Consider the following 68,544-nt stretch of genomic DNA (forward strand, 5'->3'; position numbering starts at 1 on the left):
ATAAAGACAAGTGCTCTAGCCGTCTCTCAGGCAAAGGACCAAGGAAAGGAACATCCGCCTGAGTTGCTCCAAAGAAAAGTCACTTTCAAGGCAGAGGGAAACCACTCTTTAAAATCTCCAAGCTCCAGTGTTTCAATATATGGGCTCACTTGAAGAACGGAAGAACCTGCTTTTGGTCATCAGCCTGGTACAGTCAGCAAGACAAGAAAATTCCCCTCCCTTTATGCCAGGGGTGAGTAGCTTGTGTTCCTTCAGATGTTTTTGCTAGTTCTGACTGAAGTTTTAGGCCCAAACACCTGGAGTTGCACCAGAAGCCCATCCCTGCTTCATGCTGACACATGAGCCAGCCATCAACGTGACTGGAAATCCACTCTATACTATGGGGAGTAAGCAGGATCCCCGGGGCTCCTCTAGTGTGTGAAGCATCATTGTCCTGGTATTTTTTCAAAACATGGCTGGTGCATGCTGGGCTTTGGGTCTGGTTTACACATCCAGTGGCTGTGTGCACCTCCACAGCTACAGAGGAGTGCAGCTTCTGGAAAGAACTCCATTGCTATGCTCAGCTACACAGCCCTGCAGCAGCACTGTGAAAACTAGTCTTAAAAACCCAAGGATCTCCTGCCCCCAAATTCCATCAAATAACACATGTGGAATAGGGAGGAGGAAGTTACAGGTGTGGGAGAGGGAGGAAGCAGAGACCAAGCGGCCACTCCAGGCTGGGTCCTCCCTCTCCCCATGTGCTATTTAAGCCGTGCAGCTCCAAAAGTGCGCAGTGGAAGAAGTCTCGATTGGCCCACCACAGACATCCCGCCTGGTTCTCTGCAGGGTCTGAGGAACGTTTTCCCAGGTGATTCCCCCTTGGGAGCCCCCACCCCAGTTTTCCTTTCCTTCTTTTTTCCACCATCTACCAAGTCTCCTTTTCTGTAGTACAAGAACTTAAAAGGGAATGAGCTATTCCTTCTCCTCACCTTACCAAATGGTAGGGAGGGATTGAAATTTCCCCTGAAATTCTGGATACAAAAATCAAGTCAGCGCAGCCATTCATCCACTCACCTCTCTTTTTAGAATACTGAAGGAGCCTGGCAGCCCATCAGGACCAACTCCCTGCTCAATGCAGGACTCAAGTCACCCAGCCAGATTTCAGCCCAGCCCAGGCCTGTTTAGCTTTCATGATCAGGCAGGATCAGGTACTTTGGGCTACATGGAAGCTTGTCCTTCTAACATACCAACCCTTTCCAGGGTCATCCTGCTGCAACCAGAGTCAAGCTCAGCTACAATCTGACAGTAGAAAATGGAGACAGCGGGCCCTGGCCGCACAGCAGAGCTCACCCTGGGAAGAGCTGTTTTGCAGATGGAAGGAGGATGAAAGCAGGGTCATTGGGGTGCCCTGGGCTTGTTCCCAACGGCACAACTGTTTCTCCCTGCAAACCCATCAGCATCCCTGCAAGAGCAGAGCCAGCAAAGTGCAGGAGAAGAGGAGGGAAACGTGCGGCAAAGCAGGGGCCGCAGTGGTGAGGCTGTGCCAGCCAGGAAGCCTGGAATACCGTTAGCCCAGACTGGTGGCCCGCAGCAACTGCAGCTGCTGACAAAGTTGTTTCGGGGGAAAGCAAAAGCTAAAACCAGAAGCTTGGGGATAAATCAGCCCCCGCGGGGCAGCAGCGGTGGCGTGGCAGGACACACTATGAGCCATGTCCACTAATCGGTTGTCACTGCAGGATATGAAGGGGAGCATTCCTCAACATCCCTCCAAACTCACCTGCCACGACAGGGTGACAAGGCCAAGGGGAAGGGGGAGGTTTCTGCCACAAGGGACAGGCCCCCAGGGAGCACCCAGGCTGGCGGGGGGGGGGGGGCTCCTGGCACTACCTACCTGCAGATCCTCAGACTTGTCCTCTGCAGAGAATTTTTTCCAGTGAGAGATTTTGTTTAAAGTGGGGGCAATGTGCGAAGGGCCATCGACCTTGAAGGTGCCCTCGGAGCTCACTGGAAAAGTCTGAATGAGACCGCACCCTCCCCCAGCCGTGCAAGAAGCAGAGGCTGCTGCCTTCCACCGTGCTTGTTTGGCTTGCCCTGGCCATGCCGAGTTTCTTCAGCAGCTCTTTTGGGTGTGCTAGAATCACATCCGTGCCCCAGAACTGGACTGCTGCCCTGAAGCCAGGCGTGTGAGAGCCCGACAGCCTCTTGGCAGGGTCTCTGTCGATCTGGCTTCTCGGAAATCCCCCTGGAGAAGCCTGCCTTTGGGCCTTGGAGTGGCCTGGCTGGGTGCAGGGAAGCAGTGGCCCTGGCTCCTCAGGGCCCAGAGACCTCCAAAGGAGTCCCCTCTTGGTGGGAGGGAGGAATTTTCTTACCATGCTGATCTTCTGATCTCTTCTGAATCTCTACAATATTCAGTCCTTTGGCTCACTAGAAAGCATTCTTTCATCCCGAAGCAGAAGCAGCTCTCTTGTGATAACACTCAACTCACATATATTAATCTGCCGGATGTTAGTAACAGATTTGGCAGGCTACAGAAATTGCCTCGAAGATTGCCTAACTGATCTGGAGGGGCCCACACAGATGAGTCAAAGAGTTTGCATGGGGGAGATGCCAGCAGAGCTGGTGGCCCGGAGCTGCAAAGATTCTTCCCAGTTGGCCCACTGTTCCCTCGAGGGCAGAGCATGGCAGAGTCGGGGCCTTCCCTGCAGATGGGAGAGAGGATCAGGGCAGGGAGCGAGGAGTGCCTGGAAGGGTCCTGGAAAGAGCTGGAGCGATCAAAGCATTGATGGAAGCACTGTTCCCCCCCACCCCCACCCCCGCGAGGCACAGATTCCATGGGTCAAACACACGTGATGGTGCCCTCATCCCCTTTCCAGACCCCCCCTCCCTCCAGACACAGACTCACAATTCGTTTGGAATGTGTATCTCTTTTATTAAGCACCCCAAACAAAAAAAGCACAATGGGAAACCTGGAAGAGCATGCAGGTTCTATCAGAGGCTTCCAACGGAAATGGAGATGGTACCTAAAAGGAAGCAAAAAGGATGAGGAGGAGGAAGAATGCGAGAGGTCCAGAAGGCTTGTGCAGCTGTGTTGAGTATTGCTTTGCTCCGGCAGAGTCCTTCTGATGCCAGATTCGGAGAAAATGACCCTCTCCTCCTCTGTGACCAAAGGTACAACTGTGTGTGTGTGTGTCTCGCTGCCCAGGGTCAAGAAGCCATTCCTGCCTCTGCCCCACAGCCGAGTCCTGCTGGGGCAGATGCTCCAGCCTTCTCAGAGGATTCCATTGAAGAGCTCCATAACAAAGGGACTTCCAAGCAGAAAGGAAAACGGCTAGGGAAGAAGTTCAGCGTTCAGTGGGGACCTCTGCTGGCTACGTTGACTGAGTCCTGTTGTGGCAAGAGACCCATTGCTTGACGTAGCTTGGCAGGAAGGCCTCCTGTTCGTCCTTTCCTTCTCCGGGGGCTGGGCCGGCGCCACAACCTGAGGGCCTCCTTTCCGACTCACAGTCCACAGAGCTCTCGCAGTCACAGTCGGCAAATCCGCTGTCAATGGTGTCGAGGTCCAGGCCGTTTGGGGGCTCGCCATTAGCATCGAGGTGAGAGGAGAGCAGCCTGCTGTAGAAACGCGCCTCCTCCTCGGTGGACGAGAGGCTGCCTGGGCTTCCCAAGGCCCAGCCGGGCTCGGGAGGCAAGTCAAAGAACCCTCTGCCGCACACAGACCCTCCTTCCAGGGAGTTGCCTGCTGGGACAGAAAGCGGGGCAGTGTTACTCGCTCTGGACTCCAAGCCCGGGGAAGGGAGCCACTCTGTGGCATCTCAGGCTCGCCAAGCAGCTCCCGGCTGCCCAAGCCGCGACTCTGCCAGCAGAATGCGTGCTGCAGCAGCCAGCCCCTCTCACCTGCCTCCGCCTCCTCCTGCTGCAGCTGCTCCGGAACCCGGCATGGGCTTCCCCGGTCACAATGTGGGCAGCAGGCCACAAACTCCCCAGCCACGGTGACCGTGTCAATGGAGAGGTGTCCATAGGCCTGCTCCGACGAGTCCTCCACAGTGGCCTGAAGGTGCGGGGCAGGGGTGCCAGGGGGGCAGGCCAAGCTGTTCCTCCAGTCCCCTTTGGCAGGGCTTGGTGGAAAGTGTTTCTGGCCCACCCCAAACACCTCTGGCAAGGCAGCACTCTGCTCAAAGACGTCCAGCAGCACTCCGGAGTGGGAAGTGCCGGCCCATCTCTGCACAGAGAAGAAGAGGGGTCAGTGCGACTGCTGTGAAGGGTGAAGGGGCAGGTGCTTGGCTGGGTCACCTGCAGGGGAATGGGAGGATCCACGGCTTCTCAGAGGGTGGACTCCAGAAAAGCAGCCCCGCCAGTCCCATACAGTTCATATGGCCCTTTAAGGAACTTGAAACATTTACTGCAGCCTAGATTTTGACAAACTTAAAGGAGCACTTTGCCAGCTGCAGACATTTCCTGGAATTTGTCCATCTGAAGCAAAAACCCTTCCATGACACCTCTAAATGTGTCATCCTGGACCCTTTGCAGGATTTCCCTTTTTAAATAGTGAAATTTCACCATTTTGATGAGACACATGCGGGGGAGGAGGGGCGTGTTCAAAGAAAACTTGTGAAACTTGTGATTAGGAGTTCCTCCTCTCCCTCAAGGCCCAACTTCTCCAGCATCAGGATGGGTTGCCTCAAACCTTCACCCTTCAAACCTTTCATCCTCACCCCCCGAAATCCAATTCAGTGCTCTGAGGCCTCCGGCAGAGCCCTCAGCCTTGTCAGGCTCCAAGGCCCCTTCCTGCCTCCCTGTGATTCCTGCCTCTTTGGACCTGGTTGCACCCATCCTGTTCCAGGAAAGGGGCCTTCACACAACCGGCTCTGCTGGGAAAGAAAGGAGGCCAAGCAGCCAGAGCTGCAGGAGAGGGGAGGCAGGGCAAGGGGCGAGCAGGCCAGCGGCTCTGAGCTCTTCCTCCTCTCTGGGCACCCTGAAAACAGGACTGGTTCCAGGCTGCCACTTTCCAGAGAAAAAGTGCAAGCAGCTGCCCTTGTCCGGCCAAGCCCCTTCCTCTGTAGGCAGAGCAGCGCTGCTGCCAGGGAGTGATGGGGCTGCAGCACAGGAAAACTGGGGAGAGCCCGGCTGGGAGGCTCGGGCCTTGTCGCACGTTCTCCTTCAGCAGACAGGCTGCTCTGCCCACGGTGAACAAGTGGCAGCGGTGGGTGCCCTGGCTGCACCGGGAGGGGCTGGGGGCTGGTGCCAGTCTCCATGCAGTGCTGGAGCAGCGCCAGGCATCCTTCTTGCACCGAATGCTCAAGCAGCACTGCTGTGCAGACCTGTCCTGCAAGCGCCCCCATGGCTCCCCCTCTTCCGGCCAGTTCTGCCCCCCAGCCTGTACCTTGAAGTCTCCATTGTGGCCCAGATAGAGCGGCTGGAAGAAGGGTGCCGGGCTAGGGATGAGGACCAGCTTCTTCCACAGCCTGCAAGAGGAAGAGCAGCCCACTAGCCTGAGACCCCTCACTGCATCCCTCCTAGGAGGAGCCTCAGACCAGCCACCCCTTGGCATGCTGGTGCTTCCTCGATGAGCACCAGAAAGGACCAGTGAGCGCCTGGTGGGAAGGCCAAGCAGGCATGTGGAGGCTGCACTGGCCCGGCACTGTGGGAAGGTGTTCCTCTGCCTTCCTGCCCCCGCCCCTGCGGTCAGGCAAGAGAGTCCGGGGGCCCCTGGGCATGCCAGGCTGGCCACCCCGTCCGCTGCCGTGCCCGCCCCTCCCCGGACATGCACTCACCTCCGGGGCCAGCTCAGGAAGGAGAGGAGGGCTGCGGCCAGGCTGAGTGGCAGCAGCAGCAACAGCAGCCACCCGGTTCCTCCACTCTCTGGGGCTGCGGGAGCAAAGCGAGACAGCCAGTCCATGGACAGTCCTGCTGTCCCAGGCTGGAGGCCACATGGGTTGGGCAGTGGCTGGACAGAGCCAAGGGGGGCTCCTCTTGGGCCAGGAGCAGCCAGGCTGCCCTGGGGCGCCCAGAGGGCCCCACACTGTGGATGGCTGAGCCACTGGGCTATGGTTGGCTGCTGCCCGTGGGGCACAGATGCAGACCCTGTCCAAGAAGCTGATGGTGGCTCTGCCTGTGGTGCTCCACCGATCCCAGCCCCCGCTCAGGGAATGGGCAGGCCAGCCAATGCTCAGCAGGCCGCCCCCAGGAAAGGCCAGCTCTGGTGCAGCAAGGAGGACAGTGCCAGCCCGGGGCTCCCCCTGGCCTTCCATGCTTGGAAGCCAAGGCAGGGCTGCTGGTCAGGGTCAGCACCAGCTCCAGCTCCCCCGAGGGTGCCCAGCTGCGGCTCCAGTTGCCCTGCAGGCTGAGGCCCGTCACAGCGTTTGTGCAGCTTCCCCTTCTCAGTGCCGGGAGGTCACCAGGTGCACGAGGCCGGCAGATGGGGGCTTGGGCTCGCACGGCACTGCACCACGGCCCTGGGACAGTCCGGCATGGGGCACAGACCTGGGCTGGAAGAGGCCGAGGGTGGGGAGGGACTGACCTCTCGGCAAGGTCTCCATGGTGGCTGGCGGGCTCCATTCACTCCAGGCCCCCGAGTAGGGGGAGCTCTGTCCTGGCTTGGCTCGCACCTGGAACTCATACTCCGTGCTCCCTGCCAGCTCCTGGCGCAGCAGGCGCAGGGTCCGTGTGTCCTGCAGAATGTGCTTCTGGCTCCATTCCTGGCAGGAGGAAAGGCCATGGGAGGGAGAGGGTGCCTGGGGTGCCCTCTCCTCCTCTCCACTCCAAGCCATTTTGGCCAGACGCAGTGTATGCTGGTTGTCCACAGCACATCCAGGGAGGGGGAAGGGACCATCCAGGAGCTGGTGGCGCGGCCTGGAAGACGGCATTCTGCTCGGGAGCCAGGGATAGGGCCTGGAACCCCGGTTCAGCCCAGGCTCTGGCAGCGTCCCCCAGGGAACCCTTCGACTGCCTCCAGGTTCCAGCCCTGCCCTCTATCACCAGCAGGGGGCATGCACTTTGGAGCCAAGCACAAGGGGTCCTCCCTCCCAGCCCATCTGCAGGTGCCTGGAGACTGGCACAACAGGGGAGGTGAGAGGCCGGGCCCAGAAGCCAAAGGAGGCACCCCCAGAAGAATGGGGCTGGTGGGGGGCATGAGCCAAGCATCCCCCCACCACTGCAAATGTGGCCTGGCAGGCATCCCCCAGAAAGGTGGCACTGAGCGCCGGGCACAGGTTCCCATGTGGGCCAACACACTGCCGCTGCAGCCTTGGCTTCCTAAGCCCTGATGGATCTCAAGCAAACCCCATCAGCACTCCCAGCCTCTTGCGCTAAGCGGAACTGCCCCTCTGAAGACCACCACCACACTGCACAGTGCCCTGGTCATACAAGCTGCTTACCATCCTGTTACAAGCAAGCCCCTCCCTGCCAGTGGAGGGACACCTGCCTGCTAAACAGGTGCCAAGAGGGTTAAATAAGTTTGCCAGCAAAGTCTGGAGAACACATTAAAATGCAGATGGTTAGTTTAATCCGGAATGGTTGAATGGTTTGAATGAGGCTTTTGGGGATACCTCCTGAAAAATGTGATTTTATGTCAGTTACTGTAATGTTATAGAATTACAGTGCCTTGCAATATTAGGGGCTTGGCTACCCCAAAGAAACAAAGATAAGTGCTTTCCAAATGTAAGAAGCTCAAAAAGGATGTTACAAGAAGCTCAGCTCTTGACTGAAGACAAAGTCAGATTTTACAAAGATTGGCTTGGAGAAGCTTCTGCGAATGGGAATCCTCAGGCGCTGAAGGGGTGGCCCTCCATGTAAGAAAGCACCAATAACTGGTTACAAGCAAGAACTGATCCTGCAAGACACTTTCTTTTTGTGGTACAAGTATGTAAGCACAAGTAATCGCTTCAGGTTTATGGCCCTGATTTGGATTCACCTGTGCTCCAGGGGGGTTTCCATTCACCTAATGTTCATTGATAACTTTCCTAATGTCCATGGTTTTTGAGAACTGGTGGGGATATAATGAGGCAGACGCTGAGACTTTGGGGACACCTCAGAGCCTTGCCAAGAGGGAGCTGCTAGATGCTGGCAAAGTAAGGTAGTCCGAGCCTCACAGAGGCCACTCAGATGGACATGGAAGCATAGAAACATAGTGAGTCAGAAGGGATCTCCCGGGCCATCTAGTCTGACCCCCGGCTCCAGCCGGCTCTGCTCATGCAATCCCCGACTTGTAGTTGTCCAATCTTTTCATGATGGGGCCTCCACCACCTCCCTTGGAAGCCCATTCCATATCCCAGGAGTCCTAACTCTCAGGAAGTACTTCCTGGTATCCAACCAGGAGCCTGCTTCCTTGCACTTTGCCCCACTGGAACAAGTCCTGCCATTCACTGTAGGGAAGGATGTGACCCTCCTCCGCATGACATCCCCTTGCATACCTGCAAGTTGCTAAAAGATCCCCTCAGAGTCTCCTCTTCTCTAGGCTGAAAAGACCCAGTTCCCTCAATCTCTCCTCATATGCCACCCCTCCCAACACGGTTACCATTCTTGTGACCCTGCACTGGACCGATTCTAACCTCACTACGTCTTTCCTATAATGCAGAGCTCAGAACTGGATGCAGTACTCCAATTGAGGGCACACCAGAGTTGTGTAGAACAGCAGCAACACCTCCCTAGATCTGGAAGCCATGCTTCTGGCATTGCATCCAAGGGTGGCGTTCGCCCTCTTGACTACTGCCTCACACTGCTGGCTCCTGTTCAGCCTGCTATCAACCGGCACCCCGAGGTCCCTTTCACAAGTGCTACTCTCCAGCCACTTGCTCCCCCTTCCCGTACCTGTGACACCTCTTCCTGTGTCCTAAGCACAAGACCTTGCACTTACCCACACTGAATGCCACCCTGTTGTCCCCCGCCCACTTCCACAGCCTATCCAGATCCCCCTGGATCTGAATCACCTGCTCCTCAGCTGTGGCCACTGCCCCAACTTTGGTATTGTCTGCAAATTTAGTCAGCGATCTGGCTATCCCCTCCTCCAGGTCACTGATGAAAATGTTGAACAGAATCAGTCCCAAAAGTGAGCCCTGGGGGACTCTGCTCGTCATGCTGAAATGGGAAAGTCATTTTAAGGAGCTATTTAATGATTGGAGTAGTCAAGGAAGGAGCTCAAGTGTTGCTTCTGACATCAAATGGGCTCATCACTGGGCTTGTTGCAACAGCTGAGGCCAAAGCATTATCCCAGGTCGAAAGAGCATAAGAAAAGCCCAGCTGCATCAGACCCAAGGTCCTTCCAGCCCAGAACTGTGCGCACATGGTGCAAGCCCAGAGGTTCCCTCAGGCAGGACAGGTGCAAGGCCTCCTCCTGCCCAAGCTGCTCAGCATGCAAACGGGTAAAGGTGGAGGCACACAGCCAGTGCTGCAGAACGGAAGGTCTCCTGGTGAGAACGGCCTCCCCTTCCTTGCATCCCTGTTCCCCCTTATTGAGCAATCTGGTACCCCTCCAGCAAGTGGGCATCTATAAAAAGGGTCCTAGGGATGATCCAGCCAGTTATAGACCATTCTGCCTACCTGACAGGGTGTTTAAAATTTATGTCAGGCATTACTACCACTCTACACGACTCTGGTGCAACCGCAACTGGAGTATTGTGCTCAGTTTTGGACCCCTCATTACAGGAAGGATATAGCCAGGTTGGAGTCAGTGCAGCGCAGGGCCACAAGGTTGGTGGCCGGTTTGCAGGGGATGGGGTATGAGGCGAGACTGAGGGAACTGGGCCTCTTCAGCCTGGAGAAGAGGAGACTCGGAGGGGGTATGTTGGCGACATGCAGGTATGGGAGGGGGGTGTCACACGGAGGTGGGGAGAGACCTGTTCTCCCCTGCAGAGGAGGGCAGTACCTGCTCCAACGGAGCAAAGCTCAGGGAACCCAGGTTCCATTTGGATGCCAGGAAGCACTTCCTGACAGTCGGGACCCCAAGGGTGTGGAATGGGCTTCCATGGGAGGTGGTAGAAGCCCCTTTGGTGAGGGTGTTCAAAGATAGGCTGGACATGCACATGGTAGGCAGGTCATGAGTGGAGCCGGTTGGAGCAAGAGGTCAGACTAGATGGCCCGGGAGGCTTCTTCTGACTCGCTCTGTTTCTCTGTGTCTATCTTTTGGAGAAATTGGAGGGCTGGGTTCAGGAAAAACTTGGTTTGCTCCAGAGCCAGTTGGATTTGATGTAAGGTGTTCAAGATTTGCATGCTGCTTCCTACTTGAGCATATTATAGATAATATCTGTCAGGAGCTACTAAGCTTTTGTAATTTTAAATGCTGCCTTTGATTCCATCCCTCAGAATCACTTGGATTAAGTTACAAAAACTTGGATTAAGTTACAATCTTTGGGGACTGATTCACATCTTTTAAACTGTATTACGGGACTGTGTTTGGAGACCTGTCTTATAATCAGAGTTGGTCAAGAAGGTCAATTCTCCAATTCAGTGCCAGTCACAAAAGGACTTTGTCAACAATGCCAGACTTGTTCCTTTTCTTTTATCTCTCTCTCTCTTTCTTTTTAATGATGTGCTAGTGTTTGTAAGGGGTGACTGTTATTTTCCAGTTAAAGTTGGACAGAATAAGATTTCTCCTTTATGCAGATAATCCCATTCTTATTTTCTGTACCCAGTAAGGATTGCATAGACTGCTAAGGCAATTTAGTCCATACTGCCAAAATCAGCAACTCACTATTAATTATAACAAAACTAACATAGTGGTATTTGGTAACTCTGGGCAAGTCTATAACTGGAAAATGGGAATACTTCAAAACAAGTCCCTTCTTTTAAGTATCTTGGGGTTGTAGCTCAGCAACTGGGGTCATGGTCTTCTCAGGTATCACACTATGCCTTTATGGCAGCCACGGACCCAACTGGCTTAGACTCTGAAGCCAGAGGAAGATGCCTAATGAGGCCCCTCTCGCTGCCCTTACCCTGCAGCAAACCCTGTTTCTGGGCTTTGGTCTGCGGCAGAGTACCCCCGGGCATGCGGAGCCCCTCTCCCGCCAAGCCAGGCTTCTGCAAGGCCCCAGCTTACCTGCCTCGGACGGCCCCGGTCCCTGTAGCGCAGCTGGTACTGCAGCTGGCCATTCAGGTAGTTGTACGGAAAATGCTGGTAGTGGGTCTTCCAGGAGATGTTGTAGCCAGCAGGGGATGCAGACGTGGTCAGATTGAAAGGTGGATGTGGCTTGACTGGGAGGGGAGAAAAAGAAAGCAAACAGCGAACAGCAGTTCTTAATGCAACGGATGTCTGTTTGTTTGCTCATTGCATGTACATGCTGCTCCCCTAGCCTCCAGGGCTCCCTGGACAATATACAGTTCAAACCAAATATACAACAATAAAAAGGAACCAACCATAAAAGTCAAACAATAAAACATAATAATCAAAATATCACACACGCTAACAGATAACTACCACGATCAGGAAAAGTGATAGAAGCAGTCATAAAAATTTCTTCAGGATATAAATCTAGCTGTTCTTAAAATGTCTGCTAAATAAAAGCATCTCTGCCTGGCACTGGCAAAATAAGAGTGAGGACACCAGGTGTACCTGGGGAGCATATTCCATAGATGGGTGCACCCACCAAAAAGGCCCTTCTCCCCCCCCCCCGCCCACTTTCAACTCAGCACTGGTTAGGTCTCATCTGGAGTCCTGTGTCCAGTTCTGGGCAACACCGTCTAAGACAGATGCAGACAAGCTGGACAGGGGGCAGAGGAGGGCACCAAGGATGCTCCGGGGACTGGCAACAAAGCCCTCTGAGGAGAGGTGGGGCATGTTGAGCCTTGAAAAGGGGAGATGTCTGAGGAGGGAAGGGGAGGCTCTCTACAGGTACTTAAAAGTTGTCAAAGCGATGAAGGCCAAGATCTCTTCTCCATCATCCCAGAGTGAAGGTCACAGAATAACAGGCCAGATTCCGGCTGAACAGCAGGAAGACATTCCTGACTGTTAGAGCAATAAGACAGTGGAACCAATGACCCAGGGAGGTTGATTCCACACTAGAGACAATTAAGAGGCATTCATTGGCCTTATGACTAATGGGGCAGGATACAAATCTAATAAATAAATAAGATGCAGCTGGACAACATTCTGAGAAGGATGGTTTAACTTGGATTCTTGCACTGAGCAAGTTGTTAGTCCCACTGGCTTTTCTTGCACCCCTTCCAACTCTGCTATTCTATGATTCTATGAAAATCTAGTCATATGCCTTCAAAACGTGAGAGAAGAAGTAGCAGCAATGTGGCAATGAAGAGGTGACAATGCTGGGGCGAGGAAGGCCTCCCTGGGGATGTCACTGCAGAATGGGTGGGCCATCACCAAGAAGATCCTCTCCCTAGTGCTCATTCTTCATGACTCCCTTGCAGAGACCCGGGCCCTAGATGCGAACCATGCTATTTGGGTAGATCCAGGCAGGAGGAGTGTTCCCACAAGTATTGCAGTCCTGAGCTTTGTAAGGCTTCACAGGGCAGAGCTGGCACCATGCATTGGGCTTGCAAACACACACACAGCTAGTGCAGGCAGGCCAGAGTTGCTGCTATGCGCTTGTGTCCCTCTTGTCAGTCTAGCCACTAACTTTGCATAAGCTACAGAGCCTCAACTGTGTTCACAAGCAATTCCATGTGAGAGCATTGCTGCAACCTAACTTGGAGGTTGTCAGAGCATATACAAGTGAAGCCAGGCTGACTCTGTTCAGATAGGCATGTAGTTCAGGTACCAAAGAAAGTTGGCAGAAAGCACTCTGTGCACTGAGGCCATCTGAACCTTGATTGATTGATTTAAACTATTTGTATCCCGTGCTATACAGAAAAGTCTCAGGAGGGTCCAACGGCAAAGTCACAGCTTCTTATCTATAATAAAAGCCCCTTTAAAATAGGAATTAGGTCTTAATGAGAAAATAAAAAGGTTTTGGCCTGGTGTCAAAAAGAATAATGTGTTGGTACCAGGCGCACCTCCCTGGAGAGCATGTTCCACAACCGGGGCACCACCACAGAGAAGGCCCTTCTCCTTCGAAGAGGGCTCCCGAAGAAGGGCCTCCGACCCAGATCTTAGGGGGCGGGCAGGCACATAGGGGAGGAGACGCTCCTTCAGACAACTGGGTCTAAGCCATTTAGGGCTTTATAGGTTATTACCAACACCTTAAATTGGGCCCGGCCTTCAACTGATAGCCAGGGTAGATGGTAAAGCACCGGCGTTAATGACAAAGATGGTTCCAGAGGAACCCCCAAGCTATGAAACTGCTCCTTGGAGGGGAGCTGAACAGGCTGAGCACCCTCCATCAGGTCAGAGGAACCACCCACTGGCAGAATCTTGGTCTTCCCTGGACTGAGCTTCAGGGTATTCACCCTCCAGGGAGACATGCAGGCACCCTTCCACCCAAGCTGCTGAGAACGTTGTTCCATCTCCACGTCCTCCTCTTCTGCCGAAGTGCAGTGGGTGGGTCATGGCAAGTGCCTGGTTCCCTTGCTAGTTCCTTCTAGTTGCCTCCTGAAACATATTTCAATGGCATTTTAAAGACTATGCCCAAATTTAGAATGTACTTCAAATCTTGTCCTGCTTTTGCACCTTGAGGGCTTCGATTTGTTGTCCTCTTATTTTTAACCATTATGAACAATTACCTGGTCATTCTCTTCTTTTTTTTCACCTATATGTATTAAGGAATCTATCCAGAAATTTCAAAAATAGGATAAGCCACCTTTGATCTCTGCTTCTGAAGGAAACCAAATCCAGCCAAGTCCTTCTCACCACTTAGGAAAGCAGAAGGCCAAAAAGAGCATGTTTATACAGAGAGGGTAAACATGCTTATCACTAGGACTTTTCTGTCCACATGTGGGTTCTGCTCGGTGCGGCCACCTCTCTGGCTGCTTTTGGGTCACCCTGAGCTTCTTCCCATCCGCAAGGAGCTGTTTCTGGCACCTGCACTCAGCCGCTTTCCCACTGGACTTACTGCAACCATGCCCGCGTGCTGCTCAGCTCAGGCACTCATACACCCAGAAAGGCACAGGAGCTCGCAGGCCTTGCTCTGGTGCCCGGCTCCCCCTCAGACTTACTGCTTTCTTGGAGTGTAAAGGTCCTCTGGCATGCTTTGGAAGTGCTGAGGGGCTCATCTGCAAACTTTGTTACCTCCACAACAAAGTTGTCGCTGCCAAAGCGCAGCTTCTGCTCCGAGAAGCAAGTATACAGTGTCTGAGTGGCATTCCCAGAAGTGGGGAGGAAGTAGCAGGTGCCGTCAAACACACAATTCCTTCAAAAACCAAACATATTTCTTAGTGTGGGACCATTGTTGGTCAACAGACACCATTATGTGTGTAAGGCAGCACACGAGACAGAGGCAGACGAGGCATCACAGGAGAGTGGCGACCGCCTCGTTGTCTGAGGGCTGGGTGGTGGCAGCGTCCAAAGCTACCTCCTGCTGGGACCATCAAGCCCCAGGCTGGCTGCAGCAGTGGCTCTCCAGGATTTTTTCCAGCCTTACCTGGAGATGATGCTGGGGATCAAGGTGGGAACCTCCTGCTTATTCCACGCAGGGGGATGGGGAGGGGCTGGAGGGCACCCCCAGGGACAGTGGGAGGTGGCAAGGGGGCAGTTCTATGGCTTGGCTGCCTGGAACTCAGTTAGGGGGCCTCCTCCCCTCCCAGCATATGTTATGGCTGAACAGAGCAGGCCAGTGAGTTCAGTGCTCTGCACGTGCGGCCAAGGCACACGCATCCAAACCACTAGTGGAAATGCTTCGTACGGATGCAGCTTTTGCTGGACCTTCCCTCTGGAGGCATTTGGTGAGCCACTCTGTGGTCCTCAAGCCAAGCCAGGGCTCGGTGGGGGGCAGGGGGCTCCTGATTCTGCTGGAGTCAAACCGGAAAGGGCATCCGCGCCACCCCCACAGGGCCCACGGTGCAGCGCTTGTTTCGGCGCTGCTCCTCACACTTACCAGCTCGCAGTGAGGTTGTAGTGTACCTTGGTATCTCTGCTGCTCCACATGCACATCAGAGTCTGGATGTAGTCCGCAAAGCAGGCGAGATCGTCACAGGCAGAGGCTGTGGGGATGCAAAGTGAGAATGAGGGCAAAGCAATGCGGCGCTGTGCATGCGCTGTGCTTGCATTCCCTTCCAAATTTGGGCTGTGAGTGGCGGGGGGGCAGGGGTGTTGCTGTGTCCCAGGACTGGGGACCCTTGGAACTGGGAATCTGGCTCTGCATGGAATCAGGGTGGGGGAGCTGTCCCTCTTTCCTTGCAGACAGCACAGGGAGACCAGCCCGGCCTGGCCACGCATGGGGCAGACCAGCCCTTTCAGAAATCCTGGCGTGGCTTAAGGGATTTTACCTATTTACTGTATTTCCATCCCTCTCTTTTTTCTGCAAGGGACCCGAAGGAGCTTCTGCAATCCTCTCCCCCACTCTCCATTTATCCTCAAAACAACAATCCTGTGAGGTAGGTAGGGCGAAAGTCAGGGACTGCCCCAAAGTCACCTCATAAGCTCCATGCCTGAATAGCTGCTCGAACCCAGGTCTCCCAAGGTCCTGGCCGGCATTTGGACTCTGATGGCACATGGGCTCCCCCCAAGAAAGGACCTGCAGGTTTCCATCTGGGACTGCGAAAAAGCGGGGCGGGGGCCTTCTGTCAGCCCTCCTGACCTCGCACAAAGATGTGAAGCTGTGTGTTGTGCAGGAAAAAAGGCTGCTCCGTTCTGAGCAGAGAAGCAGCAGTTGAGTCCTTGGGAGGCTACTGGAAAGTGCGCAGAGCAACTCGGTTCTAAGCAGGCTTAGGACTGGAATAGCTGTGCTTGGCTTCAGCTGCTCTGCCCACAGAAGGAAGGGGGGGCCCTCCCCCTCCCCCAGTTTGCACTCTGGTCCTTGGCCTGAAAGGGCTCCCCAGGTGTAAGGAAGACGAGAGTGAGTGGGTGGCAGTGGGAGCTGATGGGGTGAGGTCGAGACCTTTAGGATATGGGGGCAAGGTGCACCTGCTGGGCTGGAACCCACCTCACAGTGCTCCTCAGAAAGGCAGACCTGCCCATTCCAGGGTCAGCCTTGCCCCGCAGCCTGTGCTCCGAGAGCTGGGATGGCCATGAGGAAGCAAGGGGGAGTGCTGATATGGGGCAGCATTTACCCATTGGGCTCTGGCAGGAACTGCTGTCAGAGTGGCCAGGGAACAAGGCTGTGCCACAGACGTGTTCATACTTACTGTGGGGAAGGAAAAGTAGCAGCAGCAGCACCTGGTGCTCCATCCTCCTTCTCTTACTGGGCCAGCTTCCTCGTGTCCCTGCAGTGCAAAGGGCAGCTTGGCTGGGTCCTGCTTCCTTGCACGGTCCTGGAGATAGCAGGGGTTAGTGGCAGCAATGCTGAGGCTGGGTAGGAGTACAGAAAGGGCCCCCAGAATCTACTTTGGGGCTCACAACAGATTAGCTCCCAGATTAGCTCCTTCAACAAGGAGCACTGGTGTCCCCGTAGCAGCAAGTCAGGTTCTCCTGCACCTCCAGCAGGGAGACGTGGGGAAGTATGGAAGCCACAGTATGCAGCCCTCTGTCTCTTTGCCAGGTGTGCACAGTGGGTCGGTGCACGGGGTGTTGTCTCAGGGTGGCTTGTCGTGGTGCTTAACCCACCATGGCTTCTCCAGTGTGCTGGTTAACTGCAGCAGCCACACTGAGAAGCTGCGGCTTTTTGTGGGATTGTGCAGGCTGGCTTGCCATGCTCTGCATGATGCCACAGTCAGAAAATTAGTGGCTTCCAAACAACTCCATGGCATTTTAATCCAATCACTTCAAAGGGATGATTCCGCAACAGACTACCACGCAATAGTTCTATGACCTCTTATCAGAAAAAAATTCTTCACCTTTTAAAACGGAACTTGAAATGCAACAACAGGGCAACAACAGTGATGGCATTGACCTTTATAGGTGGGCCAGGAAAGTCAGGTGTATTGGGTCCTATTTGTAAAAGCTGAAGGTTCTGTTTTGTATTTTGGAACCAGTCTATGGATGATACACATCCAAATTATGTTGCTCATATGCAAGTGCTTGTTGTCCACCTGCTTCTTCATGGCTTGTTTTCTCCCTTTCCTTTCCAGCGATGTAATAATCCTGAAAGGAACTGGAGGATGAAGAGGCATAAAGAGCCTGCTTTATGCACCAGACCCTCTTGCGGGCAGACATTTCCTTTCTATAGGAATGTCAACAAATGGGTGTTTGTATAATCCTCTTTTTGTCATGAAATTAATAAAGTCCTGAGACCTGGAGAGCAGCACTGGTCACAATTAAACAATGCGTTATAGGTCTGCCTCCATGTTATTCTCAGCAGCCATGAGAACCACATGGATTTTCCCATGTTGCCCTTAGCTTAGGAGTTGGAAGGATGCTCTCAAGTGGATTCCTGCAAGGCAGGTGCTTAGCATCAAAGCCTTGGAAAGGTCCTGCTTCGGGATAAGGAGGGAAACTGCATTGCAGCATTCAGAACGTGTCCGGCAACAGTTCTAAAAAAAAGCAGAGCACTACACTCCGTAGCAATGGCTGGGTGAGTTTCTCACTAGAAACTGTTAATACTGGCAAAACATTTTAAAAGGTAAGAGACAAGACTATATAGGAAAATTAACTTTTTCTATATATTCTGTATTTAGCAACTTCGAGGGCATCAAAAACGTAACGGAGAGGTTAAGCCCCAGCTCCCTCAGTGACCCAAATCTCTCCAGTTTGCTATTAAAGTTCTTTAAAATAAGTGGAAGACCCTGTTCACATAACTCCCACATCATGCCTCACTTGGTTCTTCAGCTAAAGCAGGAATGTTCTCCATCTCGCGACCAATGCATGCATGTTCACAGAAAGCAAGCAAGGCCACCAGCTCAGCATGAGGGTTCCCACTCGTGATGCCACTCGGCTTCTGTATGCCAGACCAGGCCCTCTACACCACTGCCTTTGGGCAGGGAGGGCTTCTTCCGAGTCTGCGGCCAACAAGGCTGGCCTGAGGACACCCAGATGTGGGGGACAGGCCCAGGACTCTTCCTTTCAGATCATGACCTGATGGGAAGAGCCAGGGTAGGCCTTTAGCCACAAGCCTGGTCCCCCTCCCCAACACCGGCCATGCCCCAGCAGAGGCTGTGGGTGCGGGAAGGCAACTCCCACCCCCTGCCCGGCATTACCAGCCTCCTTGCTCTCCTCAGTTGGCTGCTGCATCCAGCAGACTCTACGGCAGCCTCTGCGACGGCACCTTCGCAGGCAGGGAACCAGTGAGTGAGTCATAACCAGACTCCGAGCTCTGCTCTGGAGCAGCCGACAGGCGAGCCTGACGTCAGTCTCTGCCTGGGCAGAAGGATGTGGTGAGGCCAGGAGGGGCACCGGCACCGGCGCACACTCCCCTTCTACCCACAGTGCTCTGCAGGGCCCGGCTCCCAGGCTGTGCACAGGCGGAGACTTGGGGGTCTCGGTCACTTCATGGTGACAGGCAGACCGCCTACTCCCCGAAGCGCTGCTGCACACTGCCTCACCTCCAGAGAAATCATTTGCAAGCTGCAGGTAAAATGGTGGCCACCGCTGCAGCAGCCAGTTTTGCTTTTAAAAGTGCAGGAAACCAACGGCGATTATGTTGATAGAGCTTTGCCTGAGTCAAAGCCACAGCTGTGCAGAACCTGCCCCAGTTCGGTAGTCACAGGACCAGAACAAGGAATATGCCTCACTTCCTAACAGAATTAAGGCACCAGACCACTGAATTGCTGCGCCCACCCCTAAAAATATTTCTATCAAGAGCTGTAGAATAGCCCCAACCAACACTGGGTTTAAATCAACAATTCTCTTCAGAATGAATGCAGCTGCTGAGGCTTCCTGCATCCCAACGAAGCAATGCTTTGGTTTTGCCTTTGGGCCAAGAATTTGTGCTGTTGTCCACCCTCAAACTGGGAAAACAAGAAAGTCAATGGGGCAAAGAGGGGAGCTGCACCTAAGAAACCAGGCAGAGGGTTGAGGCAGGCCTCAGCTCTGTCGAGGTCGCCTGGCTCAGCGGCTGCAGCTCGCTGGCCTGGAGCACCCTCTCTCTGGGTGTGCTGAAATGGCGGCGGGAAAGTACTCCAGGGCTGCTGAGACGGAACCCCACGCTTCAGGGCTGCCACCCACGGGTGGCCATGAGAACGCTTTGTTAGTAACCCGCTTCACAGAAAGCGCCCATCTTGTGGTAAAGCTCTCTTCTCAGAAGCAGCTGGGGTTTTCCACAACTGCCTGAGCATGCAGCCTCCTCAGCCATGTGTGGTGTGGCTACCCAGCCTGGGGGCGGGGGGGGGGGTTTCTCTCGTGGCCTGGAGGCCCAGGCACAAAGACACGCCCCTCTGGCTCTAGCCACGCATGGCTTGCAAGATCGAAGACTGCTTTCCAGAGTTCCAGTTTCTTTCTGGTCAGGTCCAGAACCAGAACCCTTCGCACTCTTGGGATTGCGCTAGATTACGCCCGCACACCCGGGGTGGCACCGAGTTCTCCACTCGGGAGGCGAGCCAGTGTCCTGCTGGGCCCCAGGTCTGTCCCTCCTCCCGGGGCTGAGGGAGGGAGGAGACTGTCTGCCACGCTCTGGGACGCAGCTCGCGGTGCGCAAGAGCCATCGGCAGAGGACGCGAGCACACGTGCGCTCAGGATTCCAGGCACTGCTGCGCGCTCGCCCCCGCCGGCGCAGCGAGGAAGAGCCTCAACCTCGCCCAGCCCCGGAGTTTCCCGGCAGCGAGTGAGCGAAACCTCCCGGAACACACGCACTCGCTGCCCGAGGGGAAAGGGCGGAAGCGAGCCGGACGCGCTCGGAAGGCTACGCAGCACGCTCGGCGGCAACGCTGCTTTGCCGGGGCGCACGCGGAACTCCGCTCAGCAAGAGCGGGCGTCCCTCGAGCGGCCGCATCGTCTGGCTTCCCCGGCAGCCGCTGGACCTCGCGGGGTGCCCTCTCCGCCGTGCCCGGAACGCCCCTGCCACTCGCGTTGCGGGGCACGCCGCCCGCGCTGCCCACTCGCCGGCGGATCCCAGGCGCGCCTTCCCGCTGCGAGCACCTGCACGCCTGGGGCCGCGTTGCGAAGCACGAGTAGCGCGCCTTCCCTGGCCCGTAGCTGGCGGGATGCTGCTTGCAGGACACGCCTCGCCTCGCCTCGCCACCCCCGCAGGCTCCAGCCAGGGCGAGAGCGTTTGCCAGCCCGAGGGTCTCCGTCTCCCGTGGCCTGCCTACCAAAGGCTGCAGGCTCACAGTGGGCAGTCGCGCCCTCGCAAAATGATGGACCGTCACGAACATCTTCGAAATGGCCACTGTGCAGGGCCATTGGCGCTCCTCACTTCCCAACAGCAAGCCACCGAGAGCATGGCTGGGCCTGCATCAAAACGGGAAGCCTCCTGGAAGAGATCCCTCTCCTAGGCCTGTCCGTGGGAAGGGAAGCGCCAGCTGGCCCACGCCTTGCCTCCGCAGCACCCCACTTGGGAGAGCTCAAGCGGGCCGCCCACCCCACTCTCTTGCTGGCAGGCTGCCCTGCCCCCGGGACCAGCCAAGCCCAGCCAGCTTCTCCCTCCCCGGCGACAGCTCGGCACCGAGGCCTGCGAGCTGGTGCCCTGCCATGGCGCTCCTCCAAGGCTGCTCCCCCTCGCCTGCCTTCCTCGTGGAGACACGGCCGGCAGTTGCGCTGGAGCCGGTGTGGCTTGCTGGCCAGTGCTGGCTCGGGAAACCGGGTGCGAGCCCCCGTCTTGGTCCATGCGCAAAATGAATTCTGCAAAAAGCGGCCCAAGAAATTCCTGACATCCAAGGTGGATCTCTTTCTTCTGCAGAAAGTGGAGGAGGGAACTAGAGGTCAGCGATTCTCAACGCAACACTAACAGGGAAGACTCAGCAGCTGAAGTGCCAGTTATGGAGATGCTGGGCGAGTGTGACCACAACACACTCAAGCTCTTGATTTTAAGAATCAAGATTTTAAAGATAGTTGCGGGGGGAAGGGAGGATTGTAGGGAGAAGCGATCAAATAAGAGACAAATATCGGAGAAAGCAAAGTGAAGGATTTAGAGCAGGGGGCCGCTGGAAGTGGAGTCTGGGTGAGGCTGGGCCGCATCAAGTATTCCATCACCGCGGTGGTGGTGGGCTGCTCATCCCGTGGCCGGCCTGGGCGCCGCTGGCGCTTTGAAGGCTGCAGGGCCCCCTCCCCCGTGCCCCGCCGTCCTGGCAATTGGCCTGTGGGCCGTGAGTTTGAGACCCCTGATTTAGAGAAAAACGATTAGGGTAGAGGCGTTATCGAGAGAAGCAACGCGACAAGCAAAAGCGCTCGAGACGTGGGCAAACGGCAGCCTCAAGCAGACTGGCGAAGGTGAGAGACACCGTGTATTTATACCGGGGAGGGGCGCAGAGATCCCGCCAAAAACCGTTAAACCTGTAACATCGCCCCGACAACAGGCAGTGTGCAGGCGCAGCACCTGGATGTGCATCGTGCAGATACCACGACGAAAAGCGACAAAAAGTGAGATTTTAAAGTCACAAGTCCACCGTGTGGCCTTTCCAGATATTGAGAAAGCTCTTTTCCCAAGGCAGCTCTCTGGCACTCCCCCCGTGGCAGAAGTAGGAGAAATTGAAGGGTCAGGATTGCAGCCTGAGATGATAAATGAACAAGGAACACGTAATTTCTTTGAACATGTCTGGATCCCCAGGGCTGAATGAACTGCATCCTGGAGTAATCAAGGAACTGGCAGGAGAACTCTCAGATCCACAGCCCACAATCTTGGAAAAATCATGGAGGATGGGAGAAGGGCCAGATGGCTGGCAGGTGGCTAATGTTGTCCCCAAGACAAAAAGGAAGCTCTTTGGAACTACAGAACTATGGCCTGACTTGGGAAAATTCTGGAGCAGAAAGGCAACTAACTAAAAGTGGGCCACATGGAACGACTATCAGGTGTAGCCGTACTTGGTTATGGAATCAAGCTCGGTGTGCTTCTCAGTGGTACCTTCTTAAACGGAAGAAGTAACTAGCGGGTAGCAGAAGCCTCAGTCCTGGGCCAATGCTCCCAGCTGTTTCTGTTACTGATTTGGATGAGGGGGTGCAGGGAACAGGCCGACACAAAATTGGGTGGGGTGGCTAATATCCTGGAAGACAGATATAAGTTCTATACCCAGGACAAGAGAATTGAGTGCTCAGTTAGAAGATGGGGATACCTGGCTCAACAATCATGCAAGTGAGAAGGCTCCTGGAACTATAGTAGATCACACACCAAATATGAACAGGCAGTGTGATGTGCCTGCAAAAAGAGCAAATGTTGTACTGGGCTCCATCAAGGAAAGTATAGCTCCCAAATCTTGTGAGGGCCTGGCCCCCCTCATTTCAGCACTAGCTAGGCCCCATCTTGAATACTGTTTTCGCTGTCAGGATAAAATGGAACTACAGTGGCACCTCGGCGCACAAACGCCTCCGTTCACGACCAATCAAGAAATTTCAGAAAAATTTTGCCTCGGTTAGCAAACTCTGCATTGGGTGACAACCACGATTGCGGCCATGTTGCCGCACAATCACAATCGTTGCCATCTTCCCTGGACAAGTGCGATCGTGGCCCCCCCCCCCCCCCGCCCCGCCCCAGCACGATCATTACTGCACGATTATGGTTTGGACTCTCCCTCCAAACAATAACCTAACCCCCACCTAGGTTAGTGTTCTCTACTGCACTGTAGTTTGTTATTTTGTTGTTTTTTGTTACTTTGTTTCAAATTTTTGTGATTAAAAAAATATTTACAGAACGGATTAACCTTATTTACATTGAACCTTATGGGGAAATTTATCGTGACCAATTTGGCTCGCGACCAGAGTAGTGGAACGGATTAAGTTCGTGAGCCGAGGTACCACCATGTTTAAGCCACCTTGTATTCCTTACAAGAGGAAAAAGTGAGATATTAACACAATGTAGTAGTGGTAGAATAATACAGGACAGCAATGACAATGACAACAGCGCCCTGATTTTCTTCATAAAAAGGTTTAATGCTAGAATATAGGGCGCTTTCCCAAGCACTTTGTATTGCACAGACAGGAACAGGGATGGCTGCAGGCTGGGCTGGGCTGGGCTGGGGTGGGGGCAGCTGCAGCCTCCATTCCTCCCAGCCTTTCTGGCTGCGTCAGGACTGACAGCCCCGCCTGCAAGTGGGCTGCTCATGGGCCGGCGCCGCCAGCCGCCACGGACGAGCACGGAGGGCAGCAGGGCACGGCGGCCACAGGCCGGTCTGTGGGCCAGTGTGCCCTGGTGCAGCCCCTGTGGTTGACCCGGGAGTGGGCCAGCAGCACAGGCAGGTCTCCCTTGCCCCTGTTCCTCTGGGGTGTTGGGCTGCCTTCCCCATCAGCTCCAGCTGGTATGGCTAACAGGCAGAGTGCTGGCAGCTGTGCTTAGCAGGCTGATGTGCTGGGAGCCAGGAGCAGGTGGTCCCAAGGGGGGATGCTGCAGCACAGCTGCCCCCCAGAAGCAGCTTCTCAGGCTGGCCGTGCTCTGGAGCAGCCTGGCCACAAGGATCTCCAGGCCCTCCCTCTGCATGCGCCCTCGAAAGCAGGTTCGGGCTGCCTCTGGTGGGACATTGCGAGGACCACAGAGCCGACCCCACCAGAGTGGGAGGAGCGCAGGGCTCCGCTGGCCTGGTGCCCACAGGCAGCTCTGGCGGGAACCGGGCATCGCAACCTGGCTGGCTGCAGCTAGGAAAGCTGAAACAAACCCCAGGCAGGCAGGAAGCCGTGCACATTCAGCTTCGGCTCCCCCCTCTTCACGCCGTATGTGTAAGGAGTGTGCGCACATGCATGTACACAAGCTGGCTCTTTGCTGGGCCAGGTCTGCGCTCCTCCACCCCTATGGGAATGGACCATGTCTCTGCAGTGCTGCCTGGCTGTGAAATGGCAGCAAGCCTTCCCTGTCCCGAGTCCAGCAGCGAGGCATGTGCAGCGGCACCCATGGAGAGCGGCTCCAGTGTCCCTTGCTTCGGAGGTCCATCGGCCATTGGATGGATTCCTCCCACTCCCCAGGCATCGCAGCTGCACGGAAGCACCATGGCCCTTGCCTCACCCCTCTTTCTGGAACCAGTACCGTGCGATCCCATTCCTCACTGAGGCAGGGCACGGGGCCTGCCCCAGGCATGCCTGGCTGGGCCAGTCTCCCCCTGCCGGTGTCCCCTGGCTGGGGCTAAAGAAAGCCAGGGTTTCCTGCGGGACCGTTCCTCAGCATGAGTAAGGGCCGGTATGGGGATTCCAGGGCCAGGCTGCAGGGCTCCCCAGATGCTGTGCTGCTTTGGAGTGCCGTGCTGAAGGGTTTGTACCCGGCGGAGAGAGAGGCAGCGGGGCAAGAGGCATGGCCTGGCTTCCCAGGGACATCCTGCAAAGGAGCTTCCAGCCTTCCTCCTGGCACTGCTGGGAAGCCCAGACCTGTTGTGGCCACTCTGCCGGGGGAGAGCCACCCTGCCGCCTGGTCTCCTGGGAGATCTGGCTGAGGGTCGGCAGGCCAGGAGTCCAGGCAGGGCCTTGCGCAGCTGCACTGTGGCAGGAGCTGGTCCCCCTGCGGAGGAAACACTCCGTGCTCCCAGCCCTGACTGGAACCAACCATGGGCTGGGCCACCAAGCTGCTGAAGCACCGGTAGCCAGACTGGCTGGCCATGGAGGTGCCGCTCCTGCTTTCATAGCCCTCGACATGGCCGCGTCCCACAGTTCCCAGCAGGGGATCTGCTGGGTTTGGGGCCGACCCTTCAGGCTGGGCTTCCGGAAAGGAGGCGCCATATTCTGGCCACTCTTTGAGTGGCGGGCTCCCTGGCTTGGGTGAAGTAGCGGGCTCCATCCGCAGGCCAGTCTCAGAGGTTGTCTCTAGCCCCCCACCGGCAGCTCGACAGCTGTGCTCCTCTACAGGGGTTTCCAGGGGAAGGTGAGGAGCAGCCCGGAGGGGCCCCGGTTCCTGTCCCCAGGTGGGAGGTTCGCAGCTCCCGCTGCTCCCTGAGTGCCAGTCGCCGTTCAGAAGGTCATCGAAGAGGCTTGCCACAGGATCTTCTCGAGGCAGGCCACCCTGCTCTCCTCTGTCCAGGGCTTCCCCTTTGGTTGCTGGAGCTCTGCTGTACATGAGCAGCGGGCACTCCACCAGAGCAACCTCAGGAGTAAGGAACACCTCCGGTTTCCCACCAGGGCCATCCTGAGGAGTCTTCTCCTTTGCAGCTGGGCCAGCGAGCACGGCGGAACGTTTGCTCAGAGCGTTCCTGCAGGTTCCATGTAGGACAGAAAAACACCACCTGGTATTATTTCGCACATTAGCGGAGGGGAGCTGCATGCCGAGGCTCAGGCAGGAGCTGCTCTGCTTGCACGCGCCACATACTCCCTCCCTCTCCCCACGCTTCCTCCCCCCCCGGCCTACTTTTACGTTACAAACGCCTGGGCTCAGGGACCCCTTTGGGGGAGGAGCTGTGCTTGCTCCATTTTGCTGCAAAGAACCAAATGACAACCTGGCACCTTTGCAGTGTAAATGAGAGAGCGGCATACATACAGTTTCCAGGTGCCACGGAAGGCGGTCCTGCCATCGCCCTTCTGCACAACCGGGAACTGAAAGAGGCAGAAGGTGGTCTTAGGTGCAGCTGCGCATGAGGCACCACGCCATGGGGCACCTGGAGGGCGGGCTTCTCAGGTCTCTTACCGCTCTCGCTGTGGCCTCCACCATCTTGCTCTTTGCTGGGCTCGGGATTCGGTCCCACCAATCCCTCTTCACCCTGCAAAGCAAGGAAGGTCACTCTTCCCCAGAAGAGCCAGAACTGCTGGGTGGATGGCATCCCCTTCTCTCGGGGAGCCCACTTCCAGGCAGCCCCTGCAGTGCCACTGCCCTGCCTCTGCTTTGGCATCGCTGGCATGGCCCATGTGGCAGTGTGCCAGCGGCACCTGGGCCAGAGCAAGAGGCAGGGAGGCGCTCCAGGGGCCACTGGCAGCTTGCCCTTACCAGGGGTCCAAGGGGCCCTGGTTTTCAGCCCCGTGCACAGCTGAGGGGAAGCAAGGCTGGCACAGAGCCAGCTTGTGGACATCAAAGCCCTCAGAGGAAAACTGGCAGCAATGCCCAGGCAACAACATACCCAGGCCTATTCTCAAGTGCACGATTCCTTCAGCGAGTGCCTGCAGCCCACACCACCGATCTTCGGAAATCACTGTCCCACCCACACGAATAGGAGTCAAAGAGCAAGGGTCCCCCTCTTTGTGCATCCGCTTGAGTCTACGGTGTGTGGCTTGGAAAGCAGGGAAGGGCCCCCTTTCCTCGGGAGGACATGGCTCCGCAACCCAGGCCCCAGCAACTCAGGCTTCCACCTGCCTAGGAACAGTGAACTTCACAAGGGGCAAAACTTCACAGCATACCCACCTGAGAAAGCAGAGGTAGCAGGTTAGGATTATGGCCACGACAGGTGCAGACAACCAGTAAATGGACTTCCAGAGTACATCTTCTGGTTTTCGCTCAAAATCTATAAAGGAAATTCATTTGTTTTGCAGCAAGAAGTCATCCATTTTACACTGATGAGTCTGAAGTAAAACAAGGCCTGGAGCAAAAACCTTGAGTGAAAACTCCTGAGGGACACCCCACCCCCACCCCCCAATGAAGCCCACAGGCTCTGCACAGCCCCAGGACCCTGCTCAGTCCCCAGCATCTTCAAGGCAGCTGGAGGAAGTTCTGCCCTGCCCTAGACTCGGCACTGTGGCTGCCCACTGCTGTGGCCCCAGCAGACCGGAGATCCTGCTGGTGCACTGTCCACCTAGCAGCTGCCACACAATGGCCTCCCGATCTTAACTCAAAGAGCTTTGCCTCAGATGCACTTCTGAGGTCCCCCAAGGTGCTGGTCTGGCGGGATGCTAACATACAGGACTCCAGGACAACTCTGGGGCTGTCGCACCATGCCGCTCTGGATCTGGCGTTTTCAGCTGGGCATTGGGATAATGATGTGAAGGTGAACCAGTCCCTTTGCCATGGTGACATCGCTGCCTATTGAGATTCAGACTACAAGCAAATCGTCCCTTCTGCGGGGCGGGGGAGCTACTAAAGGGGCTCCTCTTTAGAGGCTGTGGATCTGGCGGGAGGGAGGTCCTGTCGAATCCTTGGCCAATCTCAGGAATAAAGGGTGTTTGGCACGATCACGCCTGAGTGCCCTCTCTGCAGCAGACACCGTTTGGCTCTATTCTAGAGCAGGGCTCCTCAAACCTTTTCACCAGGGGGCCAGTCGAAAAGCAGTGGTGATGGGCGTGGGCCAGTGTGGTGGGGGTGCCTGCGGGCGCGGACCAGTCAGGCAGCAGTGGGCGCACACGCAGCAGCACTTTGCTCACTTGGAGATCTCCGAGCGAGTCCAAAACCATCCCCAAGCGAGCAAGCCGCCAGCTTGCTGCCCGCGCAGCGAGGCGATGGCAAGCACACGTGGGCACGGGGAGTCCAAAACGTCTGAGGCAGGCCGGATAAATGGGCATGGTGGGCTGGATCTGGCCCACGGGCCATAGTTTGAGGACCCATGTTCTAGAGCATGTTTTCTCAAAATATGGCCACCATGGTCATCTACCCAGCCCGCCTCAGAGCTTTTGGACTCGCTTGGGGATGATCTCCAAGCAAGCCCGAAAGCTCTGAGCCAGCACAGGCGCTCTCTGAAACTGAGCAGAATGCTGTCGCACGCGCCAAATTGTAACGGCTCCTTTCAACTGTGCATGGGCCGGCTCTTCCTCCCCTATTGCACGCATATACAGAGCGGGCATATGGAGCGGGAAACAGAAGAGAGGAGGGCGGAAGAGGAAGAGAGACGAAGACACTCAAAAGGATAGAAGGTAAGAAAAATAGAACTTTTGACATCTGTTTGTAACAATGTGAGCCATGTCCCTGGGCTGCGGGCCAAGCCACGGCCACCTCAGCAAGCCCGGGGGCAGACGGGCTGAGGCAGCGCAGGGCTGCAGCTCCCAGGCCCCCACCATGGCCTTCTCTGAACGAGCTGCCACTGTCGAGCGGCAGCCGTGCTTCCTCCCCCCGTGGCGGGAAGAGGCGGGAGGCACCCTGCTCGGTCAGCTGCAGCCCCGTCCCTCGCCTCCCCTCACCTCAGAAAGCAGCCCTCCCCTCCCTCCTTGCGGCCCTCTCCTGGCCAGGGCAGCCACCCCACGCTCGCCTCTCTGGCCTCCCGCTCCCGCTCCCTTGGAAGCGGGGCAGCAGCAAGGACTATAATTTCCATCATGCCCAACCAGCATGGCCAATGGAAGTTGTAGTCCAACTCATCTGGACAGTACCAGTTTTGGCAAGGTTGCACTTAAAATAGGTAGTCATTAGCTCTGCATCCTAATACAGCCATTGTGTATTGTGGGAATTGTTCTGCACTGACTTGCTTCAAATACTAAGAGTGGCATTAACAGTATTTATCCTTAGTATTTTTGCTTCATTCTTTGTAAATGCCATCAGCTGCATGATGCAAAATACTCTATTTAGTGCCTTGGTTGTGTTGTAGCTCTGTCCTCAAATACGGACATGCTCTTCCCCACCTCAGCTTGGCCTCCTGATACAGCCCAAGGGAGCAGAGCAAACATTTTGTAATTTTTAATTATTTTTAAAAATCTTAATTTTATTTAATTTTAATTAGTTTTTAATGTGCAGTGTGCATAGGAATTCATTCATATTTTTTCAACCTATAGTCTGGCCCTGCAACAGTCTGAGGGACAGTGAACTGTTTAAGAAGTTTGAGGATCCCTGCTCTAGAGCAAAGACCAATGAAACAAAACCAGAGGCAGCTTGCGTACAGATGGAGGGAAACACCTAGTGGAGCCGATCAGGTAGTCAAGTATACTGCAGAGAGAGTGAATGAGAGGTGCAAGTGGACATCCTAGAGTCAGCTGAGGCCTGCTGCTAAGTATTGCTAGGCATTTCCAGAATAAAACCTTGTGCCTCTGCCAGGACTTAGACTGCAAAGTTCTTGTCCTGTAATCAGGCAAGATATCCAGGGCAAAGATTGGTCAAGGTTGCCTGGATGCCTTCCAGTCAGGACAGCTCAAAGATGTTGATGAGGTGCTGGGAAAGGAGGTGTTTGTGCAACCACATCCGTCCCGGATCCTTGCCCCTCTTGGCTAACAAAGGCCACCTGGGCCCTGGAGTGATTTTATCTGAGGGAGTGGCCTATGCCACCTGAAACGAGTGGTGCTGAAGCATCCCTCGCTGAGCCTGGGAGATCTGTCTGAATCAGCTGGCAGCACACATTCTCTTCCTGGGCAAGGCCCCTGTGAGGCTGATGATGGACCAACTCATCCGGGCACTCCTGGATGAGACTGATCATCTGGATCCATTCCAGCCAGGGTTCAGGCTGGGTTTTGGCTTGGAAACAGCTCTGGTCACTCTCTGCAATGACTTATGCCAGGAGAGACCAGGGCAGTGTGATCCTGTTGGGCTTCTCAGTGGCTTCTGATGCCATCCACTGTGCGGGACTTCTGGAACAGCTGGCTGAGCTGGGAGTGGGGGGTACTGCACTGAGCCGGTTGCTCTCCTCCCTGGATGACTGGCTCCAGAAGGTGATGCTAGTGGGATGCTGTCTGGCCCTTTGGACTCTCCAGAACAGGTCCCACACTATTCTACGCCTCTGTAAAGCAGCAGAGTGGGGTTGCCTGCAGAGCTCTGGAGGCTGTTATCGTCAGTATGCCGATCACACACAGTTCTGTGTCAAATAAGGCTAAGCGGAATGGGAGAGGGCCAGTAAACTGGAGCTCGGTCCGGACAAGACTGAAAGGCTGTCGGTGGGTGGGTCTGACCAGAGGGAGGAAATTCAGCCTGTTCAGGTTAGGCTGGGACAGAGGGCGGCAACGAGAGCGCGGATGGCACCCTTCCCCAACACTCACCATTATGCCATTCACAGGGGGTGCTCCACTCGCTCCAGGTCTTTACCCACCAAACCAGCTGATACCGCACAGCTGCAACATAGGTGGCTTCTGGCACGAGGCGGTCAGCAAAGATTTCATAGCATGGTGACTGCACTGTGTAGTTCTGCTCCTTGGAGGAGAGAAACGGGCAATTTAAATTAGAAACATAGAAACAGCGAGTCAGAAGGGGTCTCCCGGGCCATCTAGTCTGACCCCTGGCTCCAGCCAGCTCTGCTCACAACATGCCCACCATAAGCATGTCTAGCCTATCCTTGGACAGCCTCACTGATGGGGCCTCAACCTGCTGCTACTTCTGCAAAGCATGTGCTCACTCAGAAAGCAAAGCTGTCTCTCATTTGAACTATATTCATCTCTTCTTCATGTTTCTTGATTCCCCTAAATGGTAAACATTCCAAGTACAGAAAGCCACCCAGTGCAACTGCTTCCAAGTGTCCCTGATGCCTCCTCCTTTAGAGGGGGCAGGCAGGGGGCACAGCTGCAGCCCTCACTGACGGGCGGACGGGCAGTGCTGGTGCCACCCTCCGGCAGCAGGTGCCCCTCGACAGGTCGCGTGCACAGGCTCATGGCTCCCAAGGAGGAAGGGCTTCCCTAGCCCTGCATTAGGGTAGGGGAGGTGAAAGGGCTGGGAGTACTGCCGGAATCCACACGTGAGCAGGGTTCATTTCCTGGGTTTGTATGAAAACGCCCGTCCCAAGGGCGGCAGCCGATGATCAGTGTGTCACTGCAGGACAGGGGCATTTTTTTCTTGGAAGGCACAGGTGGGAACAATGGCTGTTTGCCCAGGGAGATATAACTGGGGTAGCGCCACCAGTTCTGACCTTGCTAGGAGCAGGTGCACTTGGAGGAGCACTGACCCTTGGTCAGAGACCCAGCGCAAAGCAGGCTCCCTCACAAGTTTATCCCCACTGGGCAGATACCCAGGTCGAAAGTATGGGATGCTGCCACGAGATCTAGAAAAATCAACAGGGATGCAAACCCACCAGCACCCAGAGTAGGGGGGATAGCTGTCTTGAGTGCCTGGTTTTGGTAGGAAAGCATGATACAGGTCAAATTAATTAACCGCCTTAGCCTAAGCTCAGGCCTAGGTTGATGAAAAAGCTTCATGGAAACACAAAATACAAGAACATGCCCAGTTCTAAATACAGGGGAAGAATGCTAAGTTGAACATTTAAAATGGAAAGCAATGAGGTCATTGTACTGGAGTCAGGGGTAAACAATGGGGTAGCACATTTGCACAGCATACAATCTAAAGCTGAAAAAATGACCCCACCCCAATTGGCAAACAGGCAACAAAAAGGACCAAGCGGATCAGCAACAAGCGCTGGATAAACTGCACAGGAGCTTTCTTCACACAAAGAGTGACTAATTTGTGAAATTAATTAACGTGTGCCAAGGTGATCGGAGGTGGCTGGGAGAGCTTTAAGAAGTGATCAGACCATGGAGTGCGGAGGCCTATTGCGTGTTAGCCCAGCGATAAAAGAGGGCATCTCTGAATAACAGTATCAGGGTCACAGCCTCCCTTGTTTCTGAGGCACCTCATGGGCCACCGCTGGACACAGGTGCTCGGAGGGAGCAGATGGGTTCTGCACTGATCCCCCTGGGGCACTTCTGGCATCCCCCACACCAGCTGCTTCAGTTGGGGTGAAGGCTCTTAGTCTGAGGAGTGGTCACTGTGGGTCTTCTACTCCAGGATTTCCACAGGAGATCTGTACTAAGACAAATGGTCCTACTGCCACTCTTTGGTGAGCAGGTCAAAGTGCACAGAGACTCCACTTGGAACCAATGGCAGAACTTTGGAGGGCTACTCCAGATCAAAAGGAGGAGAGGCAGTGGGCATGTGGGGGCTGCCTACCTTCTCCCTTTGGTCTTTGGGCCAGTAGGTGACTTGATAGGTGACATCCTCTTTGTAAAGTCTGTCTCCTGGCTTGTAGTCTGTTTGCCACGTGAGGACGAAGGAGCGCGCCTTCCTCTTTTTCTCCAGAGTCAGGTTTACCAGGGGCCTGGGCTTCACTGCTTTTGCAAAGTGACAGAAAAACACCAACAAGTGGGAGATGGAGGAAGGGAAAGGTTGTGCTGGTGAAGCAGCAGTTAGAGCTGGGGACATTCAGCTGAGGAATGCACCGACACAGTCCTAGAGTACAATGCTCTGTGCGTTTTGGACTTTCTTTTCCCCTGATGAAAGCATTCTGAGTATCTGCTTCTGTGCCTGCAGAGATGGCAGCATTTTAAAGCAACAAGCTGAGAACCACAGCTTCATCTGCCAAAGGCAATGAGAAGGGAGCAGGTGGCTCTGGGGCCAAGTCACCATGAAATACAGGAAAAACTTTCTGTGATCGTGTCCTGTAAGATTTAACTATATACAAAAGCAAGCTCAGAAAGGCAAGTTTCCAGAGCCAAATGAAACAAAAACCCTGAAAGAGGAGGAGGTACTCACCAAGCTGACCCATCCCCCAAGCCCCACCTCACAAGCAAAATGAAGACACCCTGTTAGTGGGTCAGCAATTCTGCCTCAGCAAAGGACTTTCTCCTCTTAGGACAAACAGCCAGGAGTCTGCCAGGCACTGCAGGACTGCTGCCCGAAGCAACCAAGAGGAGGCAGCCCAATGCATTTACAGAAAAAATGCGAAGTTTCATGAGCAAGACAGAAAACCTGCACAAGTAGCTCCCTAGAGGAGAGAGAGGGACTTCCCGGCACACCATGACAAGGCAGTCAAAGGAGAACCAGGGAGAGGGAGCGACCTCCTCCCTTTATAGAGGATGATGGGTGGGGCAGTGTTCCTGCCCAAGTGCTCTTTGCTCAGGAATCCTCCCAGCAACAGGCTTCACGCAGGGGCAGAGCTCACATGCGTCAGGCACAGAGGCACGAACTGCAGAGGGGCCAGACTCATTTACTTCAAGGGACTTCCAGAGTGCCCTGCCATTCAGCAAGTCCTTCTATGGGTTTGTGTGGCCCCAGAGCAGTCATTTCCTCCCTTCTACACCCACCCTCAAAGTAAGAATTCCACATCTTGCAGCTGAGGGACCAAGGGGTGTTTCTTCATAATGTCCCTGATGGGGTAAATTAATTCTCTGCTGCCTCTGCTTCATCCCTGGGCGCGCCACTGAGGTGGAAACAGCTCTCTGATCAACAACACCCTGCTCCTGCTTCCCTCCATTGGAAACCCAAGTGGCAGAGACAATCCTCTGCACCTGTTGGCTACGGATTGTCAGGAGGCCCACAGCATGACACACCTATGTCTTCTGGATTCACAGTGGTGCTTGAGAGACAGATCTGCATCCTGTACAGTTGTAAATCATACTTGACAGAACTGAACTTGTTCCCTGTGATGACGCAAGAGCAAGTCGAGGCAGCACCTGGGCCATGTTCATTCTCAGGAACACACTCGGAGAATGGCCTGGAACAAGTACAACACAACACTTAGAAGTGCCTTTGCAAAACATAGAAACAGAGCGAGTCAGAAGGGGCCTCCAGGGCCATCTAGTCTGACCCCTGGCTCCAGCCGGCTGCGCTCACGACATGCCCGCCATGTGCATGTCTAGCCTATCTTTGAACACCCTCACCGATGGGGCCTCAACCACCTCCCGTGGAAGCCCATTCTGTACCCTTGGGGTCCTAACTTTCAGGAAGTACTTCCTGGCATCCAAATTGAATCTTGGTTTCCTGAGCTTCACTCCGTTGGAGCGCATCCTGCCCTCCTCTGCAGGGGAGAATAGGTCTCTACCCACCTCCGTATGACACCCCCTCACATACTTGTATGTCACCAACAGATTCCCTCGGAGTCTCCTCCAGGCTGAAAGGACCCAGTTCCCTCAGTCTTGCCTCATATGGCTTTCCCTGCAAACCGGCCACCAACCTTGTGGCCCTACGCTGCACTGACTCCAACCTGGCTATATCCTTCCTGTAACGAGGGGCCCAAAACTGAACATATTACTCCAGTTGCGGGTGCCCCAGAGTCATATAGAGTGATAGTAATACCTCTCCTGATCTAGAAGCCACACTAGGGCATTCGCCCTCTTGACCACCACATCACACTGCTAACTCATGTTTAGCCTGCAGTCAACCAGCACCCCAAGGTTCCTTTTACAAGTGCTGCTCTCCAGCCACTTGTCCCCTAAGCTGTACTTATGACACCCATTCCTTTGCCCCAAGTGCAAGACCTTGCACTTATCCACATTGAACGCCATCCTGTTGTCTCCTGCCCACTTCCATAGTCTGTCCAGATCCTTTTGGATCTGGAGTACCTGCTCCTCAGTTGTGACCACTGCCCCGGTTTTAGTATCGTCTACAAATTTGATCAGCAGACTGTTCACCCCTTCTTCCATGTCACTGATGAAAAATTGAACAGGATCGGTCCCAGGACTGAGCCCTGGAGGACCCCGCTTGTCACAGGCCACCATCCCGATGATTCCCCACTAATGGTTACCCTCTGCTTTCGGTCAGTCAACCATGCCCTAATCCATCGAACAGTGCATTGGTCTATCTCAAAACTCCTCAGTTTCTCAACCAGGATATAATGGGGCACTTTGTCAAAGGCCTTGCTGAAATCCAGGTAAACCACATCCACTGCATCCCTTCCATCTAGCCACCATGAAACCTTGTCATAGAATTCCACAAGGTTTGTCTGGCAGGACCTGTTTTTGCAGAAACCGTGTTGCGTGGTTGCCAGCCTCCCTTCTCTATCTAGCATCACTAGATCTCTTGCTATCATGAGCCTTTCCATTGTTTTTCCTACACAAAACACAATACTCTACTCAGCTCTGCAATGCCTTGGCTTGGACGAAGCCTGTCCTTGAGAGAGGAGGCTCTGCAACCCTTCCAGCTGCAACCTGCCATGGACCCTTGCAACCCTGGGAAGGTATGAGGAGGGAGATAAGGAAGGAGTGGTGCCCCTCCGCTGGCTATTGCAATGGGTTCAAACAGTGTTGGAACCAATTTGAATCCTACGATTCCTCCTTTCAGTGTGGAGAGCTCACAGTAAACAGACCTGTTCCACAAGTACACAAGTTTAAAAAATGTTGTAACTGCAAACTTCCTTTGCTCCTTCCCTTGACCTTGAATGTCTCCATCCATGTAGTTGACCTCCACATGTAAGCAGGAACAGCCGGGGCACTTGCGTTCTTGTGCAGCAAGGGCAGCACTGGCTACTTCTGCAGGGGAACACTCACCTCTTCGGGGCTGCAAAGCCCCCAGCACTGAGAGGCTTCCCCCTGGACGTGATTCCCCACATCTCACCTTCAGCACAGCACACAGCCAGGCACTTACTGTGAATCATCTGTCCTATAAAGAAGCTGGAACTCCTTGGTGCAGTTGACGGAAGCGTCCACATCCCAGTGGCAAACCAAGGCAGTGGCCAAGTCCGTGACGCAGCTTGGCTGGACATCCTTTGAAGGCACAACTGGGAAAAAGAAGAACAGCTCTCTCAGGAGCCATCCCAGTGGCACCGTATTTATTCCAGGTGTGACACACACTCGAGAAGGCTTTCCCAGAGATGCCGCTTAGGCCGATTATGCCTCATTTGAAAAGGTCTAAACTCTTTGCTCTTCCCACTGGGCCACACTCCCTGATGCGAGGCCATGGACACAAGCCTGCTGCCTGCAACGTGATCCCACTCCACACAGGGGGCCCAGGCTAGGAGGCATGCAGACACCCCTACGGCTGAGCGAGAACTGCCAGCCATCCCTGCAGGAGGCTCCAGACCAGGGAGGCCCAGTGCGCAGCGTCCCGGAGTCCATGCCTGCAAATCAGAGGAGGGCCATCGACTCACTCCCACACGAGTGTCCATTAGTGCTGCAAAGGACGTGGAACCAGGGAGTTTCCCATAGCGTTTCAGAGGGCGTCATGCTACCCAGCAGTGTCCCTCCTCCACAGCCAACATTTTTCTACATGATTTTAAATGCTTTTATCCCACCTTTCTGCCTGTCCAAACATCTCCAGGAAAACTTACATATTGTATAACTAAGAGTAATTGACAGCAGTGTGGTTAGAGCACTGGACTGAGGACTGGGGTGCTCCCAATTCCAGTCCTCATCCCACCATGGAGCTCATGGGGTGACTTTGGGTCCATCACAGACTTTCAGCCCAACCCACCTCACGGGAGATAAAGCACTTCCCTAGTTTTCCCAAAATGTTTTTTCCCCCTAGATTTCCTAGAAGAATGGATTTTGCGTAATTCTTAAGGGTCCTAGCAGTTTTGGAAGGGTACATGAGCACTGGCTTCAACTTAAACAACGGAGTCAGCATGTCCTTTGAAGATCTCAAGCTGGGCATTGACTTCTCTCTAGTTATGTAAGTCCCAGATGGCATCTTCTTCCAACAGAAGGCTGTTTCGTCTACACTGAAAACCTGTGTTTTCAACTTCATCAATTATCCTAGCTAGCCCATTTGAATAACTTGCTGCAGTTTTGACGTCAGCACGTGCAGGTTCACTTTGCTCTTTTATGTTACGGAGTTGCTGTCTTTCCTTAAACCTTGTGAACCAAGCTCTGCTGGCCACAAACTTTTCTTCAGCAGCTTCCTCACCTCTCTCAGCCTTTATACAGCCATTCATTTTAATGGGATGGAGTGCTTTATGTCTGCCTGACCCAGGGAAGAGGACGAAAGGAGACCTAGTTTTCTTTGTTTTACTAACATTGACAGTTTGTTTCATAAACTTGCAAAATCAAAGAGATTCCTAACAGTTCAGGAGAGAAACAAAGACCAATTTAAAAAGTTGAACAAGTTGTAATTACTGTCCTTTAATATGCTAGACTTGATCCTTTTAAGACAGACAAAATTAAGGATAATACATTTTACACGCCCAAAGTTATGACGTGACTTTTAATCTGTAAACATGCTAATTTTGCATGTTTTGTTTTTCCCCCAAATTTGTCTCCCCCCCCACCCCCAATGGCATGGCTTCCACTCTTTTGGAAGTTTTCATCTGTGTGTGTGTCTGAAACAGGGTGACAGAGAAGAACTCAACTGCCAAGCCCTCCATATGGTGAGCAATTCAAGCAGCTGCCATTTTATGTTCCTAAAGTAACCAAGCGACTTTCTGTCTGTAAAGGCTGCTAGCTAATGCTCTATTTTTTTTTCAAGTTTTCAAAATATTTTTTCCATGGCTTCAACATTTCTGAAAACTTGACAACTCTAGTTTTCAGGCTACCTCATGGGTGTTACCCAACTATTATTGAGAAAGATTCAACCAGTGGTCCCTCTGGGTCATACGGTTTTGGAATAAAGATAGATGGCAAACAATCTGCATAAAGAAACATGGGAGAAAAGAACAGAGCAAAACACCATCTCACTCTTGTTTGGCCAAGAATACACCTCAAGTACAACTCATAAGCTGTTTTTTAGGTACAGTTTCTCAATACTGTCTTGGGTCAGGTGTGAGTCAGGGAAAGGCCTGCCCTTCTGCTGTTCGCCATGCCCATCATTTCTATTTTTCTTCTTCCAGCTGCTCTGAGGTTGTAAACAGTTTCTAAATACTGTCTCTGTGTGATGCATACTACTATTACTTCATTGCCTGCTTTCCTCTCTTGCAGCCAAACCAGAATCGCATCTCTGAAGCACTACCCCCATGTGCTTCCTTCCTTCCCAAAGACTTTTAACTTTTATCCTTTCCCACTTGAGTTGGCTGAAAGGGGACTCTTTCAAACTTCAAACTTGGGACTCTTTTTATTATTGGCTAGAGAAACAGGGTTGCGCATAGATTTAAATATGTTCTTAAGTTAACATAAAAAGAAAAAATGTGGGGGGCTGACCCAGTAGGTCCGATGTTTCCAATGATCGATGTTGTTTTTAGTTTTTCTTTGTATTAGGGTTACTTAGAATAAAACTTATTCAAAAAATATGAAAGGGGCTTGCCTTTATAATCAAATGGGACCCCTTCCCTACAAGACTAACTGTTCATTTCTGACTCCCCAGTTTAATCTCTGGCACCATCTTAAGACGGGGCAGGAAAAACCACTGCCTGAAACCACAGAGAGCTGCTGCTGCCTGTCAGTGCTTACAAAGCTGGGCCAGACAGAGCCAACTAGCCAGGACTCAGTATAATGCAGCTTCTAACATTCCTTGAGTCACTCTCAGAGGCTTTGTACACTTCATTTGATACTGGTGGAATCACATCCGATTTCTAGGAGTGAAAAAGAGAATGGAGATACCAAACTTTGCCTTTCACCTTCAGCAGAAGAGATTCCCCGAAATATGAGAAGTGCACATTCATGAATCTAAGGCAGAAGGAATTCACCACAAGAGAGATCCAATAGGCCCTGCTCCCATTTGTTTTGTGGAGCTTTGTTGTGCTCCCTTCAACTTTCATCCCACGGTGTCATAAAGTTTCAAAGCAGGTTAAACCAACCACCTTGAGACACCATTGTACTTCCAGTTTTTGTTTTATGTTGTCCAAAGCGTTTTGACCAGATGAAAGCCATGGATTGGAGCTGAATCCAGAGAAGACCGGGGGCGGGGGGGGGGAGGTGCACAGGACAGGACAAGACTTGGGAAGGGAGCATCCAGTCTGTTCTCGACAGATCAAACAGAGGGAGCAGGCATCCACTATCACCACCAGCCAGGAGGCCTTGCCTGAGCAGCCAGCGGCAGCCTTCCTTGAACAGGGGAAGCCTCGCTTTGGCCACCCAGTTCTGGCAACCTCCAAGTTAGCCTACTGCAAAGGCCTGTGCATGGAGAAAGCCCAGATGATGCAACTGGTGCAGAATTTGGCTGCGAGAATTCTGTCTGCTTTCCCTAGATGGGGCTCTCTTGAACCCCTTCTTTAAAAAATAGCATGGATTGTTCTTGTTGATTGGCACATCACTAAGACGTTTGGTGCTGGCGTTGTTGTTTACCTACGAGAAGACCTATTCTGGGATGGGGCCCTGAGCTTGGACCGTCCTCCTTTGCCAAAAGCGCTTGGTGCCGCCTTCGCGCTGGTGCTCGGGCATCTCCGAATGTTAAACTTTATGCTCCCTCTGCCCGCTTTCAGCCGGGCGGCCTGCTGCTTGCGGCTCCACAGTCCCCGTAACACGCACTGCTGCGACCGGATCGGACTGCTGCGCGGCCTTCAGCCCTTTACCAATGCTCAGCGCAGTTCAGGAAGCGGGCCGCGCCGCCACCAGTCCGCCCAGAGGCGGCGCCGGGGGTCCGCAGGCTCCGGGTCGGCCGCGATCGGCACTTTCCTCCTTACAGGCTGCGTGGCCCGCCCAGCTGGGAGGACAGTTCGGTCCCTGCGCCCGGGAATGGCCGTCCGCTGCGCGCAGAGGCCGGGCGCCAAGCGTGCGCCACCGCCGGGAGGGAGGGGGAGGGCTGCCCCGGCCTCCACAACCCCTGAGGTGTCGCCGCGGCCCTCGGGGCTGCGCTCGGTCCCGCCGCCTCTCGCCTGCGGCAGCCAGCGATGACGACGCGGGGAGCTGTCCGCGAGCAGCGCCGCTCCCCGGAAGGACCCGCGGGCCTCGGCACTGAGCGGGCGCGTCCGCCCCGCGGCCCGGGAGCCCGCGGAGGGAGGACGGCGCCCGCGCAGCTTCCCGGCCGAGTCCCGCGGAGGCACTCACCGTGGCCGAGCAGCAGCTGAAGCAGGAGCGCCCTCCGCAGCCCCGCCGAGCGCGCCCCGCCGCGCATTCCGCCCGTGGTCCGGCCCCGCCGCCTCTCTGGGGCCGAGCAGGGGCCCACCGCGGAAAGCGCCTGTCCGAGCGCCGCCGCGTCCTGCCCCGACTTCCTGCTGGGCGGTGCGGCTTGGCACGGAAGTCCAGCCCGGGCCGGCCCCCAACCGTGGGAGGCCCGGAACCGGCCCCCAACCGTCTCGCCCTGCGGAGGTGGCCGCGAGCGAGGCCCCGACCTCCGCGCCCGCGGACAGCCTTAGTCCCGTCGCGGGGCCCCGGGACGGCAACGCGGCCTCAGCCAGGCGCGTTCGCGGCACTTCCTGCCCAGGCCGCCCCGCGCTGGGTGCGGCGGGCCTGCCTGCCTCGCTGAAAGCCGCATTCGGGCTGCCCGCGTCCCCGGGGGCCAAGCGGGGCTCCTGCGCGCTCTCCCGTCCCGCCCCATCCCTGGGATGCCGCGGAGCGCGACGCGGCAGCCCCGAAGGCTGGGCCGGCGCACCCTCCGCCCCTAGCGAGTTGGCGCAGATCCCGCCCCGCAGGGCCTTTGGCCGCGCTCGTAGGCGCGAGGGCCCCTCCCCGGGCCGCAGCCACAGAGGACGGCTTCTCCGGCAGGCAAGGCGGCCGGCCGGGCGCCCCCGCTACGGCCGTTGGTTTCCGCGGGAAGAGGCGACGCCGCGTTCCTCCTGCCCGGTAAGCTTGGCGAGCGGCCCGCCGAGCGCCGCCCTCTGCCCGTGTTCAGTCTCTTCCCACGCCGCGCCGCTTCGTGTCACCGCGGCCGATTCTCACGTTGCGCGCGATGCACACGGTCGGGAGTCCAGCGGCGTGCTCCGGGAGCGCGCAGCTCGCCGCCGGCCGGCCCGCCGTCCCCGCGGGCGCCTGCCCAGCAACCCGGCAGGCAGGCGCCGCGCCTCACCCGCGCCTCCGGTCTCCGCTCCTGTGTTGCAGCGCCGACGGCGAGCCGCGTGATGACACCCGCCCCCATGAGCGACGCGCACCGGCACTTTCTCCAGGCCTTGCTGGCCCTCGGCGTGGTGGAGGGGTCGGCGGCCGGCGCGCTGCAGCGCCAGTGCTGCGAGCTGCACCGAGGTGGGTGGCAGGCGGGGGCGGGGGAGCCCCGCGGGGGTCTCGGCCGCCGCGGGGAAGACCTCCGGGAGCCGGCCGAAAACGCCAGGCTGGGTGGCGGCGGGGGGGGGGGGCGGGTCAAGACAGGCAGCACGAGGCCTGCGAATTCGGGCTGGCCGGGCAGGGCCTTGGCTAGCACAGCGGGGGCATGGAGGGGGGCGGGTTCCGGCGGCATCCCGAGGGAGGGGAGAGAAGCGCGTTGGCTGGCTCCGGAGAGCTCTTCTGTCTGTGCTCACAAAGCATCTCTGGTTCTCTCCACTATTACTTTTCCTAGTGCATCCATACAACTCTCACCAAATCCTGCCAATCACATGCAATGAACAGTCAATCCCCAGAAAGCCACTTACCCTCAAATGTCTGGTTTGTGGAGGACACAACATCAGAAAGATAATTTGCAAAGTTACCCACCTGTATCCACAGCCTTAGAACATCCTGTAAGATACAGTCCTTACCATATTCACCTGGCCATAGTTTATTAATTGCAACTGTTATTGTCATTATCATGCTATCATTTTTCTGCATTTATTTTCTGGGACACCCCCCACTCCGCCCCAGCTGAACATAAACACGCAAGTCTGCCGGTGCCAGGCAGATTTCATGCATCTCATAAAGTAGACAGTGTCCACAAAAGATTATGCCATCATCAGTTTTGTGAATGAAATCTTTAAAATGTCACAAGACACCTTTCTCCAACTCTACAATATCTTTTGCATGACTTAAGTTATATTGTGTCTTTCTGCCAAACAAATGGCATTCAAGGTGGATTTGAAGTTCCGTTGCCTCCCTGAAGCCAGAGAGGGAAAGAGGAGATGCTGGCTCAGTGCCTGCTCACAGACACCACCTCCACTTACTGCAGGCCACATCTTGGCTCTGCATGCTCTTGAAAGCCAGCAGTATCTTCACTCAAGGGGCTGTACACTGAATTGACGAGTTTTATCATTGTGTGTCCCCTCCAGTCTATTATGCACACGATAAGTTGGATGACTTCATTAATGTTGCGAATGCTCAGCTACAGCCTTTGTTGATGGAAGTCCGGAAAGGCCTTTCAGAAGAAAATGGGGGAACATACTATGCTTTGGTAAGGTGAGACAAGCTGCTGCTGCATGCTTTACCCTGTAATTTGAAAGCAACAGCAAGCAAGGTGAGGCTTCTTCAAAACTTGTGCCAGGTGTTTGCTTTTTGTGTATGTGTGATGGGAAAGGAGACATTTCTTTGCTGCTTTCTCAGGAAGCTTGCCTCTCTCTCAAGGCAGGACTAGTCCTGTCTGTGCTGGGGGAGCCAGTGAGCCACCTTTTGGCTATGAGTGCAAAAGCTCTTTGCTGTCTGTCGGCTTTTCCAGGTGAACCTGGCTGAGACAGAATTCACCAAAATGGCCAGTGACTACTCTGAAAGCGAGCTGGAGTTGTTCAAAAAGACAGTAAGTACAGCAGCGTTCAAATATCTGACCAGTGCAAGGGGCAGTGAACGGTGCGGATCCAGGCACTGCCTTCTGCAGGAGGATGCGGGGAAGGTGCAAGCTCAGTGGGGTCCTTCGTGGACAACCTGAATCTTCTTTATTTACTGGAAATATTTTATGCTGTCCTCTGCCAAATGGCTCCCCGAGCAGCTTACAATCAAGTAAACAAGCTGGCCTTGGTGTCCAGGCTCACAGCCTAAAGAGACACAAGGAAAAGGAAATGGGAAGGAAGAGGAACTCAGGCTTCCCAAGAGCAGGTGGGAGGGCTGCGACGATGCTAGCCTGTGGGACACTTGTGTTGGCTTTTCACCAAGCTGAATGCTGTCACTAGGCCTGGAGCAGGGGCATGGATGGCAACATGTCCTTCGTCCCTCTTGCTGTCCGAATAGCAGGTGGAGAGTCTCTGCATCCTTGCTCTGAAAGGAACTGTCGCCATGTCCTTGCTAGCAGTCTGTGGGGGTGTTCTGAGCCTTCTTGCTGCTCTAGCCTGAAAGCTGAGTTCAAATTCTTGCAACTCCCATGGAAGCCTGTTCCATACCCTGGGGGTCCTGTCAGGAAGTATCTGCCCAAAGTATGACTGCCTCAGCTTTGTCATTTTTGCTTCTAGGAAAAGCTCTGGCTTGATTTGATCTGGGACCCAATTCTTCATTGTAGACAATAAAGTTCTATAATTCTTCTGTAGTCATGATTTTTTTAATGTTCAGCTGAAGACCTACATTTGCATTTTCTTCTTTCACATTCATCAGTTTTAATATATTGTTGTTTTCTATATTGCTTGTTGATGTGTCTTTGCCCAGTTTGTACTATTTTGTACTCTTTCCTCTGATTCTAATCCAGCTTCCCCTATGATATGTTATGCATACAGAATGAACAGATAAGGAGATCAAATACACCCTTGTTTTACACCTTTGCCCATGGGAAACCATTCTGTGTCTTCGTATTCTGTCCCGCAGTATCCTCTAGTCTGTGCTACAGGTTGCACATCAGGATAATCAAGTACTGAGGCATTCCCATCTCTTTCAGGATCATCAATAACTTCTGAAGAGCCAAACAGTCAAAGCCTTTGCCCTAAAGTCCATACAGCACAGATTAATTTTGTCATGAAATTCGTTGGTGTGCTCCAGTAGCCAACATTCATTTCCAATGTGATCTCCAGTGCCTCTTCCTGTTCAGAATCCAGCTTGAACATCAGGCATTTTTTGTATCGCATAGGCAACTATTCTTTGTTGCAACCTTGCAGATCACTTTGCTCGCGTAAGAAATGACTGCAATGGTCCTACAGTTGCTGTAGTATTTTGCATCACCTTTCTTAGTTTCTTAATACTTCCAGATGGTGGGCTATTGTTTTTTGTCCATCTTCGTTGGCATAGTGTTGTCAGGATGAGGATCAAATCAGTCTCTTCAGCTTGAAATAATTTTGATATCCTTTCTACTCCAGGTGCTTTATTCCTTCCAAGTGCTTTCAGAACAGCCTTCAGTTTGCTAATATTGTAGGCTCTTTCTCATAGGAGGAAAAGCAGTGATTTTCCCAGGTTTGCAAATTCCCTCCCATTGTTCTCTCTTGTCTGGAATAATCTCTTCCAGGAGTTTGCAGGCTTAAAATGGAGATGTTCTGATGAAAAATGAAGTAACAAAACGGAATCCAATAGTGAACGCAGGTTAATGGACTTTTCATGTTGAATTTATTTCCCCTAGAGGCACTAGAGTATACCAGAGGAAATACTTAAAGCAGCAGCCAGGTGTTTGATGGCATTCTAAGCTGCAGCACATCTGCTGGAGGAGGCTGCTGCCCCTTATCTACACTTCCATCCCTACAAAGGGGACGGCCTTCTGTGGTGCTTGGTCTGTAGGCAGTAGGATCGGCACCCGTTCAGGGTTCCTGTACCTCTTATAAGTGGCCTGGTGAAGAGACAGTCTTGATTCAGTCTTCTGAGGAGAGTAGATTAGCCACAGATCCTGCCTCTGTAGCCCCTTGGCCCAAGGATTCTCCATCCCCCAGCTTAGGTTGGGATGGAGTGGCTGCATCTTCAGGAAACCTTTGTCAGGGCAGTATTTTCTTATTTAGAGGTGGCACTTAGGCTGTGAAGAGAGGGTCTCAAGCTGGAGCAGGCGACTTCCTAGCCGCCAGTTCTCCTGAGGCTCCATATGTGCCCATCCTTAACATCTGCATTTTTGGGATCCCTTTTTGGATCCCTGGGGTGGGAGGGGACGTGTGTTTTGCTTTGACTGTGTTATGGTTTGCCTGTGTGTCCCTTACCACCAGTTTGCTTTCTGAAGCATTTGCGTTTACCCCAAATGGAGTAAATCTATGAACTCATTTGGAAGGCATTGATTTGCCTTCTCTGAAATGGGTGCTGGAGCATGAAACTGGTTTTGTGTTTGGGGGGGTCACAGCTGAGGATCATGCCTCTGGGAGAGGTCCACTTGACTGGAACAGATCCTATGTGTGGACTTAGGGTGACCACCATCTGGTTATTCACTGAGAGTAACTGGCTTTTTGGGAGACTAAATGAAACACAAAGGGTGAAGTACTACTGTACTTCAAGTAGTTCCCACAGATCTTTAGGTGAAGATTGCAACTTTCCACCCACTGCCTGTGTTAGCTGGAACTGATGGGATTCAGAGTCCATCACAATCTGGTCGCTGCCCCTGCTTGATAGTAAATGGAATGGTAGAATGCCCTTCTTCCCCATTACGCAGAAGAGTCCCTGGCATCTTTTTTCCCTTTGCTGCAGATGGATCTTATTGTATCGTCTGGAAGTGGCTTTGCCTCCTCTACAGACATCCTCAACTTGGCTGACCAGCTAAAGCCGAAGAAGATGAAGAAGAAGGAGGCGGAGCAGGTGCTGCGAAGCCTGGTGCAGAACAAATGGCTTTGTGAGGTGAGGCTTTGGGCTCTTGGGGGACTTTGAGGGAGTGGCAGGCGCGGGGGGGCAGAAGGAAGGAGTGCAGAACAGCACGTGTTCCTCTTTTGCAGCAAGAGGGGGAGTACACACTGCACATACGATGCATCCTGGAGCTGGAGCAGTACATCCTCTGCCACTATCAAGGCTCTGTCCACAAGTGCCACGTGTGCCACTGCCTTTGTATTCAGGTCTGTGCCACGTTCTCCACCGCTGGGAGGGGGGAGGGGAGATCAGGCACACCCGTCTGTGCCACAGCCTGCAGCTGCAGGCGAGTGCTTCCTTACCCTTGAGTCACACCGGCTCAGGGAGTGTTTTCCCTCAACTTGAAGGCCCATTTCGCTTCTTCCTGCCTCAGATCCCTGTTCCCTTGGCTTTGAACTCGAGCAGCTAGCCTTCCTTCCCTTTGCTGGCCCTTCTTTTGTTTCTGAGGCATGATCCACCCTTTTCACTGGATCTAATCCTCTCGAAAGCTCTTGTGCAATTTGACAGCTCCAGATGGTGTCCTGCCAGGGCAGGCCCCCACCCATCGACTCGTTCTCATTTCAGAGTCAAGTGTGTAAGGACTGTGGGATCGCCATGCACTTGCCCTGCCTTGCCAAATACTTTGGAGCACAAGCAGAACCTCGCTGCCCTCACTGCAAGCAGCTTTGGCCTCGCTGGATGCTGGGTAAAGTCCTTGTGCAGCCCCACTGACAAACTAGCCAGCTTGCTTTGGGAGGAGAGAGAGCAGGGTGATGATCTGCCAATCAGGCGTTGCTTAACAATGCCTTGGGGTGGACTTGGAGATAGGGAGCTGCTTTAGGATCCTCCGCCACCTACAGGGTCAGTGTTGTTCCGTTTTTCCATTAACACTGCAGACACCAGCACTGCAGGTCTTCGTCTGCCATCACACACGCCAAAGGAGAGCAGGAGGACCCCCACAAGCACCCGGCAGCGCTAGAGGCCCCTGGGCAGACTCAGATCGACGACTGCGTCCTGGAGGAGCGGCAGTGCAGCTGCAATGTTGACCTGCCAGCAGCAAGAATTGCAGTACCGTTCCTTGACCTTGGAGTTTGAAATATATGTCTTTTACACCATGTCTCAGCAGCCATTCTACCTTATTATCTTCATGATGTTAGAATGTGCAAAAGTTTCTGGCAGCGTCTTGATTACAACTCTGCTTTCTAGTGTCTGAACATAAGACACCGCAGTTCTCTCCTTTAGCTTACTAAGAGGCGTCTGCCTGTCGTCCTGAGCTCCCTTCCTTGCCCCTTTGCAAAAAATGAATTCCTGCTTATGTCTAGGTAGAGCTTCTGAAAACACTGTAACTCCAGAAGGTGCTACTGTGAACACTGACTCCAGGCTTTCTTGCCTTCTTGCCAGAACCAGCATTCTTGGAAGTTTGCAAAGTTGCAAACATTAGGATGGCAGAGGACGGCCAAACTTTTTTGTCCTGAGTGCTCAATTTTGGTCTGGATAAATTCTAAGATGCCTCATTCCAGTGGAAGGTAAAGCAAATGGAAATGCTTCCCTGATAAACCAATATATTAGCAGGAAGCAGAGCTGCGTGTGTGATTGGAAGTGCTTTCAAAAGGCAGGGCAAGGGTCAGAAGGAAGCAGAAGCTACCGGGTTTGGTGGGAAGCCCACAATCCTCACCAGGTGCCCAGGAGTTTCTCTACTCCAGCTGTGTGAGGGCCTCAGGGATGGCACACTTTTGTTCCTTCCTTGAGAAAACATTTTGTTTGTGCAGCAATGCTGAGGGCTCATCCATCTTTGATTTCATTCTGACCCATAGGGAACAGTTAGTTCATGAGCAGGAAAGTGAGCGTGTGGTGCTCAAGGAGTTCTGACGTTAAGGGAGGAAAAGTAGAATGGAATATAGTCCAGTGTGGGTTGTAGCCTTGGTAAAGCTGATTTTATATGAGCAATGTTAAAGAAGAGTCTGTGAAACGGAAGCCTACAAGGAAGAGGGATGGAAGTTCCTTAAAAAGGTAGATACTGGAAAGGTGCAATCAGTAAGAGGAAAAAATGGAAGACAGCAGAAGACGCCAAAGGGGGTGCACAAAATGCTTAGTGATGATCTGAAAATCATCAAGGATACATGGGGACAGGTGACCAGGGACACTTATAGGTAGATAGGCCAGAATTGCAAAACTGGTGCCAGGAGGGATAAAATACTCAGTGTAGCGAGAATGATCTTTGACGAGGGATACTAAGAATGGTAGAAAAGTGTTGGTAGACGAAGTGCTCCATGAAGATGGCCAAACAGTGACACTCATCAAAAGGCAAGACCACTCTACTGTTCTTGGGTCGGTTTTCTCCCAAGAGGATTCAGGTCCCATCTGAAGACAAATACAATGGCCAGGGAGTATCTAAGTGCCTTAAACATACCCACTTCCTAATGTTTAGATCATGGGTCCTCAAACCATGGCCCACGGGACGGATCTTGCCCGCCATGGTCATCCATCCGGCCCATGCCGCTGCTCGCTGCCTGCGGGTGGGGAGGTGTTGGCTTGCTAGCACAGAGACGGTTTTGGACTCGCTGGGTGATCTCCAAGAGAGCGAGCCGCCACCGTGCGTGCCTAACCCCTCCTCACGCGTGCCTGACGGCACCCCCACCTCACAGGCCTGCAACGGTCACCGCAGCCTTTCAACTGGCCCCCTATTGAAAAAGTTTGAGGACCGCTGGTTTAGATGAACTGTATCCTAGGGCACTGAAGGAGCTAGTGGATGGATTGTGAGAGCTTCTGTTCTCTTTGAGCATGGGTCCTCAAACTACGGCCTGTGGGCTGGATCTGGCCTGCCATGCTCATTTGTCCGGCCTGCCTCAGAGGTTCTGGACTCGCTTGGAGAAGGCAATCTCCAAGCAAGTCGGAAAGCTCTGAGCCGGCACAGGTGAAACTGAGTAATTATAATTTGAAACATGCCTAATTGTAAAAGCTCAACTGTGCATGTGCCGGATCCCCCCCATTGCACGCATATACAGAGCAGGAAATATGGAGTGTCTCTCTTCCAAGGAGTGCAGAAGAGAGGGAGAGACAAAGACACTAAAAAAGGATTGAAGGTAAGAAAAATATAACTTTTTATATCCATTTTTAAGTCCCTCTAAGCATTCCCGTTTGCATGAAGTCAACTTGTTCATTTAAACCGGTCTGCTTTTTTCCCTGTGTCTGCTGGCCAGCCTGAGGCTCTTGTGAAATTTTCCTCTCCACACTTCCTTGTTGAGAAATGAGGCTGGGAGGAGGTCACTTTTGCTGTTTCTCTGGGGGTTTCTTTTAACAAATTCAAGTCCCTTGGCGGGGTTAGATGATTCTCCACTGTCCACTCCACAGCATTGTCTATTTGGGGCTTTCTGTTTCCTTGTTTTTGAGGAGTAAAACTCACTCTGATTGCTCTTTAAATTGGCCACAGCAGCAGCAGGAGGCTGTAGCGAAATTTTTCTCTTTACACTTCCTTGTTGAGAAATGAGATGGGGGGGTCACTTTAGCTGTTCCTTTGGGGGTTTCTTTAGCTATTTTTTTCAAACTATAGTCTGCCCTTCCAAACAGTCTGAGGGACAGTGAACTGGCCCCATTTAAAAAGTTAGAGGACCCCTGTCTTTGAGGAATCATTGAGAATGGTGACCACACAATTTGACTTCAATACCTTGAAAGATTCTAGAGCAGATTATGAAGGATTTGATCTATAGGCCCTATGAGACTACTACAGTCACTGCTGGAAGCCAGCATAGATTTGTTAAGAATACGTTCTGCCAGACTAATCTTTTCCTCTTTCAGGTGTTTCCTTAGTAGGTTATGGAAATGCCATGAATCTATCTTGATTTCAGAAGGATGTCTGACAAAGGACTGCTCAGCAAGCTTATTCAGCACAGACTGGAGAGTATCTTGTCTGGAGAACAAGTCAAAGAATGCTCACAGCAGCAGCAGCCTGCACCATCGAACTGCAGGATGGTGTTGAGTGAGGTGCTGCAAGTCTCCATCCTGGGCTGTGTGTTCTTAAATGTTTTATTAATGACTTGGAGGAACAGGGAGAGAATGCTTATTAAATTTGTAATGACACAGAACTGCAAGGAAAAGGCAAAACCTTAGAAGGCAGAAACAAAAAAAATATATAGGTTAGAAAACTGCTGTAACAAGACAGGCCAAACAAACAAACCCCACCACCCCGCAGGTATAGTTGGGGGATACCTGGTTTAACATGTGAAAAAAAAATGGAATTGTGGTGGATTGTAAACTGTGTCATCTGTGTGATATGGCTGCAAAAAAGGCAAATAGAATCTAGCTTGCATCAATAGAAGTACACTTTCTAAATAAAGGTATTTAACAGTTCGTCTACTCTGAACTGGTTGGACCTCATTTTCAGTATGTGATCCAGTTCTGGACATAAGTTCTGTGAGGAAATGTTGAAGGAACTAGACATGTTTAGCCTTGAGCAAACAGAAGCTATGACAGCAGTTTTCAAGCACTTTCCACTCATGAGGGCAGCAATGCTTGTCCTGTAGCATCCAAGAACATGGGACATAAAATAATTTGTTTAAGGTACAAGGTGGCTGATTTTAGTTTAATGTCAAGTAAAACTTCCTAATTGTCAGTAGGCACAAGTAGCCCACCCTGGGCTAATTAACCCTCTGGTTGTCACTTTGAATTGGGTGCCCAAATTCCTGTGTTATATGAAACCAGACAGCAAGAGCTATTTAACACTCGAGGAATCCCCAGCACCCGAGTTTTCACTACATGGCAGTTCATGGCCAACTGGACACCCGTAGGTGCCATGCAAAGCGCCTGCTGGTTCCCAGGGCAATATAGCAGCCCTCACCAGTAAATGAACACACATGGGCTGTCGTATTATGCGTCTGCCTAGGGAGGTGGCAGGCTCTCCACTGCTGAAGGCCTTCAAGCAGAGACCAGACAGCCCCTGTTCGGATGCTTCAAGTCGGGTTCCTGCACCGAGAACAGCACTCCACGGGATGGCCTTGGTGGCCTCTTCCATTACATTCTATTATTCTAGATTAGAACAGACTGAGATTTTACTGCTTGCAATGCCTTACACAAGTTTTAAAAGATTCATTTAATAATGCCCAAATAGACCCGTACTCTCTTCCTTTCAAAGTGCATCTTAATCACAATATTGAAAGTCCTTAACAGGACCCAAAGGCTGGTTTTTGTCTTATTTGGGATCCCAACCAATAAAAACTATGACCACCAGAAGCTAACAGAGAAGCTGGTATCCAAGGCCCGCACATAGTGCCAGTAGCTAACTGGGATGAACAGAACCTGACCTGGGCTTAAGATACAGGCTTGGGATGTAGCCGCTTCAAACTTGGGGAATTTCACTAAGTCAGGTTTTTCTACATCCACCTAGAAAGGAAACAGAGAACTATGTTAACATTTATCTATTTACTTGGTGCTTTGCAAGGATCAAGAGTACAAGTCTGAACAAGCTTAGCATATAGAAGGTAACAGAAAAGGTAAAGAAAATAGGGAAATGGGTAACTTGAAAAAGAATGTGCTGTTGTTGCAGTCATGCACAAACAGGCTGCAGTCCTCTGGTCCCTGGCCATTGCTCCCTGAGGCTGAAGACTGAGCTTCAACTTTGGGAGCATCTAAATTTGAATCCCTCCTTCCTGCCTCAACAGACCTTTCTGAAATGCAGCATGGACAAGGTGTGGATGAAATGTGATGGACTACACAGTATTCCAGGCCCTTCTAGCCTTGTGCCATCCTTCCAACATGGGAAATCTAGGACCATTCCTGCTGCGAGTAGTGGAAGGGAAATGAAAACCTGGGAGGAAAGGAACAGCACCCAGGTCTAATAGAAAGCATCAGGACACATCGAACAAACAGACAGGTTTGATCGCAGGGGCAGGCACAGTGATTAGTCCATTGTGCCTTTCACAGGCAAATCTGTTTTACTTTCAAAGCCGTCCTGGAACAATTGAGCAGCCACTTGGAAAGAAGCTGTATGAATCACACACCTGACTAGTGTTGTGAAGGATGTGGCCTTCGTGTGGATAGAGCATTTCGCGCTGGTCAGGAGAATACAGGTGGATGTACTTCCGTCCCATGACCTGGAGACAGGGAAGATACAGCTCTCCTTGCTTATTCACAACTCTCAACAGGGATAAATAAGCATGAGGTGAGCGTTCCCTCCCTCGATGCCCAAGCGTGCTGGGAAGCACATTGCCTCTGTCGGCGAGCACAGAAATGGAACTGGATGGATTAACTTCTTGCCCCTTTTGCAGACAAGAGTCTTGCAGTTCTCCAATATAAGCACAGGCATGTACCCCTCCCTCCCCACAAGCTGGTAAGCCAATGACAGGAATCCATGCCATCACAGGGGATTTTTCTTGAGTGGGGAAGGGACTTTCCAATTCATGATTCCATGCACTATTTCCACTCCTTTCCCCAGCCTCCATCATTGGCTCAGAGCAAGTTTGAACTGCTGCTCTTATAGCAACAGTTCAAACTGTATCACCAGATGTGGAGATCTCTCCTCTGATTTACTTCCTCTGTTGCTACTGGCAGAAGCTGCCACTGCTGCCCCGACTGGCACAGAGCCACCATTGTGACTAGCCCCAGTTGGCTCTTGGGCAAACCTGGGCTAGGAAGTTCTGCTGTGGGTCCTGATGAAGGGGTGAGATGGTCCCTGCTGGGCCAAGCCAGGCATTAATGGTGATGTCCTCTTCATCTCCTTTGCCAAGGCAGCAATAGTCAGGGATGCCAATATCCTGCTTCAGTTCTGGGATCTGCAGACAGGTTGGTCAGAAATATAAGCCAGGAGGGTGTTGTGATGGACTGTCACAAAAGCCTTTTGGAAGCACGAATACTTTGGTCCCTATGTCCGCTGACACTGGCTGTGCTCACACATAACAAGCTGCAGCAGAGTGTCCTGTAATTATGTGTGAATTTAGCCAGCATGGTGAAGCATGGCGTGCTTGTTACCATGAACAGCCATGGAGAATCAAGGGTCTGTTTCAAGGTTTCTGTATTTCAGCATTGCTCGCCATTACATGTGAACTCAATTACAATGTTTTTCTGCAGTTTCCCCATTTTTTTTCCTGATTTATATCCTGCCTTTTTCCTACAAAGGGCTCAAGGCAGCTTACATCATTCTCCTTCTCCATCTTATCCCCACAACAACAACCCCATGAGGTAGGTTGGGCTGAGAGTCTGTGACTGGCCCAAAGTCACCCAGTTGGCTTCATGGCCAAGCGGGGACTAGAACCCAGATCGTCTGAGTCCCAGTCCCGTGTTCTTAACCACTACACCACACTGGCTCTCATTTCTGCCACTTAGTTAGGAATTTATTTATTGGATTTCTATCCCACCTATTAGTCAAAATGTCCCCGAGTGGGTTACAAAATATAACACTAAGATATGCAATAAAACATGATATAAGTTAACAAACATATTACAACAACAAACTCAGTACAGTGGTACCTTGGCTCACAAACTTAATCCATTCCAAGACTCTGGTCGTGATCCAAATTGGTTGCGAGCCAAGTTAAATTTCCCCATAAGGTTCAATGTAAATAAGGTTAATCCATTCTGTAACTCATTTTTTAAATCAGAAAAATGTGAAGCAAAGTGACAAGGAACAACAAAGACAGTGGCCATCTCCCCCCGCCCCAAGCACAGCCATCTCCCCAGCACGACCGTGACTGCGCCCGTCATCCCTGCACATGCCCATCATCCTGGCACACTGGGGGGGGGGGGGGAGAGAGGCCGGATTTATTGGGGCGTGGTTGGTGCGGGGTTGGTTGGTAAAAAAGGGGGGGGGGGGGGGGGGGGGGGGGGACCGGGGGGGGGGGAAGATGGAAGCGAGATCGCTTGTGCTCCTGTACGAGAGAGATGGGCGCGATCTCAGCCATCTCCCCCCCCCACCCCCAGCATGTTTGCGGCCATCTCCCCACTTGGGGAGGGGAGCCATGATCACGGTCACCACCCAATGCAGGGTTTGCAACCTCAGTCAAAATGTTTATGAAATTTTTGTTCGCGACCCGATTTGGTTGTGAATGGAGGCATTCATGAGCCGAGGTACCACTGTAGTTGCTTCACAGAAGAGCAAACGGGGTAGGGGGCTCATCTCCCCTACTTCCTCTGCCATAACTGCCAAAAGCAGCCTGCTCAACCTCATGTACTTCAAATATTTTGATCTACAACTCCCATAAGCTCCACCCACCATGCCCATTGGACAAGGAAGGTAGTGATGCAGTCCAAAACATCTTGAGCACATCAAGTTGGGAAAAGCTGGATATCATATACTGCTTTACTAGGGTGTATTGCATAACCATTCAGAGAGCCCTGTGCTAAAGAACAGGATATAAAAGCCTAAATAAATAATGATGGCGGGGTGGAGTATGGTGGGAATCCCAAAACATTTTAGTGAACACAGAATGTTGAGGAGGATCAAGGTACTAAAAAGGGTCATTCCCAGGTTTACCTGGTCAAAAAGTTGGTGCTGAGCAAGGTATCCTGTCTGGTTCTGAAACTTAAAAGAAGTGAGAAAAGATATTAATAGGCGGTTGTGGGTAAAAGTCATCTGAGCAAATACTAAGAGTCATCCTATAGCCCCCCTCATGCAGCGGGCTCCAAAGTCCCTCCACTCTGGCCCTGCCCTAGAGAACTCTGCCAAAGGTAGCTATGGCTCCATGCCTTTCCATTTATCCTCAATAAGCATTCTGTGCAACCTGAAAACTGGCACATTCTTAGGCCAAGAAATCCCCAGCCTATTTTATTTACAGATTAAAAGAGCCCCTCCCCACCCCTGGGGTTGCTTCTAGATGACAATAAGAGCAATGAAAATATTATTTGCCCCTCCCCCAAATTCCCAGCCAGTCTGCTGTTGCCGGACCTCATTCTTGATGTATTGCCTGATGAAGCTGTCCACAGTCATGAGGCTTTGAGTCCATTCTGTGTCAGTGTAACGAGACCCCAGCTCCACAGGGACGGTGCGGTTGCCAGCCACCTGCTGGATGTAGTCCACACTGCAGCAAGAGGGCAGAAGACCCGTTTGCTACAAGCCCAGCGTCTGCAGAAAAAGGGCACTGTACCCAACATGGAAGGGCCAGTGAAAAGCTGTTCCAGGGCAAACACCATTTAGCATGTGATCTTGTGCTTACCTCCACTTCTTCATGCATGGCCAGTGGTCGATAATTCCCTCCAAGATCAGTGGCTTTTGAGGGATTAGATAATTGTCTCGGAAATGTTCTAGCGATGGGCACAGAAGCCGTGGTATAACAGCTTCTGCTTTTACAGCAGGAGCCAGTGAGAATTGCTTTGAGATTTTCTGCAACAAGGAACATTTCAACATAATTAGCTTAATTCTTACTTTACCATATATGCTTTCAGTGTGGATTAGTCTCCCCTGACTATATACAACACAGTGGAAAACATGAGATTTAATTCCCTATGATGCCTGGGTGTGTACAGAACCCAGAAAATGGATGTTAAGCAACTTTTGTTAAATGATCAGAGAGCCTTGGCTTGGTATACAAAACAAAATAAGGTGAATCCAAAGAGCAGAAAGTGAGTGACAAACACTGGCCTCATCAAAACACTGTAAAATACCTTTTTAAGGGGTTTCTCGGCATCTCCTACAGCAGGCCTTTTGTGGCAAGGTAGGTGCTTCTGAAGTAAATCGACCATCCTACCCAGGATGTTGTCCAGGATGGATGCGCCGAGCAGCAGCCCCATGTCACAGATGCGCACGGCTTCCACGGAAGGCCCGCCACTGCCCTGACAGAGGCAGAGCACCCGGACGAGGCAGCCATAGGCATAGGCCTGGCGCCAGCCCTTGTCCACTTCCCTCCACGGCCCCGTGTTCAGCTTTTCCCAGGCATAGTCGCAGATTCTCTCGCCCAGCTGCAGGCAGGCGTCCCTTCCCGGCCCGCGCGCGAGGCCTTCCGGCTGCCGGTAGAGCAGCTCGGCCGCCTGCCGGAGCAACGAGGCCAGGCCCCGTTCCGCTCCCGCCCTGCGGAAGCCCCGCGAAAACTCCTCTCTCGTTCTGGGAAGCAGGCTGTGGAGCGAAGCCGCGGACCATCCCTCAGGCGCCACGGCCGGGCTGGGGGGCCTCTGCGGCTGCCGGCCGCTCATGCAGGGCCGGCCCCCTTCGCTCCCTCCTTGGCGGCAAACGCGCTTCCCGCAGGCACCCGAAACGCCACGCTGGATCCGGCCACGGGCCCCCGCCGGGTGAGAGCAAGGCGTCTGGGCCCAGGCAGCGGCGCGCGCACGCTCGGCCAGGCCAGGCGCCGCCGCCGCCGGCCTCCTCCGCCTCCACGGACGTGGCCAAGCAGGGCGGAGAGCCGCACGCGGCGAGGCCCGGCCCAGAGCGCACGGACGCAAACTGAGCAGCGGGTTGCGGGGCCGCACCTGCACCCTGCCGGGGAGACCCGGCGGCCCTGCGGACGAGCTCGCGCCGCCGCACTGCCGTGTGCGTGGGCGCGCCGGGGCCGGCTGCCGCGGGACCGCGCCGGCTGTGCGCGCGGCTCGTGTCTCCAGGCGGGCGGAGGCTGGGGATTTCCTCGGCTCTCCGCGGGCCGCCGCGCAGAGAGGCCGCCGCTCCCGGCAGCGGCTCGGGAGAGGAGCTTCGCTGGGTCCGGGCGAGGGAGGGGGCAGGCGGCGGCCCGCGCTCCCTGTTCGACGCGCAGGGCAGCGCAGCAGCGAGCGGGGGCGTCTCCCTGGGCCACTCCCGCCGGGAAGTGGCTGCGGGACGAGGCCGCCGGGTGAAGTGGGGGTGCCTTCGGGCTTTGGGGACGCGCCCGGCCGGCCTTCCAGATCCTTTTGTGGCTTTCCTTGTGGAGTTGATCCGCCCCTTGCTGGGCCCGTTTTGCTTCTGCCTCGCCTTTCTCGAGGGTGATTCTGCAGCGTGTTTTGCCCTCGCTTCTCGGAAAAGTTCTGGCCGAGACCCACCTGTTGGCCTGTCTGTTGGCCCAGGGCATTTGCAAAGCGCTCCTGCAGCACCTGCTTCGCATGCCTCAGTTGTCCTCCTGTCAACTTTCCTCACTGTCCAGCATTCGCACCCCTACAGAGTGAGCGGGAATGCGGACGCGTGAATGCGCTTGGCCTGGGTCTCCCCGAGACAGCGCTGCGCGGAGTGTTTCTGAGGCCACGTGGCTCATCTCTGCCTCCCAGCCAGCCAGGGGGAAGCCGCCCCAGAGCAGCTGCGGCGGAGCCCTGCCTTGCACGGGCCGCACTACGTGCAGCCGGCCAGCTTCTGCATCGTGGGCTGCTGTTCTGCCGCCCAGTCTTAAGCCTGAGCCAGAATGCCTCGGAGCGAAGGCTGCCTTTTCGGTTCGGGGCTGTGAGGACGTTCCAGCTCCATTCCCCATCTGGCCCTAATCACGCTGCCCATGGTTGGCTGTTTGGCAGAGGCCAGGAGGCCCCCAAGGGCTGCTTCCCTCCCGAGGGAGCATGTGGCCTCCTTTATGCTTGGTGAGCGGTGAGCTTGAGGGCGAAGAAGGGCTCCATGCAGACCTTTCAGTAGGAACGGCTTCCTTTTGCAGGGCTCACAGCTTTGACAGAGCTGGGAAGGGAGGCCCTGTCCACCTTGGACAGGACCCTGGGGACGCTCCATGTGGGTGTCCCCCTGCCACAGACCAGCACGTCTGGACTGGCTCAGTGGAGGTCGTGGGCAGCCCTTTTGCTATGCAGAAGGCCATCGAGGGTTGACAGGGCATTCTGAGACGGGCAATACCTGAATGTTTCTCACCCTAGCAAGTAGCTGGGCAGCTGCTTATAAGCAGGGGTACAGGGAGGGTTGGCAGATTCGCGTGGGCAAGCTAGCTAGTTTGGTCCTGGAATGCAGGCTCTGGTAGTAAACACCTTGTTAGGGGGTGTTTATGTTCCAAGGTGCCCCTTGTTCTGTTCTGTTCTGTTCTGCAGATCCAGGCTTTTTAAGCTGAGTCAGACAAGATGGAGGCTTTGCCCACAAAATGGAAGACATCCGTGGCCTATAAATACATCTGCAACAAACATCAGTAACAGTAAATTTTTATTTTCTTCATGGCAAAAAACAAGCATGTCCAAGTCCTTAAAATGAAGTATATATTTTCATATTATTTGTTAGCAATGTTATATTTAAATCTAGCATATATTGTGTTACTAAGTTATTTATGAATTTATAAATAGTTTTTGTTTACATTCTATGAAATGTATTATTGCAACATTAATTGTAATAATTTCTTCACATAAAAGATATGTATTTATTAATGGGTTCTGCACTGCTTTTTCACATTTAGAATGATTCTCAGGTTTGAAGTCTACTGGTCTAGACAAAATTACAACATTTGCAGATGTGATTAAAGATGGCAATTTAATACCCTTGTCTGAACTAGTATGTAAAATGGGAGGAAGAATTGCTTTATGGTTTCAACATTGTCAATTACAGCGCTTCTTGTTTAAAGGTAGGGGAGATAGGAGAATGGGTAAAGAACTAACTATATAGGAAATCCCAAGGATATAAATCTAAGAAATTGTTAGTGAATATTTATCACATTAATTGCAGTAAATGATAAATAAAATTATTTTAAAATGGGCAAAGCTGTTAAAGACAGAAATCTCTTTAGACCAGTAGATGGAACTACATCTTCCTCAACTGTCCTAAAATCTTTTCCTGAGTTAATCTAAAGGAAGCATTTATAAAATACTATTTTGCTGATGTATGAAACCACAAAAGCTGGCAAGGATGTGTCTCAGTGGTGGCAGTCATGTTGGAAATGTAGGGAAAATAACACAGACTTTTCCATTTATGGTGGATTTGTAAAAAGATTAGAGTTTAATGGGAAAAAGTTATGTCTCATATGAATTGCATGATGGGATTTCCCGTTCTCTTGAATCCTAGGTGTTTTACTTGGAAATGTTAAAAATGTTGTTAAAAGTGAGACTATGGAATTGTTGGGAAATCTTTTACTTCCGCTAAATTATTCCTGCTAAATGGGGACTATCTACTGCTTCTTCTACAGAAGAATGCACCGGTAAGATATGGTACGTCACTTCAGTGGTGACGTTAATGGAATTTGTTCATCTGTGGGAGGGTAGATGGAAAGACCATAACTTTGAACAACTCTGGATGCCATGTATTATTTATACGAAACAGCAACTTGATTTGAACATTAATGAATTCAGGGCTTTTGAAATGTTGGTCTATGTTTTTGAGAATATTGTATGTTGGAAAAATTGGATTAGGATGCTTGGTGATTGGTAGGAGTGTATAGTTTTATTTGTAATTATGATCTTATGTGATATTTTGTGATCATATCTTATGTGATATTTTATGACGTGTGATATTTGTGTGTATGTGTATAATAAATGTAATAATAATTTATTATATGTTATTATATTGTTCTTATGTCCTGTTGTAAATTGCCCTGGGAGCTTTGGCTATGGTGTAGTATAAAAAGGAAAAAATTAAATAATATACTGAGTCTGCCATCTATCTCCTCTGCAATGTTTGTGCTGCAGCAGGACGATAGAATATATTGTGGCAGCATTTCATGGTTTTAAATCACTATATTCTTCTGTCAGTATATACATAAGTTATAACATGCTGTTAGCTTGCAAGCAGCACTTACAGAATTGTGTTCCTTTTCTCCTCTATTAATTGATAATGGGAATTCTTATATTCTTTTTGGTGTCAGGCAAACCCCTTTTTATTTTCCTGTTATTTTAATGTTTGATTGATTTTAAATGGGGTTGTAGTATATTAATGGTCAGATGCTGTGGGGTTGTTTTATTCTACTTATTTATTGTAAGCCATCCTGAGATGTTCTGTAGGGGATGGGATAGAAAAGCTTTTAATAATAAATTAATTAAGATTGAATCTTTCTGGCATGTTCTGAAAAACTTCCTTGATTTGCCTCACTAAGGGAATAATCCTATGAACTTTTAGGCAGAGAAAAGTGCTAGGAATATCACTGTTCCCCAGCCAGATGAGCAGACTGGGAAATTCTGGGACTTGCAGGACAAAGTAGCAGCCGTGGGAACTCTGGGGGAAAGGAATTCTGTATTCCTTTAGAATTCTTGATTCTAAGGGAAGCAAATGCCAAATGTAGACATTTACCCTGGATTTCAAGAAAGCCAGCTTTAACAAACCTAGAACAACAAGTCCTGTGGCAAGTCACCCGAAAGGGAAAAAGAGTCCAAGATGGGTGGAAAATCTTAAAGAAGGAAATTCTAAAGGCACAGCTACAAACAATTCCAACAAGGAAAATGTAGAAGACAACAGAGGAAGCTCACATGGCTTCACAAGAAGATAAGAGAGAATCCGAATTCTTGTCTCTTGTGTCCTTACCACATGCTAGGAAATGGAGGTTGAGATCTAGGATGCATCACACTTAGGACTTGAGGTTGGGTGGGTACATTCAATTATTGTCAAATACTGAACAGGAATATAGTTCAGGAATGCAATCTGGGATCCTACCAAACAAATCCTACCAATCATCTTGAGATGTCAGGAACTTTAACCGTGACTGGACTAAAGGTTTGTTTCCCTAACTGCGAGAGGCAACAAACCACCAGCAAGATGCTGAAAGACAAAAGGCACGCTAGCCCAACTGAGCACGACCAGGATGACAAGGAAAAACATGCATTTTTATTCTTGAGAATAGTTCGGTCACAAGCAAAAGGGCACTTGAGCAAGAACATTGGTGCAATCTCCTTTTATACCTTTGCTGCCCAGGTAGTAGAGAGAGGTTCATTGGTTTGAAATTCCAACTGTGGATGCTCATTGGTTTGTTTGAATTTTAGTGGCTTCCACTCTTACCTGGGAGGCTGGGGCTCAGAGCCCCGGTGAAGGATTTCTTAATCCCTGCCTATGTGACTTGGATCTGGTGTCACTGATACTCCAGGTAATCATTCCATTGTTCTAGGAATCTGGCATGCCTGGGCAAAATGCCAAGAACAAATGCTGTTTATTTAAGAAACCAACTTCCCAGAGCAGACCGTGCCTCCTTCATAAGAGACCAGTCCCAGCCAAACGCATCCTTTGGTCATTTTGGCCCATCCCCTTTACACAGAAAAGGTTGGTCGCATACCACAAAAAGTGGACAGTTAAGCAGAAAGTTGTTTCAGTTGAACAACTGCTGTTACACCAGTGTTAAATCGGTGGGACACCCCCAGCTGGCCAGTGTCAGGCAGAAACAGGCAAGTCATGCCCAGCATCAATACCGCAATGGAGCAACTACAGTGCAGTCGCACAACAGAGAATCACCAGGAATTTCAACCCAATAAGCAACTGTCCTTGATAATCTGGTCGTGAGGGATGTAAAAGGGGCTCCACCATGCTCCCACGGTTAATTGCCATTTTGCTGTGATTAAACTTATTCTTGAGAATAAAGATACCTTTTCAATCTCTCACCCTTGTGATTAATTGGACCAAGCATGCCAAGGTCAAGCGTGCTCCTTGTGTCCAACACACTCATCCCCACAAAACTTTTGAATTTCTGTACAAATTGAGTGGTACACTTTGGGTTGAAGCCTTGGCAAGGTTACATAGAGTTCAAGCAGAGGGAATCAGAAATTTCATATAATTTGGAAATACACCAAATCAAGAAATAAACTGATGTGTGAAGGAGAGAAGCTTATTTCAATCTGAGCAAACCTTCAGATTTTAGAAGCCTGTGATAACTATGAGGAACAGAAAGATGAAGAAAAGGAAGAAGTATTGAAGAAGCTGAAAGCAAAAGCCCAGAACTTAAGATGGATTGAATGGCAAGTATTGCCATTTCGGTTCCTGACTCCAAGCAGAGCAGAGCAAGCTGCCCCAGCAGTCTAGGGCCTCTAAGATATAAGCAGCCAAGCTCCCAGGGAGCAAACAAACAGGGAGAGCAAACAGGAGTTTGGTGGGGGAGGTCTCTAACTCCCCCTTTGTTTCTCCTTTATTTCACCTTAATTCCCCCACTGCAGGCAGTGGCACGAGCAGTGCACCAAGGAGACTTCACAGTGGTGGCCTTTAACAACTGCAACTGCTGCACACTAGTACCCCTGTTACAGGAAAAGGTGAGAGCACCAGAGCAGCGAGTGTCCATCCTCTGGACAATAAAAGAAAATGAAGAGTTTCTAGACAGCAGAGGAGCTGCAACAGGTAAGTGTAGTCCAGAAGGAAGAAGAGCAACAGCAGGCTGAGGCAGCAGAAGAGAACCCCGAGGGAAGAGAAAACGAGGAAATTCCCTGGAACAGGGTGACAGACAGAAGACCTAGAAAACACTCTGCACCTGTGGAAGCAGTGGAACTCTAGAACCATTTTGAGTTGCTTGAGGAAGAGATGTGTGAGAAACCCACTGTGAAAGAACTTCACGGCACACTGGGTAACTCTGAAAAAGAGACAAAAGGCCAATCAAACAAGGAAAAGGATAGCAAAGTTTGCAACAATAAGGGAAGAATGCTAGTTGTGGGAGATTCTCTCTTGTGCGGGATGGAAAAATATGTATGTCGCAATGACCCAGGGAATTGCCAAGTATTCTGTCTTCCTGGAGCCAAGATACAACCAGCAATTTCACACAACTCGTACAACCCACTGACAAATACCCCTTCCTTCTCTTCCATGTGGGAAATAATGACACTGCCATGAGCAGTTTTGCTGAAATACCATCGGACTTTGAAGCTCTAGGGAGGAAAATAAAAAACACTGGGGCCCAGATAGTCTTCTCAATCCTACCAGTATGTGGAAGAGGAACTGTTAGTGAAAATAAAATCCTTCAAGTGAATGACTGGCTATGATGGTGGTGCTGTAAAGAGATACTTGGATTCTGGGACCACAAGTTTCCTGGAAGATGGACTACTGGCAAATTATGGGCTGCACCTCACAAAGAATGGGAAGCAGATGTTTGGCCACTACATGGAAATCTTCATCAGGAGAGCTTTAAACTAAAACCTATAGGAGAGGGAGATGTGCAGCATGGCATGCCAACACCTGGCAAAGACTTACACATTTCAACAGAGAAAAAAACCTCAAGCAGGGCCCAACATCATGTTCAGCCTTGAGAAGAGAAGACTGAGGAGGGACATGAGATCCCTCTATAAGTATCTCAAAAGCTGTCACAGAGAAGAAGGTCAAGATCTCTTCTTGCTGGTGCCAGAATGTTGTATTGCTGGTACCAATACAACAGTGGAACTAGCTGCCCGGAGAGGTGGTGGGCTTTCCCACACTAGAGACATTCAAAAAGAAACTGGACAGCCATCTGAGTGGGATGGTGTGACTTGGTGTCCTGCAACAGCAGCAGGTTGGGCTTGATGGCCTTTGTGGCCCCTTTACTCTTCTCTGATTCATCCTCCCTCCTTTTTTTACCTCTGTGTGTGCATTTTTTAAGGGATTGAGTGCTTTATGTCTGCTTGGCCCTGGCTAAAGCAGACCCAGTTTTAACTAATTGTTGTACTGATATTATTAATATTGAGTTAGGTTTGTTCTATTTCATACACTGACAAAATCAAAGTGATTCCTAACAATTAAGGAGATAAACAAAAGACAAAAGAAGTTGAACAAGTAAATTATATAAAACTCAGTTATATAAAATACCTTTTATGTTCCCAATGAAGCCAAGTGATTTTAAATCTGCAAGGCAGACTAATACTACAATTTTTAACTTTCTTCCTAAAATGTTTGGGTTTTTTCCGAAACCTGCTATCCCCCCACCCCTGCAGCATGGCTTCAGTATTTCTGGAAATTTTGCATCTGTGTGTGTGCCTAAAGAACTCAGCTGCCAGCCCCTCCTGCTGGGCACGCTGTAAGTCAAGGGCTGCGTGAGGTGGGAAGAGGAAGGGACACCTGATGCTCTCCAGGTGATCTTGGGATGGCTGCTTCCCCTCCGCTTTTTCTGCACTATGAGGTTGTTCTTAAGGTGGGGAGAAGATGAAAGCCATGCAAGTTTTCTGGAGAGAGAGAGAAGAAAGGGTGATGGAAATATGTAATAAAAGAGTTAGGAGGAATTTAATGTGTGGGAACTTTGCACATGTGTTTTTGCCTCCTGCTTGTAATTACAAATGCAAACGTGTCTGGTAGCATTCCTCAGTGTTTTGACAGGGAGCAATTAAATTCAGAATGTGTGTACATAGCAAGCGAAGCAGTAAACTGAACTTGATAACTTCCTAGCTTATGTTTTTGCCATTTTAAAGAATTCTTTGTGAGAATTATACTGGCACAGGAGTTTTCTCACTGTATTTTGTGCATCTGTGGCAAAGTTTGGGGTTGGGAAAGAGATGCTAGAGACCAAAGAAGGGTTGAATAAGGTGGTCTTTGTGACTAGCCAGTAAACAGACCAACGATCAGCTTACCTCAGTGGGTTCTTAGAATTAGAGTTTACTCCTAGGGCTTGGCACCCTACTCCACTGAGGTCAATGGGACCTTGTTATCATCTAAGTACAGCCACTGCAGTTTTCCTGTCTGCGTATTGACTGTGGGACCTGAGTGGCAGGAAACTGAGACAGGAGTGAGATGATGTTGCATTCTGAGGCTGTCCCCCCTTCCTGATAGATACATCACTGATGAAGAGAGGGAGAGGAAGAGGGAAAATGGGACACCACAGTCCTTTGCAGTTTTTATCAGAAATAAGCTTATGGCATGTGTCCTCAAACTATGACCCGGGGGCAGGATCCGGCCCACCATGTCCATTTGGAGCTGCTGGGCGCGTGTCCACGCACCCACTGCCGCCCACCTCGCCCCGCGCACGGGGAGGCAGTGGTTTGCTTGCTTAGAGAAAACAATCTCCAAGTGAGCAAGCTGCTGCCTCGTGCGCCCGCCTCGTGGCGCCCGCCCGCCCGCCCGCCCCTGCCCACCTATGCTACGTGCACCTGCACCTCAGCGTGCGCGCCTGCACGTGCCGGCACCCCCTTTCTGGCCCACGCCCAGTACCGGCAGCTCTCAACTGACCTCCTGGTGGAAAAGTTGGAGGACCCCTGCTTTATGGCCTTTACAAAGTTAGAGGGAAATGGCTATTCATTCACACCCATCAACAACCAGTTAAGGACTCCTTTGTGTGTGCATTTTTGCACAGAATCTGGAAGTACTGGTGGTCGTTATCAGTACCATGCCAGAACACTTGTAAGGATCGGGGCATCAAGTCATAGCATGGGACATCGTTCTTCTTTGTCCTGGGTTCCATTCCACCTTCCACCTTAGGAAAGAGGTCGGAGGGAGGTAGTTCTGCTCCCACACTAATACGTACCACAACAAAATTTATATTACAATGGCTAAATAAAAATATCTTTTACATATGAGGCAGAAAATTAGAAGACGTGGCAGATGGCTGTGGCCAACCTTGTGCCTGACACAAAAAAGGGAGGGCAATGTAGAGGGCAGGGCCATTTTGAAGCGCCTTATTCAGAAGCATGTCCCACCCCTCCCGCATCTCCCACCCTGGTTGCCACTTGCAGAATTAAGAATCATAAGGCCGCTGCTCTAGAAATGTCCTCAAGTAAACTTGGGGAAACACCAATTCCTCCATTTCCTACGTAAGCCAGGAGAGACGGGCGTTACCAGTTTTCCTGAGACCAGCCGCCTGTGAGCACATTGAGATGAGCCATTGGAGGCAGGGGGTTTTCCACGGGTGGGTGCTGCTGGTTCATGTTTGAACACAGGCTTGAGGCCTGTGCGCTGGCCCTAAGAGGAAGCAGCCTGAACTCAGACAGAGGCCTTGTTTCCTTGCTGAAGCAGCCCTGTATTCTCTTCCCTTGTTCGGTCAAGAAGAGATTCTATAGCCATCTCTTCAGCTTTAAATGAAATTCCTGCACTGAGAAGGGGGCCCAAAACTGAACACAATACTCCAGTTGCGAGCACACCAGAGTTGTATGGAGTGGTAGTAATACCTCTCTTGCTCTAGAAGCCACGCTTCTGGCTGTGCAACCAAGGGTGGCGTTCGCCCTCTTGACCACCACACTGCTGACTCATATTTAGCCTGCAGTCAACCAAGTGTTTCACAAGTGCTGCTCTCCAGCCACTTGTCCCCTAACCTGTACCTATGACACCTATTCCTATGCCCCAAGTGCAAGACCTTGCACTTACCCATATTGAACAGCATCCTGTTTTCTCCTGCCCACTTCCATAGTCTGTCCAGATCCTTTTGGATCTGGAGAACCTGCTCCTCAGTTCTGACCACTGCCCCCTGTTTTAGTATCATTTGCAAATTTGATCAGTAGACTGTTTACCCCTTCTTCCATGTCATTGATGAAAAATTAAACAGGATCGGCCCCACGGCAAAGCCCCGGGGGGACCCCGCTTGTCACTGGCCGCCATCCCGATGATTCCCCACTAATGGTTACCCTCTGCTTTCGGTCAGTCAACCATTCCCTAATCCATTGGACAGTGCTTTGGTCTATCTCAAAACTCCTCAATTTCTTAACCAGGCTATCATGGGGCACTTTGTCAAAGGCCTTGCTGAAATCCAGGTAAACCACAAACACTGCATCCCCTCCGTATAGCCATCTCGAAACCTTGCCATAGAATTCCACAAGGTTTGTCTGGCAGGACCTGTTCTTGCGGAAGCCGTGTTGTGTGTCTGCCAGCCTCCCTTCCCTACCTAGCATCACATGATTGACGCAGTACTACATATGTTGTTTTATTCTGATACAAGTTTAAGAAACCCCTTTAATAATGGCCCCAAACAACAGGCCATCCTGCTTCTCCTTCCCTTAGAAACTACATCTGAGGTCTGTATGTTTGCTCTGGGTCTTAACTGCAAAATTCTAAGTCCTTAACAAACCCCATAGGCTGGTTCCTTTGTCTTAAATGAGATGGCTAAGAGAAGAGTTAACTGTTCCTGATAAAAGCTGTAACCATCAAAAGTTAACATAGAAGCTAGTGCCCATGGTCCACATATCATGCCGGCAAGTAAGCCAACTTGGAAAAACAGAACCAGACTGTGGCTCAAGACTTCACCTTGAAATGCAGCTACCTTAAACCTGGGGAATTTCGTGAAGGGTCTTCTGAATCCACTCTCTCCTGATGCTCAATTTCTGCTTATAATGAAGGAATGTGATGCAGCTAGCTCATCCTTAAGGTAGGACGATGTTTTGCCTTGATGAAAACAATGAGCAGTTTGTAGCTGTTGTGCCTAATATCATGTAAAATGGAGGCAGAGTTTGAGGTCCTAGCCATGAAATTTGTGTTTACTAGGATTTGGTAGCTTGGCGGTTTGGGTGAACAATGGAAATGGATGGACTTTGCTCTTATTCATAGAACACTGACCTTAGTGGCTGATATGTTTGGCGGAGAAGGAAACCTGAAGCTAGTTAAGAAAGGTCGAACTCCTCCAAGAGACTGCTTGGAAGTAATGTTGCCCCTTGATGCAAGCCCCCCCCCCCCGCCCCATTGCCCTTAAGCAGCTGTGTGAACAGCGGAATTCTCGTTTTCTCTGGGCTGTGTTTCCTCCCATGCATCCGCCCTTTTCTCTGGGACTTGCAGGCAACTGCCCCACCAAGGACTTTGCTGTTTCTCTTGCAGCCCCTGTTCCCTTTCTTATTTGAATTAATCACCATTACTCTCTTCTGGGGTTTTGTGAAAATGGTGCAGACAGAAGCTCAGGAATTTTCCACTCAAGTCCTAAGTGGAGCATTTTTGCTAGATGGATTAGTTTTTGAAATGATAGCATCTGTTTGCTTATACACTTATTTATAATTCTTCCCATGAGAGTTATATTGGGAGCTTGGTGAGTAATAAACAGCTGTGTGAATTAGTAAGCAGAGGAAGCTGTTATTTGATCTGTGAAGGAAGGCGGAAGCCAAGGCCAAAGGTAATAAAAACGCAACAGATGTCCTATCAATAATTGTCTCAGAGAGGGCCTTGTAAATTACCAGAAATGGGGACTAGCAAACCCCAGCCAACTATGATGAGTGTACATAGAATTTCTATTAGAAAGGAACCCTACATGCAGCCCTCTTAACATTTCACTGTTGAAAAGAGTGGCACTTCTGTATACTAGTACTCAACAATCGATGGCCTTTTGTAGCAGTCTGGATTGCTACCTGGGCACCTTCTGCTGAAAGCTCTTGTCCATTGAGGCTGCGGTTGCCTGGGGTGAAATGCTAGGGGAGAGACTTGTTGTTTGGTTAAAGATATATTGGGCAAAGGGAATACCCATGATCGGACAACATGCTTGAAAGTGTGGTGACCAGTCTGGTGCAGACCTTCTTGGCAGATGGAAATGATCTGGATTTAAGCCTAGACATAGGACAGGATTAGTTTTAGTTGCTCTGATGTGTAAACTCAATTGGAACTGTGAGCGGCTGTGACCCTGTTCTCATATATACGTGTCCATGTGCATGTATATGTACTCCCCCAGATTTCCCGTTGTTGAGGTCCCTGCTAGCCAGGTGACTTACAGACCCACTAAACCATGTGCCAATGAGGTTCAGTCAGGCAGAGATTCGTTCAGTTTTCTGCAAATTTGATCAGCAGACTGTTCACTCCTCCTTCCATGTCATTGATGAAAAGGTTAAACAGGATCGGCCCCAGGACAGAGCCCTGGGGGACCCCGCTTGTCACTGGCCGCCACCCCGATGATTCCCCACTAATGGTTACCCTCTGCTTTCGGTCAGTCAATCATGCCCTAATCCACCGGACAGTGCTTTGGTGTATCCCAAAACTCCTCAGTTTCTCAACCAGGATATCATAGGGCACTTTGACAAAGGCCTTGCTGAAATCCAGGTATACCACATCCACTGCATCCCCTCCATCTAGCCATCTCGAAACCTTGTAATTCCACAAGGTTTGTCTGGCAGGACCTGTTTTTGTGGAAACCGTGTTGTGTGGTTGCCAGCCTCCCTTCCTTACCTAGCATCACTAAATCTCTCTGTATTATGAGCCTTTCCATTGTTTTTCCTACAATGGACGTAAGGCTAAAAGGTCTGTAATCCCCCATGTCCCTTCTACTACCCTTTTTGAAAACTGGGACCACTGACGCCACCCTCCAGTCCTCTGGAACTTCACCCGTTCTCCACGAGGTCTCAAAAATGGAGGCCAGCGGGTGTGAGAGAACCCCTGCCAACTCTCTAAGTACTCACGGGTGTAACCAGTCATGGCCTGGCACCTTTGTAATGTCCAATGCCCTGAGGAGCCCCTTGACTTCAAGGGGGGTGACTCTAATCTGTGCCCCTAAGTCCTCAGCCTCATCTAATCTCCTATGCGGATCTCCCCCATCCTGCTTTGGGGAGAACACAGAGGCAAAATAGTCATTTAGCATCTGTGCCTGTTCCCTCGCATCAGTCACTGGATCTCCTTCCTCCTTATTTAGTGGTCCCACCACTTGTCTCCCCTTCCTCTTCCTATTTACATGCTGAAAGAAGCCCTTTTTGTTGCTCTTGATATTCTTGGCAAGTCTCAGCTCGTAATCAGCCTTAGGCTTGTGAAGAGTACTTCTGCAACGGGCCTCCTCCTCCCGGTATATCCTTTTGTCTATTTCCCCCAGTACCCATTTCCTACAGAGGTTCCTCTTGCGTCTAATCCCTCTAACCACCTCCTTTCGCATCCATGGTGGCACTCTCCTCCACCTCCCCACTTTACTAACTAGAGGTATAGTCAAGGCTTACACCTCCAAACCTCCCTTTTGAGCGCCATCCACCCCTCCTCAACTCCCTTGCCTTCCAGTAACCTATCCCAGGAAACTTGTCCCCAGTTTGGCCTTCAGTTGGCCAAAGTTGGCCCTTTTGAAGTCCCAGCTTCTAGTGCTGGACCTGCTGCCCGTCCCCAGTCCCCTGATCTCAAAACAAAGGATGGA

General features: G+C 52.0%; 4 protein-coding genes across 4 annotated transcripts; 1 reads left to right on the forward strand and 3 right to left on the reverse strand.

Annotated features, from left to right (window-relative positions):
• Positions 1-3,347: 3,347 nt before the first annotated feature.
• Positions 3,348-20,202, reverse strand: IL21R (interleukin 21 receptor). Its single transcript, XM_044452525.1, has 11 exons — positions 19,775-20,202; positions 18,091-18,158; positions 16,144-16,269; positions 14,895-15,000; positions 14,017-14,210; positions 11,009-11,163; positions 6,497-6,674; positions 5,751-5,844; positions 5,360-5,441; positions 3,874-4,198; positions 3,348-3,718 (listed from the first exon to the last, which is right to left on the reverse strand). The coding sequence occupies exons 1-11, from the start codon at positions 20,200-20,202 to the stop codon at positions 3,348-3,350; spliced, it is 2,127 nt and encodes a 708-aa protein (XP_044308460.1).
• Positions 20,203-22,885: 2,683 nt separating this feature from the next.
• Positions 22,886-39,573, reverse strand: IL4R (interleukin 4 receptor). Its single transcript, XM_044452514.1, has 9 exons — positions 39,335-39,573; positions 35,067-35,199; positions 33,035-33,198; positions 31,656-31,813; positions 29,762-29,912; positions 26,283-26,382; positions 25,575-25,647; positions 25,428-25,483; positions 22,886-25,143 (listed from the first exon to the last, which is right to left on the reverse strand). The coding sequence occupies exons 1-9, from the start codon at positions 39,399-39,401 to the stop codon at positions 24,090-24,092; spliced, it is 1,956 nt and encodes a 651-aa protein (XP_044308449.1). The 5' UTR covers positions 39,402-39,573; the 3' UTR covers positions 22,886-24,089.
• A 272-nt stretch (positions 39,574-39,845) lies between these two features.
• Positions 39,846-45,941, forward strand: NSMCE1 (NSE1 homolog, SMC5-SMC6 complex component). Its single transcript, XM_044452517.1, has 8 exons — positions 39,846-40,069; positions 40,325-40,465; positions 41,458-41,579; positions 41,841-41,918; positions 44,693-44,839; positions 44,935-45,051; positions 45,410-45,530; positions 45,721-45,941. The coding sequence occupies exons 2-8, from the start codon at positions 40,345-40,347 to the stop codon at positions 45,801-45,803; spliced, it is 789 nt and encodes a 262-aa protein (XP_044308452.1). The 5' UTR covers positions 39,846-40,069; positions 40,325-40,344; the 3' UTR covers positions 45,804-45,941.
• A 1,960-nt stretch (positions 45,942-47,901) lies between these two features.
• KDM8 (lysine demethylase 8) lies at positions 47,902-55,083 on the reverse strand. The gene is made up of 8 exons (XM_044452515.1): positions 54,413-55,083; positions 53,965-54,131; positions 53,697-53,829; positions 53,286-53,333; positions 51,439-51,588; positions 50,818-50,910; positions 50,122-50,200; positions 47,902-49,338 (listed from the first exon to the last, which is right to left on the reverse strand). Exons 1-8 carry the CDS (start codon positions 54,935-54,937, stop codon positions 49,316-49,318), a joined length of 1,218 nt encoding a protein of 405 aa, XP_044308450.1. The 5' UTR covers positions 54,938-55,083; the 3' UTR covers positions 47,902-49,315.
• Between the last annotated feature and the right edge of the window lie 13,461 nt (positions 55,084-68,544).

The sequence above is a fragment of the Varanus komodoensis genome, unplaced genomic scaffold (assembly GCF_004798865.1).
Source record: "Varanus komodoensis strain SLA01 unplaced genomic scaffold, ASM479886v1 scaffold73, whole genome shotgun sequence".
NCBI classification, from domain to species: domain Eukaryota; kingdom Metazoa; phylum Chordata; class Lepidosauria; order Squamata; family Varanidae; genus Varanus; species Varanus komodoensis.

Coding starts and splice junctions, on each gene's coding strand:
- NSMCE1 (XM_044452517.1), top strand. CDS start 40,345: ATGACACCCGCCCCCATGAGCGACGCGCACCGGCACTTTCTCCAGGCC. Junction 41,580..41,840: donor GGGGAACATACTATGCTTTG/GTAAGGTGAGAC, acceptor CGGCTTTTCCAG/GTGAACCTGGCTGAGACAGA. Junction 44,840..44,934: donor AGAACAAATGGCTTTGTGAG/GTGAGGCTTTGG, acceptor CCTCTTTTGCAG/CAAGAGGGGGAGTACACACT.
- IL4R (XM_044452514.1), bottom strand. CDS start 39,401: ATGCGCGGCGGGGCGCGCTCGGCGGGGCTGCGGAGGGCGCTCCTGCTT. Junction 35,200..39,334: donor TCAGCTGCTGCTCGGCCACG/GTGAGTGCCTCC, acceptor TCTTTTTCCCAG/TTGTGCCTTCAAAGGATGTC. Junction 33,199..35,066: donor TATAGGACAGATGATTCACA/GTAAGTGCCTGG, acceptor TACTTGTTCCAG/GCCATTCTCCGAGTGTGTTC.
- KDM8 (XM_044452515.1), bottom strand. CDS start 54,937: ATGAGCGGCCGGCAGCCGCAGAGGCCCCCCAGCCCGGCCGTGGCGCCT. Junction 54,132..54,412: donor CCGAGAAACCCCTTAAAAAG/GTATTTTACAGT, acceptor TCCTTGTTGCAG/AAAATCTCAAAGCAATTCTC. Junction 53,334..53,696: donor GGCAATACATCAAGAATGAG/GTCCGGCAACAG, acceptor ACTTCTTTTAAG/TTTCAGAACCAGACAGGATA.
- IL21R (XM_044452525.1), bottom strand. CDS start 20,202: ATGTTCGTGACGGTCCATCATTTTGCGAGGGCGCGACTGCCCACTGTG. Junction 16,270..18,090: donor TGAGGAGAGCAAGGAGGCTG/GTAATGCCGGGC, acceptor TGCTATCTCCAG/GACCGTGCAAGGAAGCAGGA. Junction 6,675..11,008: donor ACCGGGGCCGTCCGAGGCAG/GTAAGCTGGGGC, acceptor TCCTCCTGCCAG/GAATGGAGCCAGAAGCACAT.